This window comes from Pogona vitticeps, chromosome 1 (assembly GCF_051106095.1).
Source record: "Pogona vitticeps strain Pit_001003342236 chromosome 1, PviZW2.1, whole genome shotgun sequence".
Classification (NCBI taxonomy): Eukaryota; Metazoa; Chordata; class Lepidosauria; order Squamata; family Agamidae; genus Pogona; species Pogona vitticeps.
The window spans coordinates 181,821,725-181,893,813 of NC_135783.1; the positions used below are offsets into that span (position 1 = coordinate 181,821,725).

The 72,089-nt window shown below is 42.1% G+C and overlaps 1 protein-coding gene across 2 annotated transcripts; it reads right to left on the reverse strand.

The window, feature by feature from the left end:
• Window positions 1-34,021: 34,021 nt before the first annotated feature.
• On the reverse strand, window positions 34,022-56,649 carry CD28 (CD28 molecule). 2 transcript variants are annotated; one of them, XM_020814489.3, is made up of 4 exons: window positions 56,063-56,649; window positions 39,969-40,319; window positions 39,134-39,258; window positions 34,022-35,750 (listed from the first exon to the last, which is right to left on the reverse strand). In XM_020814489.3, the coding sequence occupies exons 1-4, from the start codon at window positions 56,238-56,240 to the stop codon at window positions 35,613-35,615; spliced, it is 792 nt and encodes a 263-aa protein (XP_020670148.3). In that variant the 5' UTR covers window positions 56,241-56,649; the 3' UTR covers window positions 34,022-35,612. The 2 variants fall into 2 exon arrangements, with proteins under 2 accessions (XP_020670148.3, XP_020670149.3); XM_020814490.3 differs by having other exon boundaries at window positions 35,125-35,750; window positions 39,969-40,316.
• Between the last annotated feature and the right edge of the window lie 15,440 nt (window positions 56,650-72,089).

The following is a 72,089-nucleotide window of genomic DNA, read 5'->3' on the forward strand; positions in this document are numbered from 1 at the left end:
TGATCTCCTGCCTACGTGTGTTCCTGTATACCTTCTGGATCAAGATACACCAGCCAGCCAGAAACTGTTGAATTCCTGCCTACCTGTGTTCCTGTATACCTTCTGGATCAAGTTACACCAGCCGGCCGGAATCTGTTGAACTCCTGCCTTCCAGTGTTCCTGTATACCTTCTGCATCAAGTTATACCAGAAGGCCAGGAACTGTTTATCTCCTGCCTGCCTGTATTCCTCTATACATTCTGGATCAAGTTACACCTGAAGGCCAGGAACTGTTGATCTCCTGCCTACCTGTGTTCCTGTATACCTTCTCGATCAAGTTACACCAGAAGGCCGGGAACTGTTGAACTCCTGCCTACCTGTGTTCCTGTATACCTTCTACATCAAGTTACACAAGAAGGCCAGAAACCTTTGAACTCCTGCCTCCCTGTGTTCCTGTATACCTTCTGGATCAGAAGGCCGGGAACTGTTGAACTCCTCCCTACCTGTGTTCCTGTATACCTTCTGGATGAAGTTACACCAGAAGGCCGGGAACTGTTGAACTCCTGCCTACCTGAGTTCCAGGATACCTTCTGGATCAGGATACACCAGCCGGCCAGAATCTGTTGAACTCCTGCCTGCGTGTGTTCCTGTATACCTTCTGGATCTAGTTACACCAGAAGGCCGGGAACTGTTGAACTCCTGCCTACCTTTATTCCAGCATACCTTCTGGATCAAGATACACCAGCCGGACAGAATCTGTTGAACCCCTGCCTACCTGTGTTCCTGTATACCTTCTGGACCAAGTTACACAAGAAGGCCAGAAACCTTTGAACACCTGCCTCCCTGTGTTCCTGTATACCTTCTGGATCAGAAGGCCGGGAAGTGTTGAACTCCTCCCTACCTGTGTTCCTGTATACCTTCTGGATCAAGTTACACCAGAAGGCCGGGAACTGTTGAACTCCTGCCTACCTGAGTTCCAGGATACCTTCTGGATCAGGATACACCAGCCGGCCAGAATCTGTTGAACTCCTGCCTGCGTGTGTTCCTGTATACCTTCTGGATCTAGTTACACCAGCCGGCCAGAAACGTTTGATCTCCTGCCTACCTGTGTTCCTGCATACCGTCTGGATCAAGTTACACCTGCAGGCCAGAATCTGTTGAACCCCTGCCTACCTGTGTTCCTGTATACCTTCTGGATCAGGATACACCAGACGGCCAGAATCTGTTGAACTCCTGCCTCCCTGTGTTCCTGTATACCTTCTGGATCAGAAGGCCGGGAACTGTTGAACTCCTCCCTACCTGTGTTCCTGTATACCTTCTGGATCAAGTTACACCAGAAGGCCGGGAACTGTTGAACTCCTGCCTACCTGAGTTCCAGGATACCTTCTGGATCAGGATACACCAGCCGGCCAGAATCTGTTGAACTCCTGCCTGCGTGTGTTCCTGTATACCTTCTGGATCTAGTTACACCAAAAGGCCGGGAACTGTTGAACTCCTGCCTACCTTTGTTCCAGCATACCTTCTGGATCAAGATACACCAGCGGGCCAGAATCTGTTGAACCCCTGCCTACCTGTGTTCCTGTATACCTTCTGGATCAAGTTACACAAGAAGGCCAGAAACCTTTGAACTCCTGCCTTCCTGTGTTCCTGTATACCTTCTGGATCAGAAGGCCGGGAACTGTTGAACTCCTGCCTACCTGAGTTCCAGGATACTTTCTGGATCAAGATACACCAGCCGGCCAGAATCTGTTGAACTCCTGCCTACGTGTGTTCCTGTATACCTTCTGGATCAAGTTACACCAGAAGACCGGGAAGTGTTGATCTCCTGCCTACGTGTGTTCCTGTATATCTTCTGGATCAAGTTACACCAGCTGGCCAGAAACGTTTGATCTCCTGCGTACCTGTGTTCCTGCATACCTTCTGGATCAAGTTACACCTGCAGGCCACAATCTGTTGAACTCCTGCCTATCTGTGTTCATGTATACCTTCTGGATCTAGTTACACCAGAAGGCTGGGAACTGTTGAACTCCTGCCTACCTGTGTTCCAGGATACCTTCTGGATCAAGATACACCAGCCGGCCAGAATCTGTTGAACTCCTGCCTACCTGTGTTCCTGTATACCTTCTGGATCTAGTTACACGAGAAGGCCGGGAACTGTTGAACTCCTGCCTACCTGTGTTCCAGCATACCTTCTGGATCAAGATACACCAGCCGGCCAGAATCTGTTGAACTCCTGCCTACCTGTGTTCCTGTATACCTTCTGGATCTAGTTATACCAGAAGGCCGGGAACTGTTGAACACCTGCCTTCCTGTGTTCCAGCATACCTTCTGCATCAAGATACACCAGCCGGCCAGAAACCTTTGAACTCCTGCCTCCCTGTGTTCCTGTATACCTTCTGGATCAGAAGGCCGGGAACTGTTGAACTCCTGCCTACCTTTGTTCCAGCATACCTTCTGGATCAAGATACACCAGCCGGCCAGAATCTGTTGAACCCCTGCCTACCTGTGTTCCTGTATACCTTCTGGATCAAGTTACACATGAAGGCCAGAAACCTTTGAACTCCTGCCTCCCTGTGTTCCTGTATACCTTCTGGATCAGAAGGCCGGGAACTGTTGAACTCCTGCCTACCTGAGTTCCAGGATACCTTCTTGATCAGGATACACCAGCCGGCCAGAATCTGTTGAACTCCTGCCTACCTGTGTTCCTGTATACCTTCTGGATCTAGTTACACCAGAAGGCCGGGAACTGTTGAACTCCTGCCCACCTGTGTTCCACCATACCTTCTGCATTAAGATACACCAGCCGGCCAGAAACCTTTGAACTCCTGCCTCCCTGTGTTCCTGTATACCTTCTGGATCAGAAGGCCGGGAACTGTTGAACTCCTCCCTACCTGTGTTCCTGTATACCTTCTGGATCAGGTTACACCAGAAGGCCAGCAACTGTTGAACTCCTGCCTACCTGAGTTCCAGGATACTTTCTGGATCAAGATACACCAGCCGGCCAGAATCTGTTGATCTCCTGCCTACGTGTGTTCCTGTATACCTTCTGGATCAAGTTACACAAGAAGGCCAGAAACCTTTGAACTCCTGCCCCCCTGTGTTCCTGTATACCTTCTGGATCTAGTTACACCAGAAGGCCAGGAACTGTTGAACTCCTGCCTACCTTTGTTCCAGCATACCTTCTGGATCAAGATACACCAGCCGGCCAGAATCTGTTGAACCCCTGCCTACCTGTGTTCCTGTATACCTTCTGGATCAAGTTACACAAGAAGGCCAGAAACCTTTGAACTCCTGCCTCCCTGTGTTCCTGTATACCTTCTGGATCAGAAGGCCGGGAACTGTTGAACTCCTGCCTACCTGAGTTCCAGGATACCTTATAGATCAGGATACACCAGCCGGCCTGAATCTGTTGAACTCCTGCGTGCGTGTGTTCCTGTATACCTTCTGGATCTAGTTACACCAGAAGGCCGGGAACTGTTGAACTCCTGCCTACCTGTGTTCCAGCATACCTTCTGCATCAAGATACACCAGCCGGCCAGAAACCTTTGAACTCCTGCCTCCCTGTGTTCCTGTATACCTTCTGGATCAGAAGGCCGGGAACTGTTGAACTCCTCCCTACCTGTGTTCCTGTATACCTTCTGGATCAGGTTACACCAGAAGTCCGGGAACTGTTGAACTCCTGCCTACCTTTGTTCCAGCATACCTTCTGGATCAAGATACACCAGCCGGCCAGAATCTGTTGAACCCCTGCCTCCCTGTGTTCCTGTATACCTTCTGGATCAGAAGGCCGGGAACTGTTGAACTCCTCCCTACCTGTGTTCCTGTATACCTTCTGGATCAAGTTACACCAGAAGGCCGGGAACTGTTGAACTCCTGCCTACCTGAGTTCCAGGATACTTTCTGGATCAAGATACACCAGCCGGCCAGAATCTGTTGAACTCCTGCCTACGTGTGTTCCTGTATACCTTCTGGATCAAGTTACACCAGAAGACCGGGAAGTGTTCATCTCCTGCCTACGTGTGTTCCTGTATACCTTCTGGATCAAGTTACACCAGCCGGCCAGAAACGTTTGATCTCCTGCCTACCTGTGTTCCTGCATACCTTCTGGATCAAGTTACACCTGCAGACCAGAATCTGTTGAACCCCTGCCTACCTGTGTTCCTGTATACCTTCTAGATCAAGTTACACAAGAAGGCCAGAATCTGTTGAACTCCTGCCTACCTGTGTTCCTGTATACCTTCTGGATCTAGTTACACCACAAGGCCGGGAACTGTTGAACTCCTGCCTACCTGTGTTCCAGGATACCTTCTCCATCAAGATACACCAGCCGGCCAGAAACCTGTGAACTCCTGCCTTCCTGTGTTCCTGTATACCTTCTGGATCAGAAGGCCGGGAACTCTTGTACTCCTCCCTACCTGTGTTCCTGTATACCTTCTGGATCAAGTTACACCAGAAGGCCGGGAACTGTTGAACTCCTGCCTACCTGTGTTCCAGGATACCTTCTGCATCAACATACACCAGCCGGCCAGAATCTGTTGAACTCCTGCCTACGTGTGTTCCTGTATACCTTCTGGATCAAGTTACACCAGAAGACCGGGAAGTGTTGATCTCCTGCCTACGTGTGTTCCTGTATACCTTCTGGATCAAGATACACCAGCCAGCCAGAAACTGTTGAATTCCTGCCTACCTGTGTTCCTGTATACCTTCTGGATCAAGTTACACCAGCCGGCCGGAATCTGTTGAACTCCTGCCTTCCAGTGTTCCTGTATACCTTCTGCATCAAGTTATACCAGAAGGCCAGGAACTGTTTATCTCCTGCCTGCCTGTATTCCTCTATACATTCTGGATCAAGTTACACCTGAAGGCCAGGAACTGTTGATCTCCTGCCTACCTGTGTTCCTGTATACCTTCTCGATCAAGTTACACCAGAAGGCCGGGAACTGTTGAACTCCTGCCTACCTGTGTTCCTGTATACCTTCTACATCAAGTTACACAAGAAGGCCAGAAACCTTTGAACTCCTGCCTCCCTGTGTTCCTGTATACCTTCTGGATCAGAAGGCCGGGAACTGTTGAACTCCTCCCTACCTGTGTTCCTGTATACCTTCTGGATGAAGTTACACCAGAAGGCCGGGAACTGTTGAACTCCTGCCTACCTGAGTTCCAGGATACCTTCTGGATCAGGATACACCAGCCGGCCAGAATCTGTTGAACTCCTGCCTACGTGTGTTCCTGTATACCTTCTGGATCTAGTTACACCAGAAGGCCGGGAACTGTTGAACTCCTGCCTACCTGTGTTCCAGGATACCTTCTGGATCAGGATACACCAGCCGGCCAGAATCTGTTGAACCCCTGCCTACCTGTGTTCCTGTATACCTTCTGGATCAAGTTACACAAGAAGGCCAGAAACCTTTGAACTCCTGCCTCCCTGTGTTCCTGTATACCTTCTGGATCAGAAGGCCGGGAACTGTTGAACTCCTGCCTACCTTTGTTCCAGCATACCTTCTAGATCAAGATACACCAGCCGGCCAGAATCTGTTGAACTCCTCCCTACCTGTGTTCCTGTATACCTTCTGGATCAAGTTACACCAGAAGGCCGGGAACTGTTGAACTCCTGCCTACCGGAGTTCCAGGATACCTTCTGGATCAGGATACACCATCCGGCCAGAAACCTTGGAACTCCTGCCTCCCTGTGTTCCTGTATACCTTCTGGATCAGAAGGCCGGGAACTGTTGAACTCCTCCCTACCTGTGTTCCTGTATACCTTCTGGATCAAGTTACACCAGAAGGCCAGGAACTGTTGAACTCCTGCCTACCTGAGTTCCAGAATACCTTCTGGATCAGGATACACCAGCCGGCCAGAATCTGTTGAACTCCTGCCTGCGTGTGTTCCTGTATACCTTCTGGATCTAGTTACACCAGAAGGCCGGGAACTGTTGAACTCCTGCCTACCTGTGTTCCTGTATACCTTCTGGATCAAGTTACATCAGAAGGCCGGGAACTGTTGATCTCCTGCCTACCTTTGTTCCTGTATATCTTCTGGATTAAGTTACACCAGCAAGCCAGGACTTTTTTATCTCCTGCCTTCCTGTGTTCCTGTATACCTGCTGAATCAAGTTACACCAGAAGGCCAGGAACTGTTGAACTCCTGCCTTCCTGTATTCCTGCATGCCTGCTGGATCAAGTTACACCAGCAGGCCGGGCACTGTTCAACTCCTACCTACCTCTGTTCCTCCATACCTGCTGGATCAAGTTACACCAGCAGTCCGGGAACTCTTTAACTCCTGCCTGCCTGTATTCCTGTATACATTCTGGATCAAGTTACACCAGAAGGCTGAGAAGTGTGGATCATGAAGTTACATAAGCAGGCCGGGAACTGTTGAACCCCTGCCTACCTGTATTCCTGCATACCTGCTGGGTCATGTTACACCAGAAGGCCGGGAACATTTGAAATCCTGCCTGCCTCTATTCCTGCGTACCTGCTGAAATAAATTACAGCAGAAGGCCGGGAACTGTTGATCGCCTGCCTACCTGTGTTCCTGTATACCTTCTGGATTAAGTTACACCAGAAGGCTGGGAACTGTTGATCTCCTGAATGGTTGCGTTCCTGTATACCTTCTGGATCGAGTTACACCAGCAGGCCTGAAATTGTTGAACTCCTTCCTAGCTGTGTTCCTGTATACCTTCTGGATCAAGTTGCACCAGAAGGCCGGGAAATGTTTATCTCCTGTCTACCTGTGTTCCTGTATATCTTCTGGATTATGTTACATCAGCAGGCCAGGAGTTTTTGATCTCCTGCCTACCTGTGTTCCTGTATACCTTCTAATCAACTTACACCAGAAGGCCGGGAATTGTTGACCTCCTGCCTACCTGTGTTCCTGTATATCTTCTGCATTAAGTTACACAAGCAATCCAGGAATTTTTGATCTCCTGCCTACCTGTGTCTCTGTATATCTGCTGGATCAAGTTACACCAGAAGGCCGGGAACTGTTGATCTCCTGCATACCTGTGTTCCTATATACCTTCTGGATCAAGTTACACCAGAAGGCCAGGAGCTTTTGATCTCCTGCCTACTTGTTTTTTTGCATACCTGCTGGATCAAGCTAAACCAGCAGGCCGGAAACTGTTGAACTACAGCCTACCTGTGTTCCTGCATACCTTCTGGATCAAGTTACACCAGAAGGCCGGGAATTGTTGAACTCCTGCCTACCTGTATTCCTGCATTCCTGCTTGATCAAGTTACACCAGCCGGCCGGGAACTGTTGAACTCCTGCCTACCTGTGTTCCTGCCTACCTGCTGGGTCAAGTTACACAGCTGGCCGATATCTCTTTATCTCCTGCCTACCTCTGCTCTTGCATACCTGCTCGATCAAGTTACATGAGCCGGCCGGGAACTGTTGAACTCCTGCCTACCTGTATTCCTGCATACCTGCTGGGTCAATTTACACAGCAGGCCGATATCTCTTTATCTCCTGCCTACCTCTGTTCCTGCATACCTGCTCGATCAAGTTACACCAGCAGGCCAGGAACTGTTGATCTCCCGCCTTCCTGTGTTCCTGTATACAGTGGTGCCTCGCTTAACGATTTTAATTGGTTTCAAAAAAAACATCGATATGTGAAAACATCGTTAAGCGAAACACCATTTCCCATAGAGATGCACTGAAAACCGGATAATCCGTTCCAATTGGAACGGATTACCATCCTTAAGCAAAAATCCCCATAGGAAAAAACGTTAAGCGAAACCCATTGAAATGCATTGAAGCCTATTTCAATGGGGGGAAAAAATTCACAAAAAATTCAAAGACTCAGAACAAAGCCAAATTAAGTTATCGAAGGTTTTATTAGGTGCACTAATGATTCCAAGCATTTTAAACATTTTAAAAAATTTTAGAATATTTTAAAAATAGCAAAAACGGGGCTGTAAAAAAAACGTTAAGCGAAACAAGGGGACCTAAAACTGTCATTGTTAAGTGAAGCATTTTCCCAAAATCGTTAAGCAAAAATCGCCCATAGGGAAAATCGTTAAGTGAAGCACAAGATCGCTCCAAAAAAGACATGGTTAAGTGAATTTTTCGTTGTACGAAGCAATCGTTAAGCGAGGCACCACTGTACCTTCTGGATCCAGTTACTACTGCAGGCCTGAAATTGTTGAACTCCTGCCTACCTGTGTTCCTGTATACCTTCTGGATCAGGTTGCACCAGAAGGTCGGGAACTGTTGAACTCCTGCCTACCTGTGTTCCTATATACCTTCTGGATTAATTTACACCAGCAGGCCAGGAATTTTTTGATCTCCTGCCTACCTGTGTTCCTGTATACCTTCTGGATCAAGTTACACCAGAAGGCCGGGAACTGTTGAACTACAGCCTATCTGTGTTCCTGCATACCTGCAGGATCGAGTTACACCAGCAGGCCAGGAACTGTTGAACTTTTGCCTACCTGTGTTCCTGCATACCTGCTGGATCAAGTTACACCAGCAGGCCGGGAACTGTTGAACTACAGCCTACCTGTGTTCCTGCAGACCTGCTGGATCAGGTTATACCAGCTCGCTGGGAACTATTGAACTCTTGCCTGCCTGCTGGATATGGCAATATGTATCGAATGCATGTTAGTATGTCATGGTTCCTCCTCTTCCTCTTAACCTCAATCCCTTTTCCTTTTCCTGTTACCCTATGTTGAAAATGAATAAATAAATGATTACTCTTTCTACTATTTTCTGCCTTCCAGATTAAGTTCTCATATTAATGCATGTTCTCCAAATGATGTCTGATGACACAAACCATTTGTAGAATAAGTCCCATCTTTCAGTTGCCTTTTGTAGAGGACAGTCCTTCATCACTTCTGTTAAAATATCCATTTCCACTGTTTCCCTATCTTCTTCTCTATAATATCTTGTTGTTTTCGTACCATCAGACTTTTCCAGTTTTTAGCATAAAGAATTCTAGCTGCAGTGACTATGTATATAACTATATACTTCTTTGCCTCATCTATGTTATCAGGTATCATATTCAATAAAAACAGTTCTGGAGTTAATGGAACCTTACAAAGCAATATTTGTTGCAGCACAGCATGTACTCTTCTCCAATACTGTTTTGCTACTCTACATGACCACCACATATGATAATAGCTTTCCACATGTGCTTCACATTTTCAACATACATGTGATACATCTCTATATATCTTCGCCAATTTTTCTGGGGTCATATGCTACCTGTAAAATATCTTATATATATTGTCTTTAAAATTAACCAATCGTAAGCTTTATATTATTTTGCCATATTTTCATCCAATGATCAATATCAAAATTATGCCCTATGTTTTGTGCCCACTTAATCATACATTCTTTCATCATTAGATTAGGTTGTGTAAAGGCCTCTATAGGTGATAACCATACTGGTGTTTTTTGATAAATTTGTTGTATAATCTTTTTCCAAGTTCCCAATAAAGCTCTTATCATATGTAAATTAAAATGCTTTTGCTGTTTATCATTTTTATACCATAAATAAGCGTGCCAGCCGAGCTGCAAATCATGTCCTTCCAAATTGAGTAATCTATCATTTTCCGAGGTTATCCATTCTTTTATCCAATCTAGTATACAAGACTGATAATACAGAACCCAATCTGGAAGGCCAAAACCCACCCTCTGTTTGGCATCTTGCATTGCTTTAATTTTAATTCTTGGTTTTTTACCTTGCCATACAAATCTCATAATTATCTTATTAAGTTCTTTGGAAAAAAGCCTGTTTTAATATTATAGGGATTGTCTGAAATAAAAATAGAATTTTTGGCAAGACGTTCATTTTAATCGTCGCAATTCTTCCCAACAACGATAATTGTAGTTTATCCCATCTCTCCAAATTGTTCTGTATCTCCTTAATCCATTTTATATAATTATCTTTAAATAGTGTACTCATCTTTTTTGTAATTTGAATCCCTAAATATCTAATTCTCTTTTCTTCTTGGAAGTTTGTCTTCTCTACTAACTTCCGTCGTTCTTGTTCTCTTATATTTTTAATAAGTATTTTTGTTTTCTTTTGGTTTATTCTCATTCCTGCCATATCACCAAAGTTTTTCAATGTCTCCATCAGGTCTTCTATTGAATGCAATGGATCTTCCAGTATAATGACTAAATCATCTGCAAAAACCTGAAGTTTAAAAATTTGACCTTTTACTTTCAATCCTTTTAATTCCTTTTTATCTCTGATTTGTTCAGTTAATATTTCTAGAGTCAGAATGAATAGCAGTGGCGAAAGTGGACACCCCTGTCTGGTACCTTTCTGTATTTGTATTTCTTTCGTCAACTCGCCATTAATTCTCACTTTTGCCTTTTGTTGAGTATAAATTGCTTTAATTAGTTTCAAAAATCTTTCTCCAACTTGCAGCGCATCCAGCAGATACAACCTAAAATTCCAATCGAGATTATCAAAGGCTTTCTCCGCATCCAAGAATATCATAGCCATCTGTTTCTCCGGGTGTGCTTCATAATATTCCAGGGAGTTTAGGACTATCCTTATATTGTTTTTCATCTGCCTTTTTGAAAGAAACCCAGCCTGGTCATGATGTATTAACTGTATTAAAATTCTTTTTATTCTGGTTGCCAGCATGGTCACATATATTTTATAATCCAAATTCAACAATGAAATCGGTCTGTAATTTTGGATTTCTTTACCCTCCGTGTTTTCCTTGTGGATAAGGGAAATTATCATTTCAGTCCATGTTGCTGGTAATTTTCCTTCTTCTTCCACACTTTCTAAAAGCTTCTTAAATGGATTGAGTAATACCTCTTCCAATTCTTTATAGTATTCTGCTGATTACCCATCTGGGCCTGGTGCTTTCCCATTTTTTGTTTTTTAAAAGCTTCTATAATTTCTGCATATGTTAAGGGCTCATTTAAGGACTGAATTTGTTCTTTAGTCAATTTCATTTTATTATGTTTCCATATGTATTCTTTCTGAGCTTCTTTGTCAACTTCTTTTTTCTTGTATAGCTTCCGATAGAAGTCCTCAGCAATCTTTTTTATTTCTTCCTGTTTAAATTTGTCCACTCCTTTTTCATCTTTCAAACTTCATATTATTGTTTTCTCCTTCTCTTTCCTTATTTTATATGCTAGCTATCTTCCCGGTTTATTTGCATTCTCAAAAAAATTTTGCTTTGCAAATTTGAACTTCCTTGCAGTTGGCACACCCAAAGCCAGTCCTGGCATCCCAAACGTTTCAAGAAGGCCATCCTGTCTCAGCCCCCCAAACCTCAGAGGGCTATCTTTATCATATCCAGGCGGTCTCAGCAGCCAAGTTGCAATCCCCTGCAGCTTTCTAGTTCTAAACTAGCATCTAGGTTGTCAGCAAGTCTAGTTAGACGGTGGTGGTGAGTGACAGGTGAGTTTCCTAGGCCTGTCTCAGATCCACCCAAAGCCTGTCCGGGCCTCGCCCCATCAAATGGCTTCAGATTGCAGAGCATTTGTTTCCAACAGCCCCACAGCCCTGCAGATTAACCGCCATTAGTAGCACCAACTCCTGTTGGTGCTACTGATTTCCCGATAGCCAGGCTCTGGCTCCCAAGCCTGTCCGGGCTTCCCCCATACCAAGATGGACAACAACAGCAACAACAACAATAACAACAATAACAGTATGTGTAACAAGCCAGTGGCTCAGCAGCACTGCAGTTTAATGCACAATGCCACCGTCTACCTTGCTGCCAACTTCCTCAGTCCCCAATGGATCCACTCCAAAAGTCTATATTGCTGGCTACATGACAACTTTCCGAGTCCTGCAGCTCCTTCCACTTCCAAAAGGCCTGCATGCTCATTCCAACTTCCTCAGGCTTGATTCTCAAATGCTGCTTGCTGACTTCAGTGCCCTACTCTCCTTGGGCATCCCCGTGCCAAGAGGGCCAGGTTCAGCCCCACCCAAACCTGACCAGTGTGCTCCCTCCTCCTGAGATGTGCTGTGTGTGACATGTCCCTCCCTATCTCCAGGATCACTATCTGCTGATTCATTTATTCGGAAAAATCTTTGAAATGCATATTTATATATTTTGTGATTCCAGCCTCCTTGGGCTTCATTCCAATTATTCATGCCTGTTTATTCTGGCCTCCTAGCCTTCTCTACTGCCCCAGAAGGCTGGCAGAAGCTGGTTGAAAAGCAACAGGACATAGCTCACCCCATCACACGGATTCAAACTGCAGTGCTGATCTTCTGATGGACAAGCCCAGTGGCTCAGTAGTTTAACCTGCAGTGCCACAGTCTATGTTGCTTCTATGTGCAACTTGTGCGGGCATTCCCGCCACCTCACTGGGCATCAATTGCAGCCTCCTTGGGCCATGTTGGCCCCAAATCCTGCATCCCTCTCCAGCTGCTTTGGGCTTGCCTGCTGCTGATTCTGTGCTAAGAAGCGGGCCAACCAAATCTTGACTGCTGGGTGAAGATGCCTCATTGGGCCATGTTCTTTCCTGCCTGCCTGACTTCTTATTAGTGTTCCAAAGTCCACTCCGGCTTCATTCCTATTTCCTGGCTGTTCATTCCAGCTTCCTGCTGCCTCAGGTAGGCAGAACCTGGAACAAACTATGGGAGCTCAGCTCACCCCATTGCATGGATTTGATCTTCCGCTCAAGAAGCCCAGTGGCCCCATGGATTAACCACTGTTACGTTAGTAGCACCACCCTATTCATCTGTTGTTGCTGTTGTTGTGCAAATTCAGTTGCCTCCTGGGGGCAAACTTAACTGTGGAGGCAAATGTGATGTTCCCAAAGAAGGCAAGAGTCTGCTTTCAAGCCTGTCTGGGCATCCAAGCACCAACTAGGCCTGTCTCAAGCACACACCCCCCCGAGCCACAATGTTGTCTTCATTATTTTTTTATTTTTCTTTTATTTCGCCTGAGGTGCTAGCACAGACAACAGCTATGCCAGGTGATGCTTTTGCTTTCTGCTTAGTGGCTTGGAAATCAACGATTTTAGGACAGCTGATCAGCGGTTTCAAAATGGCCACCGGGTAAATAAAATGGCCCCCCGCTGTTTTCTGGGATGGATTCCTCGCTGCACAGGCACCGAAAATGGCCGCCCTATGGAGGATCTTTGCTGGACGGTGAGTTTCAAGCCCATTGGAACGCATTGAAGGGGTTTCAGTGCGTTTCAGTGGGCTTTTTATTTTCGCATTACGATGTTTTCATTCTACAGCGATTTCGCTGGAACGAATTAACGTCGTAATGCGAGGCACCACTGTATTTGAGCCCCTTAGGCAGCATTCACATGATATGCAATGGTTAAGAATTACATATTTGAGTTTGTTTCTAACAAGATTCTATAAATTCTCTCATAAATGGGTGGGAGCAGCCTGTGTGTGCTTATTTGTGTGCACGTGTGTGTGTGTGTGTGTGTGTGTGTGTGTGTGTGTGTGTGTGTGTGTGTGAGAGAGAGAGAGAGAGAGAGAGAGAGAGAGAGAGAGAGAGTCATTTGCATGAAATCAGCACAACAAGCAATAGTTACCTTTTACTTTTCATTCTTCCTTTGGAGGGTTAAAACATGTCACAGTTTGAGGAGAATTTTAAAATAATTGTAGGCCATGTTCTTGCCTTTTGAAATGGATTTAGCTGATGGGCTGTTTTTCTTAAGCTAAAAAAGAAGACAAGAGTCTTCTCTTGTCAAAAAGTAGCTTGCTAGAAATCTCAGTGAGCCAGAGTACCAAGCCAGGTTCAGGACAGGAGGTCAATCCTCCACTGTGTCCTGTAGGAGGGGAGCTGCCTTATGGGGCCTTGGGCAATCTGCATAGACCCCAAGGTACCCCCCCAGGAGAAGGGAGTGTCAAACTACTTCCAAGCATTCTTTACCTAGAAAGCACTGAAAAGGATTGTTTTAAGCTGGAATCAATTTGGCAGCATACTATTATAGTTATTAATAGAGCAAATTAGTTATTTTCAAAACATCATCTTAGGCACCCTTCAGTCTCGAGAGATCATGGTAACATGCTCTGAACTGAGGAGTGTCCTCTCCAGAACATGAAGCCTGGGTAAAGTAATATGGAGGATAGGCTGTTACCCAAGCAGCAAATCCCCCCTCTCCACATTGCTGAAATAGTCCAATGGAAAGGCAAGAGCCAATACAACTGGTTCCAGCAACTTCGCAGAAGTTGGCAGAATGAAACGAACTGCCTTTTGGACTCCAGGTCCAGATTTTTTTTTCTCTAGGTTAACTCCTGAAGCCTTTTCCATGAGTGGATATAGCCACAAGGCAGTGGAGGTTTGAAATCGGAGTTTTCCTTCTCCTAGATGGGTTGCGTTCCATGGCTGATGAGCCCCACCTACCCGGCCTGCTCTTTAATAGTGCGGAAGTATGATCCAACCCTTAGAACTTTCCTGCCTCCCAGGTGTATGCAAATGTAATTAGCTTTCCTATTTACCATATTAGGGCCAGAGATAGAATCAGAGAAATTCAGAATTTTGTGCGCCGTCCTGGGACACACTCATTTAAAGCAGAAAGCCCCACCCCCTAGGCCCCACCTCCAGGCCATGTGGTGGGGGAGACAAAAAGAAAACCCAGGAAAAAAACTCAGCAAAATATCCGTGCAAACATACCTGGCCTACTTTCAAAACATACTGTTACATTAATTATAAATGATGGTGTGATCACATGGATAAATACACCACAATTTGGACCACTTGTCATGCATTCTCATGCAATCTATTTCCCAGCAGTCACATGACTCATGAAATCTAATTTAATTTAATTTACTTTTCTCTTCTTTTTCTATTTATTATTTATGATTCATTATGTTTTGTTAATTGACATTTGATATTTTTGGATTTATGCTATTATAATTGTATATTTTTATGTTAGCCGCTCAGAGTGGTATTGACCTACCAGATGGGCGGGATACAAATCAAATAAATAAATAAATAAATAAATAAATAAATAAATAAATGCACTCCAGCCCAATTCTGATCCTGAATGGACCTTTTTGGTCCACTGATTGTGCTTCTACTTGGGGGGGGGGCAAACTGGAGCAATTCTTGGGCATCATAAGAGATACTGCTCTCATTAAAGCAATGGTTCCCAACTTTTTTTTTTAGTCACACAACCCTTTTCATAATAGCCAAGTAACTTGTGATCCTCCTGCCACATTTGCACAAAAAAGGATTTTAATAAAGAAAACACATTAAAAATAGATTTGAAAAAAAAAGATAATAATGATGCAGAAAGCTGTCCAACAGCCAAGAGCATCATTCTCAGTGACACTGGAGTGTTCGACCACCTTCCTCCTCCTTCCCACCCACAATATGCACATGAGGGAGAAAGAGATGGTGCACATTGGTCTATGATATCCAACAGCAAACACCCACTCAGTGACAGGATTGGCATATATGTTTTGTCAAACAGAATCCTTTTGAATATTGCAGTGTAGCCATATTGAAATCAATAAGCGTTGAAAACCTCCCTGGTGACATTTGCAACTAAGAATAACTGTGGTGACACACTCCCCCGAGAAAACACTTTGTGGTCCCCTGGGGGGGAAGGAGGTCATGACCTGCAGGCTGGGAACGTGTGCATTAAAACAACCTTTTCCAGTTCAATAAGGGGCACACTTTTGCAGCCATTTGATTGCATCGCAAGTACTTTTTCGGGGCTTTGCAATGAATGACACAATCAATTACCTTTAGAAAGCAAGTTCCCAAGCCTTGGAAAGAATGTGGGATGTCTCTGGCTACACCCACAGCTGTTGTATATATGCAGAGAGATTACGCTGTGGAAATTGAACCATTGGTATTAAAAAAGGCTTCCCAGCTCCTGGTTTAACATGGCTGATGGGGAAAGCTCTCACACCACTTGAGGTGGGAGGAGACTTTCCCTCTCATCCCATCCCATCCCTTCTAAGAGCAAGACGAGGGTGTGGGAAGGCTCTCTGGAAAACAGAGTCGCCCCACAAAATGGCCAGCTCTGCTCTCTACACCAACTCCAAAGGCTCACCCTGAGCCAGGCATTTTATGCCCTAAGGATTTCCCAGGGCGTAGAGCACAAATGGCCGATGAAAGACTATATCGCTTCTTTGTTAATTATATTGTATGTTCTGCTTTATTATATGGTTCAAATGCTGGCTGGTAGGTGCAGCTGAGAACTATACTGTGAATAAATGGACACATTATGCTTTGCCAGGGCAGATGTGCTGCTATGGTTACAAGACAGCTGGGATTTCTGTTCTAAAATATTCTAAAAGACTGGCTGCTGGGACCTATTACAAAGCACCTTTCAATGTCCCTGTGAAGATTGCCCACTCCAGGAAAAATCTCTTTTAGATTTTAATAGCCAAAAAAAAAATACTTTTAAAAAAATGAATTATCTAATGCTATAATTCCAGTATGACTGCCTGCTTTTCTAGTATCTACATTATGGACATAAAGGGTAATTCAGTTATGGATATTTGTAACCATGTAAGCTCAATCTGATCTATTGACACTAAAACCAGCCATGCTTAGCTTTATATCCTTGCTACCTTTAAGCAGAGCTCAGAAATAACGCACTGAAATTACCACATTCATGTTAAATTTTAAATTTTTTTAACCAAATGATTCTAGCTCTGCCTTTAAGGTAGTTTCATTATCCACAGAATAAAGGTGAGCCAATTTGGAGCTGTCTAGGAAACCTCATGAGTAGCACAGCTTCTCCACGAATCATATATGCTAGGAAGTAAATTCTGCTGAGCACCCTACATGCTTTTAAAATAACAGCTCCCAAACCATATGTCGTTCATGTGCTAGAAAATTACATTTGCAGACCTGAGGTATTTTGTTTTGTTTCTTCATGACAACGAACCGTATTTGAAACCCCTTTATGCTTTTAAACCTCATTTGTGGTTTCACAAGGAAACCTTCTTATATGCAAATGAAAATAAAACATAAACATTTTTTCCAGCATAATCATAGAGGTCAGCAGTATTTCAGAAGAACATAAGCTACAGCCAACAAGCAGTAGACAGACGTCAGCCCATTACAAGCCATCAGCTTGCATCCTCTTTAACAAGAACCTGACAGAGTTTTCAAGATATGTGAGATATTTAAGGAGATACCAGTCCCAGTCTCCACTGAGCTTCCATGGCCAACCACAGATCTGAATGCAGGCTTCTTGGGTCCTAGTCCATTTCTTTCTTTCTTTCTTTCTTTCTTTCTTTCTTTCTTTCTTTCTTTCTTTCTTTCTTTCTTTCTTTCTTTCTTTCTTTCTTTCCTTCTTTCTTTCTTTCCTTCCTTCCTTCCTTCCTTCCTTCCTTCCTTTCATGTTTTTACCCCACCTTTCTCCTTAAAAGGCCCCAAGGTGGCTTGCAACAATTAAAAGACAACACCCCACTGGCTCTCAGACAAAGGCACTGCACCATTGTTGTAAGCAATAATAATAATAAACCTCCTCAACATCATCATCTTGAAACTGCAGAGCTGGAAGGGACCTTCTGGATCAATGACTCCACCTTCTGTCACAGAAGCAGAATGCGAGATCGAACTCCCAACCAGATGCCTAAACCACTATGCTATCCAGCAATTCATCCCAGAGGCACTGCTGTAAAATGGACTGGGTAAATGCTGTAGCTATCCAGATGTTCAGCAGCAGCTCCCACCAGCACTCATCAATATAGCCAGTACAAGGGACAATGCTAAAAGATAATGTTGTAGTCCAACAACATCTGGAGGGCCACAGGTTTCCCATCCGTGCCTAAAATAACATAATTGGCAAGTCAGGTGACATTTTGCTATGTTTAACTGTGGAAAATATAATATATCGGGGAGGGGAATGATTGTATTTTTGGAATTTGGTCACATTATATTGATGTGATGTTGATGAGGCAATGGTTAATTGTGCTAGTGGGCTGCTATTCTGACATTTGTACTGGCTAAAACATCAAATTCTTCCTTCCTTACTGAAATCAACATTATTCTGGAAATGTAGTGGTCGTTGAGCTCCTGGGAGCGTATCCTGCATTTCCTATCCATCAGAGTTATGAGGATCAAATGAATTACAGAGCACTGCTGGTTCCCACCTGCTGGAGAATTTTGCCCTGATAAGGGATACTCAGTAAGCATTGTTTTTGTTGTTTGTTTGCTTGTTTAATGGCTTGGCATTTTGGTGGAGCAAATGTAGACAGACCACTGATTGCCCAACAGGTCTTTGAACTGCTGTTGTTCTGTGCCTCTGAGTCATTTCCAACTTATGGCAACCCTATGAAATGTCTGGCAAACTCCAGGCCATGGCTTCCTTTGAGTAATTATCTCCGAGTAATCCCACAGGACATAGTTTAGCAATGGAACATCTAGATATTGAGAGAAAACAAGAGTTCTTACAATTCCTCATATATCTTTAAGAGAGTTGCTTTATGGCCAAGCCACAAAGGAAGAATACAAAGAAGTAGCAAAGAATTACAGAGATGGAATTAGGAAGGCAAAAACTGAAAATGAGCTAACACTAAAAGCAACAACAACAAAAAAGCATTCTTCAGGTACATGGGTAGCAAATGACAGAGAAAAGAAATAGCCAGCACAAGGTGTGATCCTCAGCTACTCAATGGGGATGAAAAAAAATGACAACAGAGGTGCTTGATTTCTACTTTAGCTTGGTCTTTTCCCAAAAGACAACCTATAAACCTCCAGAGAAATGTGATGTACAAGTAGAGGGGACAGGTGGAGAGCTAATGCCACCCCTATATTCAAAAAGGAGGAACCTGGGAACGACAGACCAATCAACCTGATATCAATCTGAAGGACAATTCTGGAACTGATTATAAAGCAGGCACTCTGAAAGCACCTTGAAAATAATACAGTAATAACTAGAGGCCGACATGGTTTTGTCAAGAACAAATTCTGCCAGACTACTTTTATCTAATTTTTTTTAAAATTGGCTAACCTCTTTGGTAGACTGTGAGAATGCTAGAGATGCAATATATTTTGTCTTCAGCAAAGCCTTTGACAAAGTGCCCCATGATATTCTGATTAGAAAGCTAATTAGGTGTGGGTTGAATAGCTCTGCCAGGTGGATACAAAGTTGGTTGCCATATCATACTCAGAGAATTCTTAACAATGGCTCTTTCTCAAACTGGGAGGGGAAAACAAGTGGAATACTACAATGCTCAATACTGGCCTCGGTGCTCGTCAATATTTTTAATAATGAGTTGGTTGAAGGGGTGCAGGGGGTGCTTATCAAATTTGGAGGTGATACAAAATTGGGTGTAATAGCTAACATTTTGGAAGTCAGAGAAAAACATTCAAAATGATCTTGATAGGCTGGAGCACCAAGATGAAAACAACAGAATAAAATTGAACGAAGATAAGTGCAAAGTTCTGCACCAAAGGTAAAAGCAACCAAATGCATAGTTACAAGATGGAGGATACTTGGTTCAGTAATACTATGAGTGAGAAGGATCTTGGAATTGTTGTAGAGGATCATCAGTTCAATATGAGCCAATAGTGCAATGTGCCTGCAAAAAAGGCCAATGCTATTTTAGGCTGCATTAACATAAGTATAGTCTCCAAAATCCCTTGAAGTACTAGTTTCCCTCAATTCAGCAACAGTTGGGCCTCATCTTGAGTACTGTATGCATCCTTTAAGAAGGATGGTGACAAACTTGAAGAAAGACAACAAGGATGATCAGTTCATCAGGAGACTGGAAACTAAGGCCTATGAGGTAAGACAGGGCGTGTTTAGCCTTGAGAAAAGAAGACTGAGGGGGAGATATTATAGCACTCTTCAAATACTTGAAAGATTGTCATAGAGAGGAATTACAGGATCTATTTTCAAACATCCCAAATTATGGGACACATAAAAATGGGCTTAGGTTACAAGATGCCAGATTTAGGCTGAATATCAGGAAAAACATCTTGACTGTTAGAGCAGTATAACAATGGAATCAGTTACCTCAGGAGGTGGCGATCAGTCCAATGCTGGTGGCATTCAAGAAAAAATTAGACATCCATCTGTCAGATCTGTTTTGATTTGGATTCTGCTTTGAGCAGGGGGTTGGACTCGATGGCCCCTTCCAACTCTATTATACTATGATTCTGTTCCTTAATTTAAATTAAAAATGATTTATCTCAGGTGGGTAAGTGGTACTCTTGGCTTATGGTCCACTGTTAGGTGAGGAGCCCAATTTGCTTAGATTTCAAAGTGTCACTTGAAAGTGATAACAGCTACTAAGGGCTCCAAATTGGGAACCTTTGCCTAGCTGGAAGACAGGTTGGCACAGAATACAGTAAAAGAAAGCAATGCCTACATGTCTAGCCTTGGGTTCTCACTCAAGGATTATATGGCTTCCACATGGTGTTTTTCCAACAGAGGTACCCAGTGGATTTCTACAAATGGCTAGTGTCTTTGGAAACTACAGTTGTGAAATCTGTGAAATGCCATGGCAACAAAACATTCTTCTCCAGAGACCATCCCTGACATTGCAGCCCAGTGTATATTTATTCAGACGTGAATCCAGTAGAGTTCAATGGGACTTATCCTGGGCATTCATTGTTAGAGGCTTTGCTGAGCTTTTGTTACTCAGAAGCATTTGAATGGGTAGCACATCTTTCTTATTGTGAGCTGTGCATATACTCCTTTCTCATTCAAACTGTAGCCACGGCATTGCCTTTTTCTGATATCTTAGGCCCAACTAGAATGATGCAGCTTTTCTGCTAAGAGAAGCGGTCCTTCTGCTAAATCTTTCTCCAGATATTCCCAATGGATGCTCATTTTCCATGAATGTTTTAGCAGTACCCAAGTTAGACCTAATTTGTGCATACTTACACGGGTTAAACAAATAACTATCCTTCTCCACACACACACACACACACACACACACACACACACACACACACACACACACACACACACACACACACACACACACACACACACACACACACACACACACACACACACCCTCTGCTTCAAAGCAAAAGAAAGACCAAGTATTTCCACTTCTCTGCTGTGCTCATAACTGGGGGGGGGGATGTGTTTCAGATGACTGAGTAGACAGAGGTGTGATTTTATTATTCACTGTAAACCACAAATCAGGGCAGGATGATGTGAGACTTTCTCACCCCCTATGTTCAGTGAGAAGAAATGTGTTTTTTTTAAATAGTAATAAACAATTTCAAGGGCTTATTTGGATACAGGACTCCTTTATAAAAGATCTACTGGTTAAGAATCTGTAGGACAGGGGTGGAGAACCGCAGGCCCTGGAGACAAACCTGGAGGTCCCAATCCTGGGACTTCTCATTATGCCATCATTTGGTGATTCCCAAGGTCTTTTGTGGGTTTTCCCTCATTCTCAAGGCCTGAAATACCTCTCCTCTGACTTAGCTTCTAGCCATAGGAGCTGTAAGCTAAACCAACCAGAGACATTGGGATTTCTGGCTTGTTCCTTTGGGCTTACCCACTCTTGGAATGTGTAGCTTTCTATATGAGGCTCCTCTGAGTAGGGCTTTTTCTCTATTCCACCACCCTTACAGATGTGCCTGGTGAGAACACAAGTAAGGGGACGATGTCAATGGATGTGAACTTTATTAAGCTTCCCATCCTTACTGAACATACCCAGACATGTTGTGTATAAATGTATGAAAATAATGAGACTCCCTTGAAGCCCTTTTCCCCAACAGCTGCCTCAGATTTATTGAGTTCCCTCAAAAGACAGGTCCAAATGAGCATGAATTTTCCAGTGACTTCCCTAGCTTTGCATTGACTGTTCAAATTCAGGGATACATTTTGGTCTATTTATTTTGCAAGTACAATAGGAAACACACACACCCATGGGATCACTATCCACTGATTCACTGATCCACTGCCTGAAAATACCAAATAATAATACCCAGAAATACATATTAATACTGTATATATTTCCAGGGTATATTTACCAGAACTGACCATTAGAGGGAGCCAAGGAACATGCAATGCATTGGGTTTGCTACTTCCGCATTTTTCAGCATCTGCAGGAGGTTGGTTGTCATGGATACCACAGTCCTATTGTACCCAAATGACTTTGTTGATTCTTCGTCTCATGCTCCTGCACAGCCATAGAAACAAGAGCCATATGTTTCAGACACTCTTGGATGCCCTCTTCGGTTTTAAACTCCTGTCTGAGGAATGTGCTTCAGAACAGAAATCTTCAGATTCAGCATGGCTGAATTCAGTTTCAAAAAGGAGGCTCTCAAACATTAATGAAAAATGCATCCTGCATCATTTCCCCCACCATTTCTAAGAAACACAGCCCAGATACACCTTCCCTAACCCAGATGTGTTACATCAGAGTTCCCATCATCCCCATCCAACACAACTGTAGGGTACCAAGTTGGGAAGTGTTGAGCTATTAGACTAATAACTGTGCTGTAGTTTATTATCTCTTCTTACCTTTAAATCCCTAATGAAAAATGCTCTTTGTATATTTTTACGAAATGCAGCTGAGACCAGCTACTTTATATACAGTATGTTGTGCTCTTAAAATAGTTCTTCTGAGAAGCATATGGGACCTTGAACCCATGCCTATAGGGCTATCTAGATTGCTGGATGTGTCCCTGGGGTAGATGGAGCAAGAGTGCTATAGTGTTACCTTGTGTCAGTGGGATACCTAAAGGATTGGGGAAAATGTCATTTGGATTATATTGATAAGCAAAACAAGTTAATTGGCACTTCTAAAGCTAATATGCAAATCACAGCATGGTTATATTTAAGACTGTGCACTTCTCCGAATTTTGGCATGCAGATCTCAGATCAGAAGCTTTGTATGAACTTGTGCACCGGGGGAAAGTTCTGTTGAGAAATGCCATTTTGGGTGCAGTTGTGAGAAATTGCACAGACCGATGCAGAAACTGAACAGAGCAGGCTTATGATTCAATATGTGTGAAACTGTCATGGGCCAGAAATAGCCAAACTTGTCCATTGTATCCCCATGATCTTGAGGGGGTTTTTTTTGGCCAAGTATGACACAGTGAAAATGAGCTCATTCTTCAGACTTGACCACTTGTATTTATTCATCCCATTCCCTGTTATCTACGCCCACCAGCATAAATCCATCAGCGTAAATCTCAGCGGTAAACGGCCGCTATTTAATAAGTTGGTGCTTGTATTTCCTGTCACACGCCATTTGCATGGTTTGAGGTGCAGCAAGACATGCAAATGCCAACTTCTTAACTAGTGGCAATTCATACCAATAGATTTACAACAGCATAATTATTCTGTTGAATTCTGGCCAGTGAATTATGTGCATGCCAAGCACATAAGACATCATCATACATTCCTGATTTGATAGGAACAGTAATATTTGGATGCAAGCAATGATGCATAAACCAACTTTCTGATGAACTGCCAGTAAATATTCCAGTGGTTTCAGAGTCACTGATCTGTGCCACGTTCTTACTGAAGTTACAGAACATGAGTCCTGTGCTTCTGTTTGTGACAGATTTTCAGCAAACGTTTTCACAGAATCATTTGTGTCAGAGGTGGGAATGAGGGGAATGAGGGAATGAGACCCTTTTTCTCTCAAGGGTCACATTCCATTAGGGGTAATTCACATGAGACTATATGTTGCAGTGGATGATCAAGAGTCAAAACGGGGACCTATGGATCTCCAGATGTTGTTGGACTCAGGTCCTTGTCTAATTCCCAGCCAGGACGTCCATTGGTCACATGTAAAAGGACAGGGCCACAGATTCTGTACTTTGATCAATACTGACCTCATTAATTTGGCTTCAGGAGGCACCTCCCTGTATTCTATCACATGCATTGTGACTATCTTCAGTTCCCTCATGTTGTGTGTTCTATCTGTTCCATATTATGTGGCTATAATCATGTTATAATGCTTCCTCTGTGGTTAGAATTTGGACTAGAGACGTTCCTTGTAACTTACCACTTGTAATGTTGAATGGCAGCGTTAGTTACATGATAGCTTCAGCTGCATAGACTGCACTTATCTCTTCCAGTGAACCAAGAAATTTGGGACGTAAGTCCACTACTCTGCCACTGATAGTCACTGAGGTCCAAGAGTGTGGCTGAAACAAACCACAGCTCAGGACACTAAATCTTAAGAGCCATTGGTTAAACAGAATGTCCACAAATATAGGCCTGCGTTTTAAACACATGGAGTTTCCTGGCATTGTTGAGCTTGGATGGACCTAAAGAGTCCTTTCTCCCATTAAATCAAGAGTTATTTGTTAAGCTGAATTTTACATTAAATAAAGCAGATGGATAGACATCTTGGAATGATATAGGATAGCAGTGTCACCTTTTGTTCCTCTCTGAATGGAATGTGAATTCTTTCTTTTCTTCTCTCATTCCTTCCCACACTAAACCAGCTGAACAACAATAAAGAAAAGCAAAGAGAATCCATTTCCTCTGCACCCAATTAACCAGAAGCAGAAAGAATCATTTTGTCCGGTGGGTCATGCAGAAACATTAGCAGAGACTGGGAACAATGGGTCAATGCACTATCATACAAAAATCTAGTGAACTCATCTAAGGGCCTCAGCAGCTTCTACATAACGTCTGTATCATGTTCATAGTATGTAGAACAGAAAGCTTAGCAATAGCTTTCATGTGGCACTTTTCAAGACAGGTGGTGGAGAAGAGATTCTAGATATGACCCACAGCTTCATGGACATCATGCATCTCCTTTCCCTCATCACTGTCCAGCCATGTGCCTGCTCCCTCTTTCTGGTGATGATGTTCCCATTTTTAGAAACAGGAATGGGCTGGTGCTGAGGCAACACCCAGACAATTGTTGACCACACACTCTGAACATTGGTAAGCTGCATTTGCTGCTTCGGCTAAATGGATGTTTGTTTTGTTTCACTTTGTTTCCTTTAAGACAATTTGGGGCCTAAAAGTAGGGCTTTGAAAGAACCTTGTTTTTCCCACAAAACTGGATACAGCCTGGAATCTTCTGGAGCAAGATTGGCCAGTTTTAGGCTGAAAACTCTTTTTTTTATTTTTCCAGAGGAGGAATATCCCAAGGGCTGGGAATTTGCACTGGAGGGGGAAGGCTCTGGGGTGCTGAACAATTGTCTCACTTCTATAAAATAAATAGCAAATTCCAGCATGCTCTATTTCCTGCAGCAGGGGTGTCGTTTTATGACACATAAGAGCCTTGCCTCCAAACATTTTTAGCAGTTTATATGCATGTTTCTGTGAAGTACCATTCCAGTCTCCCTCCTTCCCCCCCCCATGTGTGTGTGTGGAGAGAGAGAGAGAGAGAGATTGGTCTGAGTTGCCCTTAAATCGAAGGATTTATTCAATTTGCAGAAGACTTTTTCTTCCAACAGAAGCTCCAACCAGGGGAACTGACACTGCAGTTTTTCCCAATTTCCCATATTGTTCCACATCATATTCTTTCCCTACTTGCCTCTTCACATTTCCATGTCAGAGAGAATAATGGGATTGGGGTGGGGGGGAAACCTTAATGGAGGAAAGTTCACAAAACCTGGAGATCCAACCCTATATTTTTCCTCATAGTCTCAATCTCAGTCACACGCAAACTCAGGCAACTCCAGGCTCCACTTCTTGTACGTTCTGACTAGCTTGTTCCTTCCAAACTAAGATGTGGATCAGGATCAGAATGATCTTTTCAGTTTTTCACTTACCCTATTTTGTGATCTCAGCTAAAAACAATAACACCCAAGCATGTTTATAAGGGTATATTTGTGAGAAAGATGTTCAAAATAATATATTGAAGTATAAGATGATATATGGGTTTTCATGAGGATTTTAAAAAATGTAATGTTAAAAACAATGTGATATGGACCTGTGAATGAACATAAATGAAATTCATAAAAATCAGGATAGGCTGGGGTGTCCATTCCATTCCTGCACATTTTTGGCACCAGATATCATACTTTTGTGAATTTTTCCAAGATTTTATAATATGAGATTACACTGCATAAACTACACAAATACGCAGCAAGCAGCTTTAGATTTCTTGCATTTTTATTCCAAACAGAGTTTGGAATCAATGTGCTACCATTAAATTCATTAACTTTGGTGGCCAAGAGATGAATTTGCTCTGTGTTTTAGTACAAACGTAGAGCAGTGATAGAAGGAATCTAGTTTGAGGAGACGGTTCATTACCAATAGGTTCCTACAAATGTTGGGATTAAAATCCAGAACACTGGGGCCATCAGTCTCCACTGCCCACCTCTACACAGCTTGCTTGAGAGGGAGGGGGAAAAAAGTGATCCTGAACATTACACTATATATTTGTTTCTAGTGGAACGGAATCTCTGAATTTACACTTCCTGTGGTTTATTGCGAATTTTAAAAATAGCATAGCTAAGAGGGTTCTGTATTGTCAGATGTGGGCCCACATAATGAGAAAGAGTCACAAACCAAGACATCTGGAAGTTAAGTGCAGATGATCTACAGGTTCAACAAACAAGATCTGTGACAAAATGTCAGTTAGATGCCAGCTGTGCAGACAGCATTTTTTTCCCCATTGTTGTGGCTTTCTATGGTTTTGATAGCATGTGGAGACTGCGTGAAGCAGCAGAAACCTCTGGAGATCACTGTCTTGATAGCACCAGCAGTAGCGGAAGGAAACGTGGGTGTTACCTGCAACCCGGTAATGATGATGAAAAGGATCATCTCTTCTACAGACCAGGGGGGGAAAGAGCTCAGGTGCCTTAACTCACGTTAGCAGACAATCTTCACCTCCTCTGATCTGCACTGCTTCCTGGGGCTATATTATTCATAAGACTGACTAGGCTGAAGCCTAGGGGCCCTGCAAGGACTAGGGACCTGTCAATTTTATCTTCCAAGGCACCCTAGATCTCCTATGGTTAAAGGCACGTTGCACTCTGCGCTATGAGACTGTTGCACAACACACCTGTATATCCCTAAAATGTTTTTACCTGAAGAGTCCTACTCATGCAACAAAAATATTTTTTAAAATAATAATTCTTCAGGAGCCCCTCAAAATGGATATAGGGCTGTTTACTGCAGTTCAGAAGGGGACGACAGAGGACGAGATGGTTGGACAGTGTCATCGTAGCAACCAACATGAATTTGACCCAACTCCAGGAGGCAGTGGAAGACAGGAGGGCCTGGCGTGCTCTGCTCCATGGAGTCATGAAGAGTCGGACATGGCTTAAAGACTAAACAACAACAACACTGCAGTCTAGTACCTCCTGTAGCAGGGTCAGGCTGTCAGCTGTTGTGGGGTGAAAGACTGAAGTGCCAGAGGGTCCCCCAAATACCTGAAAGCCTAGGGGCCTGGCCATTGGTTAATAAGGCCCTACACTTCCCTGTCTCTCTAGTCTGAGAAGGGTAAAAAGAGAGCCTAGGGGAAGGATTGTGTGTCATCATGCATTACTGTTGCCTACACCAGGTGAATGCAATGCTTCCCCCTGGGGCGTATTGCGCTAAGAAATGGCCTGCACTAGACATTACAGAGTTCCTCTGAGTGTTTTAAATAAAGCTGATGGTGATGGTGCCAAATGGTGATCAAGGAGAAAACATCTAAAAGAATGGATCCAGATTTTTACCTACCTGTTCCCACCATGGATTCAATAACTGAACCTCATCTTTCTGCACTCCTGGTCTAGCCCAACAAGTCAAATGAGTTCCACAAAGAGCTACTTTTCTACCATGTGTATCTGGAGAGGCCATAAAGGTTTGGTTTCTTTCCTCACAACCCTGTTCAGCACCTTAATAATCTGGGGTGAGGAAGCTCATTAAGAACGTTAGGCCACAACAGAAGTTAATGGGAATCTCTTGGGTCATCTTTATATTCTCATGGTGGATCTGGGTGACCCTAAATGGGCCTAGAGGTGCTTTGGGGTATACATGAAATGCAGCTTACCTGTCGTTTTCTTGGACCCATCCACAGTATTTAAGTATGATTATGTGCAACAAGATTTTATATATAGGAGATGGCCATTTAGCAATGGTTTCTTCTGCAGCTTTTCTCCAAGTAACAGGGATGCCAGCTGGCACCCACCATTGTGAGAGTGCCTGTACTTTTTATTTCCTCTTGGCACAGGGCCCTGGTAGTGTTGAGCCTGGATCATGCTTGGTTATCCCATTGCAGAGCAAGGATGAGGAAACTGTGGCTCTCTGGATGTTGCTTCCATTAGGCCTGGCCAGGCAGCTCAGTTCTGAAGCATGATGACAATCCTAATTCATCAGCATCTGGAGAGCTGGTTGTCTCCTCACTTCTCTTGTGGTGCTTAGATACGAGATCAGTTCCTTCACAAACATAAGAGTCAAACGACATGTTACAGATCAGAAGAGGGAACTCCTTAAGTGCTAAAAGACATCAGGTTGCCACAACCCAAACTTTCTACACTTCCTGGTGTTCGCAAAACTGCTTGCTTTGTTTTGTGACTGGTTGTCAGGAGATAAGCAGAGGCTCTGTGTATAAGTATAATCAGAAAAGTATGGCCAACTCATATTTTTAGAACACTAGCATAATCTCAGCTTCTAATGACATGCTACCCATGATGTCTAACTTGACCCTACGGGTAAAATCTGGAGTGTACTTCCCTGGGCATGTCTTACTCTACTCAACAGAAACATGTATCTGAGTAGGTTTGTACAGGTGTGATACCACTTCCTCTGCATGCATGAAAAAGACAGATGTGCTAAGGTTGTAGAAGATCTATAAAATGTGACTTTAACAGTGCAACAAAATCTTAAGCTTGTATCTGAACTCATATTTCCTGTTTGGTGGGCTCCTTGTTTACCACTTTAAAGCTTTTGACCCTACTTTTGTCAACCTCAACAATGTGTTTCCCCCTCAGTTCATTTTTGAAAGTTGCTTAAAGCAGAATGTCGTGGTACAAGTGGTGTCTCACTGCTTACCCTAAAAACCACGTGTGAATTCCATCTTATTCAACCCCTCAGGAGGATTCTTAGTACCCTAAATAAGGTTTATAAGTAGTTTGTGCAGTTGATTGTGTAGTTTACAGTCATTACGGTTCCATAATTGATCATGCAGTTCACCTTGGGAGTGTTGCACAACACGCCTGTAAAAGTGCTACGTAGGTATTATTTCCTTCCTGCTGTGATTTTCTCTACCGCTTCTGCAGCTTCATGTTATGCATACGTAGCTGTGCAACAGGATTTCAACCACTTTGCTCAGTATAAGCTGCACCTATACACCTACAATATATCTGTGAAAGGAAATGGGCTGGTTTAAAGGTAACAATATTAGAATACTTTGATCGTCCTTACATTTTAATCAAATTGTCCTTTATTTTGGATGTAATGAATCTTTCACGTTTGTTATTGAACTATACTGTGTTTTTGTTTTTCAGCAACATTTCATTATGAAGTGGAGACAAGACGTTGTTCTACAACAGGAACAGCAATTTGCTGTTTGTACCTTCTTGCCCTGATAATTAAGAAACAGGTTTTCAGCTATTAGTATAGAATATTCATCCAAGATGCTGGTGATTGTACACTCTCTAGCACAGCTAGATTGGACCATGTAAAACTTCAGCTTAAACAAAGCGTGCTACTTAAAGTGTGCTCTTTATATACTGCCCCCATAATGCTTAAGGCACTCTCTGGGTGGTTTACAATTTAATTAGGCAAGCTACACATTGCCCGTGCCCCTCCCCACAAGCTGGGTGCTCAATTTACTATCCTTGGAATAGTACTATACCTGGGCTGAGGTAACCTTGAGCAGGCTAACTGATCCCAGGATCAAACTCAGATCATAAGCAGAATCTTCACTGCAGTACTGCAGTTTGACCACTATGCCATGAGGCTCCTGAGTATTAAAGTGAGGTGTGTGAACACTTAACATTTTTTATGTGAGAGGGGGTGTAGGTAATTGGATTGATGGTGCAGTATGTTATTAGCCTGAGTTGCAAAAACATATTGGCACCATATAGGTTGGAGAGAGAGAGAAGAAACCTCAGTCCTCCACTCTTTTGATCGGCTGCAGGCATGTACAGAGAGCCGAAACATTCCCATGGGTTGCTCCAAACCTGGTCCATTCATAAAAGCTTCCACATCAAATTTTGCAGATTGCCAAAGCCACAAACCTCTTCTGTTATTGCCGCCATTCCTGATCTGAATGTCCAGACCTTATTTTGCTTCTTCTCCAGATTTCCACTGTCTTCCATTTGGAAGTTCTCCATAAAACTCTATGTATGTGTGCACAGGTGTGTGCGCGCACACACCGCTGTTTACTGTTTTTCCATTCAGATGGTTTGATTCTACCACCACTACCTATTGTGGAACTCACACATATCACACCTCTCTGCCCAGGCGTATTTCCCATCCTTTTTGCTTGTCCCACCTATACTAGCCAATCAGTCTTCACTGTTATTGTGGATGAAGCAATAAGAACACAGTGGCAAGAAGATTTTATAATCAAATCTGCCATATTTGCATTTATTTAATAGAGTGACTAAACCACCATCGATGATGCAACACAGGATCAGGAAACCTTCAGCCCTCCCACCATCTCAGTGCACAGTTCCTACCAATCCCAGATAGTGCGATTAATGTGAACGTTGTTGTCAACAGCCTTCTTAAGAGGCAAGCCCAGTGAGCCTCAGGACTTTGGGGGTTTTATTTGCAACTTTGCATATTATCTGTGTTTTGAGTGGCTCGGAGGGATTTTTCTGGGCTGGGTTGATTGTCTATCCAGCACAAAACAGTTGTTCCTTCGAGCCTTTGCTTTCAAAGACAGCCCCGCCTCTCTGCCGAGTGTTCTTTCTTTCTCTTTCTGTGGCTGGTGGCAGTTGGTTGTTTGCTGTTGATCAGTCCAGTTGGTTGCTAAATATATGTGCAGTGTAAAAGGCAACATATACAAGTCTGTTATTTCAAGCAACCATAAGTAAAGAAATATTTTTTTATTCTTTCTCTTACAAATATCTCAGAGTGAGTTATTGAGATATCAAGTGCCAGTTAAGGAGAAAGGGGTTGACTTGTAGATATTTTCCTCTGTGAGTCTCTGTACTTCAACTGTGCAGCAAAAAGGATTTTTATCATGAATTCAAAACTCTGCAACAGGGACTAGCAAGCCATGAAGGAGGAACAAAAGGAAATGACTTCATATGCGGAGAGCAGAAACAGGAGCGATTGAGGCTTGCATCATCTTCCTGCAAGCAAGGCAATCCTCTAACATAAAGTTAGAGCTTGCTATATATTTCAATACATAATATTAGTTGAGCACTCTTGTTTGTAGTGCTGTTTTGCACTTATCAGGAGGGCCAAATGTTCCCCGACCCAAAGTAGTCAATTTGTCCACCAATGCCTTTGTATTCATATTAATTTTTTTACAATGGGTTTCTCTAGCTCAGGATAGGCAAATGTAGCCCCTACCATTTCTGTGTCCCACACACGCCCTCCAAATCAGCCCCTCCGAATTTTAATTTTTAAAAATTGGCCCAGGAAGTTCCCTTGTGCTCTCTAGAAGGTTCAGGAGGCAATCTTGCCATGTTTTGGTTCACATCTCAATTTTCCCCCATATAAAAATATGTACATTGGAGGACATGAGGGGGTTTTTCAGTAAAAGAAAAGTATTTTGGGGGCAGACATGACATGGGAGAGGGTGTGGCCTCCTGAAGTTCAGGAGCCATGTACAGCCTTTGGATCATTAGATATTGCCCATCTTTGCTCCAGCTGATTGCTTGATCTATCAAACACATGCTAGGTTGACACATTCCCAATGGGCAAAGAAGAGCAGATCTGTGGATAAATCTATTTTGTTTGTTCAGTGCAGCCAGCAATGGCAAGTTGCTCTTTGAAAAATGATTCCTAAATAATAAATCAATCTCAATGCCTTCTCTACAAACTCATGTAAATGTGTGTAAACAAAGCTAACCATTAAACCCGCCACAGCCACATCCCACATCCAGCCAATGCGAGGCATGGGGGAGCATGAGGTGAAGACAACTATTTACACTTCATCAAATACTGTGTGGGGCTTGCAATTATTGGACTAACAGACTGAAGGAACGATGTTAAATTTGGTTAAAAAGAGCAATTCTTTCCCTTCAAAAACTTCCTCACTCTGATTAATGACTAGAAATCAGAGGAAAACAATCTTTTATTCCAAGAGATTAAGACTGTTTCAAAGAAGCATTGCTGTGCCTGACGTGGGCATTAAATCCTGTTTTCATCTCAGATAAACAGGCTAGCTGGATAGCTTACTGACTTGGATACCTGGCTATAGAAGCAAAAATAGAGTTTGATTGATCACCGTGTTTCCCAGGAGAAGAGCCAGCCTGTGTAAGCCTTGGGCAAGCTGCACAGTCCCAGGGCACCCCCAGAAGAAGGGAAGGGAAAGCCCTTTCTGAGTACCCTCTACCTAGTTTGGAAGGGATTGAAAGAAACTGGAATTGACCTGACAGCCCATAATTAATTCAATAGGCTGAGTGACTTCCCATACTGTCACAAAAAACGCACTCAACATGTTTAGAAGCAAAAATGGAACAGAATGAGGCATGTGTGTGTAACAGAGTGGAGTGGATCAAGATTCAGAAGTCCTGGATTCAAATCACGGCTCAGCCATGGGGACTCTTGGGAGGTGATGGTAAACTATCTCACCTGTCTTGAAACCCCTATTAAGAGTCGCCATAAGTCCAACGTGACGATACCACATAACATGTGTAATATGGGAAAGAGTACCCCTCCCGACGAAGCACTTTCAGCTCACTTGAAAAGCCTCCTCCAGAACGACATGACTTCAGCATTACGCTCGCTAACATGAAAGAAGGCTTTCAGCAATTCCACAACAGTAATCTCTGAATGAAAGAAGCCACATGGCTCCAGCAGTGCCCACATGGCTACTGTAAATGTCTGGAGAAATAGTGCTGCTGATAAATAGACATTGAAAGCAGGAGTGTTGCCGTGCTTGAAATAGGAGGGTTGCCAGGAAGCTCTTTGGGAGATCGAGTCATTTTGAGGTAACAAACTGTATTATCCAGCCTATTGGATAATACAATGAAAGCGATCAGAGGCCCTTCAGGGACATCCTCTTGGGCAAGAGGTGGGGGAAGCAGGTCAGGCCAAACGAAGGGCTAGGATAGGCATCCGTGCCACCTAAATACATGGATGAATAATGAAAAGTGGTTGCTGTTCAAAGCTGAAGCTTTCTTCAGCACATTATGGAAAATATAAAACCTTCTTTAAAAAAAAAAAGAACCTGGGGCCAAAACACAAAGCTAAGGAACAAGAGCTGAAACCCTGTTTGTGCAACCATACAGCGTACAGCTGATGTGATCTTTCAGAAAGACAACCTTTCCAATTCATCTCCCTTAAGCTACCAAGGCTCCCATGTTTGCCAGATACAAGATTTGGCACATCAAATACATAAAAAGTGCTCTTCCTGGAGCAGAAGTACTACCAAGAACAGGGATGAGGAACTTGTGGCCCTCCAGCCAACCACATCTCCCATTTACACTATGACAGCTCATGGTCAGTTTCAGCCCAACAATATTCCAAAGGTTGTCAGTTTCCTGCCCCTAATCTACAGCCAAGAGGCAAAGGCTATACACAGCGTAGCAAAGAAGTTGCAAAGAACGGGTTCCTTGGAAAGAAACAAAAGCCCATTCTTTGCCAGATAAGCAGATTGCATCCTCAGGCAGGGTGTGATTAATGTCTTATGGAGCTTGCAAAAAGTGTTGTGTATGTGTGTGTGTGAACTGCAGTTCCCAGAGTGTCTCAGCTACCGTGGATACTTACAATGCTGGCCAAGGGATTCTGGGAGCTGCCATTTTAAAAAAGAACTTTTCAAAGTTTTGCTGACATGGTTGTGGGTTTTTCAGGCTTTTTGGGCGTGTTCTGAAGGTTGTTCTTCCTAATGTTTCGCCAGTCTCTGTGGCTGGCATCTTCAGAGGACAGCACTCTGTGCTCTGGGGTAGTTTGCTTGGGAGTGGAGTATTTATGGCTGTGAGATAGGCTTTTGTTCTATTCAGGGGATGGGTGATTAGTGTGTCTTGTTGTGGGTGTATTGTTGTGATAAGGAGGAGAGATTATCTGTCACTGTGATTGATAGGTGTCTAGCTGGTCTTTTGCGTGTAGTGATCCCCGGTCCTTGTGGCTGGGTAGAGGTTGTTGACCTTTCACACACTGTATTTTTCAGAGCTGGAAGCCAAGTTTTGTTGAGTTTATTTATTTATTTATTTATTTTATTAAATTTATACCCCGCCCCTCTAGACCATGTCTACTCAAACTTTCCTCTTTTTTGTTGAAGTTCTGCTGGTGCTTGTGGATTTCAATGGCTTCTTGAGTATTGTACTGGGCTCTCCTCTCTCCCTTCTAAGCCACCATGTCTGATTCCTCTCTGAAACAGTACGTAATGGCTATGACTGCCACTTACTGTAGGTACTAAAAATGAGATATTATGTGTTGGTTCCAGTTTAGTAAGGTTACCCAAGTAATTATATATGACGCTGGTCAAAACACTGTATCTTGGCATAGTAAATTGCACTAGAGCAGGCTTGTTGAATCACTGGAGATTTAGTGAATCAGCTCCTCCATAAATTCCATTGATTCAAATGGGCTTACTCTAACTGCAACTTACTCTGCTACAACAAGTGACATTTAGAGTAGGCCCATTTGAATCCATGGACCTTACAGAGGAGTTGACTCGCTAAATCTCCCTCATTCAGTGGGCCTACTCTAGTGCAATTCACTATACCAAGCAACCAGATTGTGGCTACTCTAAAAAGTTGGAGCCCCTTAACCAACTTAGAAGAGGGATGGTTTTTGCAGACAGGGCTGGCCTTTTGACTTAAAAAACAACTAGAATTATGACAAGATCGAAGAGACAGAACAGAACATACAAATCTGGATTTGTCATAATCAGTCTTGCACAGGAATAAAACTATTTTCTTTTAAATTCTAAACTTTTCTTTGTTACAGCTGCAGAACCATTTCCATGTCATCATCCCGGTTTCTAGACCATGCCTGATGCCAAGAAATTAAAGTGCTTCCTGCTGTTATCTGTTATGCATTTCCTAAGGAGCCAAGGACAGTTGGAGTCTTATAGAACTAATCCCTCGTCTCAGCCTGGATTTTTTTGTCTGCTTCATCATCTATGACTTTTGTCTGGGCTTTGATGAAAGACTGTCAATCTCAAGAGACTTCCCATTTGGCTATAGACCCCACCCTTCCATCAGAATACTTGCAGGTAGATGGTTGTAGCAGGAGGTGGAATTTGTTCATCAGGAAAAAAAACTGATACTCAGTCTATACAGTTACATGGCAAAGCTATCTACAGATAATCAAACACTTCATTTACAAATACTATGTTGTTCTTTATAGGAGTTGGACTACTAAGCATGATGTTTCCTTTCTGCTGTGTGTACGTTTTCAACTCTAAATACAGTTTTTCCCCCTTTGACACAAAAGAAGGCAGATCTTTACCCTTGCTCTTTTCCGGTTGATTTTCCCAGAGTCTGAGTAGAACTTTGATATTGAGGCAAATATGAACAGGAAAGATCTACAATGCAGATGAAACCACTGTTCACCTAACATAAGTAGTAGGTTTAAGTGACTATATTTACAGTCCAATGTCAAGTTTTGTTCTTTTGTATCATTAGTTTGAAACTAACTTATCCTTTTTGTCTTTCCCAGTGCGAAGAACTCCAAGACCTGTCCTTTTCTCTTGACAGCAGCCACGGACACCCAAAGGTATCTGTCTGTACTTCCACTGCAGAGAAGAGGTCATGGGTATGACCAATCCTCACGGTTCCCACGAGCGATATGCAGTGTAATTCCTTACTGGACCACTTGTTTGATATTTCTTCCTTTCGCCATTCACCTGCCAGGGTGTCATGTTGAAATAGTCATTCCGAACAATCTTTCTCTTCTTACTTTTTACCTATAGGGAAAATGATAGGGGAGGTAGTCACCATACGACAAATAGAATCGGTTTGCTCATTTGTTGTAGTCGTAAGACAATGCCTTCTGCATCCTCTTGACATATTTCTGGGACTCTACAAAGAAGGAGCACATCCCTCTCTGGTAAGGAAATACACGATCCTCTGATTCAGACACACTTTTCCATAAGGGGGATGCTTTAAATCCAACCTTTTGCCACAATATCCCAAAGTAAAGGAAGCAGATAAAGAAGTCACTTGCACATCAGTTCTCCATCCTTTGAAGAATGATGTAAAGAGGTGGGGTTTTTGTTTGTTTGTTTGTTCGTTTGGTATCACCTTTGTGGACACAAGAGGTATTGGGAGCTCCCACATAATCTTACTAGAGAATTGTGCAAGTGAGCACTCTTTCCTTCTAATGCTGGAATAGCTGCCAGGAAGTAACAGTTTTGCTGAGAAAGTTAAATACCAGTATCCAGAACTAGAAATGTCATAGTAAAGGTAAAGGTTCCCCTTGACATTTAGTCCAGTCGTGTCCGACTCTATGGCGCAGTGCTCATCCCCATTTCCAAGCCATAGAGCCAGCGTTTGTCTGAAGACAGTTTCTGTGGTCACGTGGCCAGCACGACTAGACATGGAACGCCATTACCTTCCCACCGAGGTGGTACCTATTTATCTACTTGCATTTTTACATGCTTTCGAACTGCTAGGTTGGCAGGAGCTGGGACAAGCGAAAGGAGCTCATTCCGTAGCATGGATTCGATCATACAACTGCTGACCGTGCAGCACAGAGGCTTCTGCGGTTTAACCTACAGTGCCACCACATCCCTTAAGGAATGTCATACCTATGATTTAATTCAGAAAAGTATCTTTACAAATTCAACATTTCAGTAATATTGGCTGAAATCTTGTTGCTTTGTTGCACCTGCAGAAAAAAATGAAATAATATTCAGTCCCTTTTAGAGGGCAATTAATGAGTCACCACTGGAATTTCAGGGGCATACCCACCCATTGGATTCATGCACGCTCAAGAATCCCAGCAGCGACTTGTCAATTGTCAGCCAAAAGCTACTGAATGGTGTGTCATTTGCCTTCCACATATGTGCAGGGCTTCCCCAAAGTATTTTGTTGCTCCAGGATGTTTAGTAACATGTACTGTTTACCACAATACCCACACTGCACCATAGTGGATAGGCATAGGCCAGGCATGTTATTTAGGCACCTGGACACAACAGTTTACAAATGCCTCTTTGGCAGTACCCCATCACCCTCACCTGCAGATGGTTAAAAATATAACAATCGAGGTGGGGGAAAGAGTTAACAGTTTTATGTGCTTTCATGAGAGCCAAAATAGGCAGCCCAAGGTAGCCACTGTCATACCCTGCCTGACCGCAGGAGCAACTCTGTCAAGCTGCAACTTCCTAAAGAAGAGTAGAAAGCTAGAGCTGATGCTGGGTGACCATACCCTTTAATTCTATTTTAAAACAGAACACTTGTGAAATGTTTAAGGACTGCAGTGACTCACCAGGGAATATCCAAATAGGGAACTCTACAGAGCCCATTTCCTCACAAGGAAAGCAAGCTGGAGGGCCTCCAACTTTCCTACCATATTTATTTGCCTCTATTTCCTGTCTTATTTTTTTACCTTATCTTTAAAGGGACAAAGAGAAGGTGGAGACAAGCAGCAAAAACAGCAGCAGCAGCATTGAAATCCCTTTCCTAAAAGCATTGGCAAGAGTTTGGCCAAGTTATGTGTAAAAACTATAACTCCCAGAACCCTCCAGCCAGCAACTATGGCAGGTGAAGGGTTATGGGAGGTGTCATCCAAAAGTAACTTTGCCAAACTCTGGCATCAATATAACCCTACAGTGCTTTGGGGTTTCTTCCTGCCTCCCTTCAAATCTTTCCAGTCAGATTCAAATTCCAAGGCATCAGACCCTTATATGTGTGAAGCATATCCCACTGACAGAGTAGCCACTGCATTAGCCATCAAAAGTGATGAAGTCAATGTCTTCTACTATCAGACTCTAGAAAAAAGGCAGCTTTCTTCCATCTGATGCCCTCCAGATCTGTCTGTCTGTTTTATAGGCCACCTTTATCCCGATCAGGGGATCCAAGGCAGGTCACAGTATTAAAAAGAATAGAATTAAAAATACGGTAAAATGTACATTAAGATAACTGATTAAAATACAGTTGAATAATTAAAAAACAGGTAAAATGTTCAAAACTATCTTAACTAAAAACAATGGCATTCAGGGACTCAGACATGATGATTGTTAAAGGCCTGCCTGAAGAGGTGGGCAGTGTATTAGACTGCAGTTATATCAAAGAGGTATCAGGTTGTGGCAGATGTTTCAGGAGCAGGAATGGGGGGCACAGAGCTCTTCAGATACTGCTGACTACACAACCTATCATCACTGGCCATGGCCATCCTGGCTTGGGCTGAGGGACATCCTCTGGTAGCGGATGCCCCATTACTTCTGGTTAAGAGAGGGGGATGGTGTATTGGAAAAGCTCCCCTGCACACATCTAATGGCCAAATCTTTTACAAAATCCTTTTCAGAGGTCCAGGAGACCCCGGGGACATTGGGGGCTTCTCTAAACATGTCAAAACTGTTCCCACCCTCCATTGAGCACACAAGAATACATCTCAGCCAAAAGTTCTAATGTAAAAAAATGGGGCTGTATGAATGCGTCCAAGGAGTGCCCCCAAACCCCTACTTGAGGGCACAAGACAACGTTTTGATCCCAAATCTTTTAATTTTAAGAAATTGAGGGTGTGGTATGTGAGGGGGGCTGAGGGAGTGCTGAGTGCACCTGTGCCCCATAAATCACATGCAGCTTATCCCCCAGTTTGGAACATGGGTTCCCAAACTGGGGCACATGAAGACATTCCAGGGTGTGTGTGGGAGATCTGCATAAAGAAAAAGAAATCTTATCAACTTGCACAAATTTCTGCAAAAATGTCATTGTTTTGATTTTAAAATAATCTTTATTGACCTTTGCTTGTTTTCAAGTTTTATATCACAAAGGTATCTGTTTATATATTTCAGTTCAATTCACCTGGTGTGGCAGAAGCAGCTATAATAGGGCAAGTACCTCCAAAGGCCAGATGCAGGGGAGGGGTGTCAGGAGACAGATATCTAGTTGTCTCCTGTGCTCCCAGAGACATCTGGTGGGGCCCCTGTGAGATACAGGAAGCTGGACTAGATGGGCCCTTGGCCTGATCCAGCAGAGGGCTCTTCTTATCTAAGTGGCTGTAGGAATTATTGGGATTCCAAATCCTGAGTTATTGCTCAGCATTAGACTATGAATGCATCCCAATTGTGCCTGCCCATAAATGTAGCAGAGGTGTAAAAAGTAGTGGAAAGCAAGGATTCCTTACCCAGCAATAGCAAAAAGCCGCTGTTATTGCTATCCCATACAAAACAAGGCCTCCAATGGTTCCTGTCATCCACGTGTATTCTGATCCTCCTGGGGGGCACTGACATTTGGGGGCTTCAAGGACACCTAAACAAAGCATAACCATAACAAGGTGAACTGGAGATAGAAGCAATAGAGGATTAAATCGGATGTGGCCTTACTCATGTCTTCTCACCTCACGTCAACCAATTCTGTGTCAAAGGCACAAAAGGTACAGACAGAGCTGTAGTCCAGAGTGTGCTCTTGAGGAGGGGCGAAGAGCCGTGGGGTTGTGACAAGGAACGTCTTGTGCTCAGGTTCCTTTCTCCATCAGAAAGTGAATCTGAATCGGGAGCATGGTCCAAACTGGGGTCTCTTCAGCAACGTTTTGTCCCGAACAAAAACTCTCAGCTTATGTGTGTTTTTGAAGATGCATAATTTGACTCTCACTGTTTGGGCTTGCTGTTTTTAGGTAAATTATTGGTTCATACTAGGCCAGCATAAACTCATGGAGGTCCATACTGGATCAGACCAAAGATTGATCTAGTCCAGCGTCCTGTTTCCCCCACCGTGGCCAGCTGAGGACCTATTTGACCACAAGCAAGACATTATCTCCACCAGCACCCTCCCATTAATCTTCTCCAGCATGTGGCATGCAGTGGCCGATTGCTTCTGACACTGGAGATCACGACAAGTCATGATGACTATTAGCTGTTGGTGGACCTCCCTGTGGGCGATCGCACCATTTAAACCCTGGTGGCAGAGATTCGGAGACACGCGTCGATGGGACCAATCAGAAATTCCTTTCATGGTCTTACCTGTCACGTTAATGAAGGTTCCGTTGTTACTTTCATTGTCTACGTAAGGCGGTGGGTATGTGACTTCAATTTTGCAGACATAAATGTCTGTCTGACCCGTGGATAGGTTCTGCAGCTGAAAGACTACTCCTTTTTCTTTTCTTGTAACATGGCAGCTGAATCCCGTCGTGTCGTTTTGAATTATGCAGGCGCTGCTGCATTTGAATGAGCAGACGGCCTCTCTCTTTGGAACTCCTTTAAGCAGCCAGACGTTGAATTTCTCCACCTTCTTCTCATAGGTGTAGTTACAGAAGATCTCTGCATTTCCGTTCACAACTACGTGCAGGGGACTTTGATGCACCAAAATTGCTTCTTCCAGAAGGATGTGGAAGGAAAGAAATACATTGGGTTAGGCACCATATAATGACTCCAGAAAAGAAATAAAGGGGTGTGAAATCATGGAGCAAAGTAAGGAATGAGTTGTATTTCTCATATTAAATCTTCCCAAAGGCAACTATTGGTATGTTTTACACATAATACAATTCTGAAGAAACAAAGACTCCTGGGGAACTTAAACACTAGCACATTTATTATATCATAATATGGGTATAATCAATTTATATCATGAAGACGGAAATTATTATATGTTATTGTGTACATTTATTATAGTAAATATTAGTCTTTGTCCCCTTGGCCACAACAGACCAACACAGCTGCTCATTTGGAATCTGTACTGGGACAGAGTTATTTACTCAGATTTTATAGCGACCCAGTCTTAACAAGCAGCCTGAGGCTGAAATCCACTTGCGTAGCTACCTCAAAAGTGTAGCTTTTGGAGGCAAACTGTCTCAAGTTAAGACATTTCCGTAGATACTCTTTCTTGCATATTGAATCACATGGTTCAGGATTCTTGAGGGGGAAATGCATACATAAAGGCAATTGCACAGCAGCTTTTCCCTCTTCAGTTTCCTTCTGTCATGCAACCAAGCATATGAGCAGGCACGTGACTGCTTCCCTGATCCAAGGACACAATGGACATTCGGCAGCACAGATGGGCTCATTTACACAATTGCCTACTTTACACTATGTGGATTCTGGATTCTGGCCACAGCAGTTATAAAAGCAGGTGGAATATCTGAAGTGCTTCTGAATGGTGGGGACTTCATTGCTCCCCAACTGGCTGGCTTTCCAGGGAACAGCCCTCCATTCTCCACGCTCTTAGATAATTTAAACAACCATAAGAAGAAAGAGCAGCGGCCAAAAATTTGCCCATCCACAGAACTGGGGTTGCTGAGCTCCAAGATGCTGGCTGAACTGTCTGAGAATTGCTCTGCATTTCCAGCTCTCCAAGCAAGAGAACAATTATAAGGCAAGCACAAGGAGTAGAACATGGATGGATGGATGGATGGATGGATGGATGGATGGATGGATGGATGGATGGATGGATGGATGGATGGATGGATGGATGGATGGATGGATGGATGGATGGATGGATGGATGGATGGATGGATGGATGGATGGATGGATGGATTTTAAAGGCTGAAGCACACATTGTGTCACTTTCAGCCTTGCCCTCAACCTCTGCCTGCCCCACCTCTGTGACATCATTGGAACCTGTCCTCTGGTCTCAGGTTCAGCCCTGAAATCTCAGGGTATAGGGTACTGCTGAGCCCGATGCCTGGTTAACACCTAGAAAGCAGACTGGGCAGCAGGCTTAAAGATCACAATAGTCTTCCCCACTATGATGGGATGGATTGTGCTCCTAGTTAAACTTAAGAGTCATTATTTCTCCATCTGTGTCTCTGCATACAAATTACTTCACATAAATGGTACCCAAATATTTTATCCTCTTCTCTGGGGATGCATTTCCTCTTCTGGAGCAATTGACAAGTGGCTACCCTGTTTTCCAGCTAAGAGGGTGGGCTAAAGGGAAAGAACTGCAACTACTTTGAAGAAGACAGTACATGTCACATATTAAGGGAAATGCTATTATATTTTCCATTCCGGCATGCTATTCTGTCAAAGAGCAGTCAGACTTGCAAAATGAAGTCAGTGTTTACCTTCTAATGACCAGTCACAAAGCACAAGCAAGTTAATATACAAAGTACAGAATGAGGCAGGCTTGTTCTAGGACATTGAGGCATCCTTTATCTCTTTAGGGAGCTCCGTTTCTAATGACATGCTAACTGTATCATCTAGTTTGGGCCATAGGCAAGCCATTTCATATAGCTCTCAGGAAGTGGTTTGGCACTTTAGCCCGAATGTTATCAGTGCATGGAGTAGTCTGAATAGAGACTGAGTGTTCCAAGCATTTTATCAGCAACAGGGGCAAGCCTCTTGCCCATAGAACTGGCCAATATGTTTATGGCAGAGGAAAAACAAGGGGCATTAGTAATAATGGCCAGGCAAATGGCATGCTGAGAAGAGGGAGAGTCATGGCAACGGATGTTAAGGAATACTGTAGTTGCTCAGGGGAGATCTGAGAGACAACTATCAAGGCTGAAGGCTGGCACAAAGGGCTGAGTTGGCCATTGAACAAGAGAACCAAGACAAGAGGCAGGTAGGAGCAGGAAGCCTGCAACACAGTGAGCATTGTGTTTAAAGGGTGAAAACCTTGTCCATACAAGACATGCACATACTGTGATGGGAACTGAGGAAGCACAAGAAAGGAGAAATGTTGAGTTTTAAATGTAAAGGGAAGGAGGGAGGGAATATCTGCTGTTGTTCAGATTGACAGGTAGGCTCCTCACCCCCAGGGCATCTAAAGTCTGATTAGTGCACACGTCAGAAACAACAATCCTTCTTTTAACCCATCTTTGCAGTAGGCAGTAAAACTACTCCCTTAAAAAATCTAGTTTCCTGTAACTTCAGCTCCCTGTTGCTCCCAGTGGACCTGAACTGCTATTTTCCTTCTAGAAGTGTCAGAACTATATAGTAATTTAGCACCTTAAAAAAAACTGTAGGCATTTTCTATTTGGTCTTTAGGACGATCTGTACAATAAAGGTGCAACACAAGAAAAGCTGGATTATTGTTAGCACCCTTGTGATTTTTTAATGTGTTTCATGGGAGAGAGAAGTCCATTGGGAAAATGTGAACATTCTTCAATGGCAGCATTGTTTTGCGCTTACTCAATGGCCAGATTAGCGAACATCCTGTTTCGTTCTGTGCATTCTTTTTACAGTTTTCTATAATTGCCAGTGGAGGTCTTTGTACTTTGATGTAGAACACCTACCAGAATATTAATTAGTAATACTGCTTTATAAAAGATCCTTTCAGACACAGTTGTCTTTTGCAAGCTTTAGTGTACTTGAAGGGAAAAGGATGGAAACGGGAAGGAATATATATATTTAAAAAGCTTAGCACACAACTAGAAATGGAGCTAAGACATTACCAGAAAAGAGGAAATGTAACCCAAAATCAAAAAGTAAAAAAGTGTGCAGATATGTGTATGCTACCTTATATGCATAGATGGACATTAGAAATAACAGCAAAATCTTATAAATTATACCTACAAGCATAAAGCAAATTGCATCATTTTGGGGGACGAATTGCCTCAAGTTAAGAAATCACTGTGCTCATGATCTGTTATGCAGATAATGAGTGCACAACAGACAATGCTGATGGTGATTTCTTCCGCCAAAATTATGCACTTTGTGTTGCACTGGCATAAAATTCTAGCATAATTTGCCCCACTAGTCAGAATCCTATTTATATCCACAAGGGTTAATCCCATTGGCGTAAATTTCAATGGCAAATTGTCACTAGTTGAAAAGCCAGCTGTTGCAGTCCCTGTTGTACACCATTCACACGAATTAGCATGCAGCATACACACCCTTGCATGCTCTAGTGAGCAGTAGTAGAAATTTTGTCAGCTTTTTTTTAAGGACCTGTTTCAAAACTGGAAGTAACCAGAGATCAGTTCTAGCTTTGCAAAAAACTACTCTGAACTTAAAGCTGCTCATGGGGAGGGAATGACCTGGCAACTTTACCCTCCGAAATACTCCCAAAGAAGGCAAGGGGGCCTTTTTTGAATATTCCAAAAAAAGTACATCCTAGGTTTGGGGGCTCCAGTTTGCACCCCTGACATAGAGGATATCTTAAAATAGAGGATTATGCTCTGTAAAGTCGGACACATTACTTTATAAAACTTCTGTGGCTACAGAATTAATTCCTATATAAAATGAAGGAATGCGAAGGTGTAAGTTACTTGTAGGAGTAAGTAACAGGTTTCTGGCTAATGGGATGGCACCTTTATTCTTCTCCCTCTTCTCACATTTGATTCCCAGAGTATTATCTGGAAAATGTGCTTTTCTGCAGAAGACAAAGAATGACAAGAAAGGGAGGCAGCAGAACAGAGGAGTTTTATATCAGATGTTGCTGATTGCTCATTGCTGCCTTTCTCACTTTTCCTTTATTTCTGTAAGGGTGGGAGATCATCATTGTCATCATCTTTGAACTGCAAAGCTGGAAGGGACCATATGGATCATTGAGTCTAGCCCCTATCAAGGAGGCACAGTGGAGAATCGAACTCCCAGTCTCTGGCTCTGAAGCCAGATATCTAAAACACTAGCAGAGCTAGGAAACGTTAGTTTTTTCTAGAACTCTCAGCATCCCCGGTGGTGTCATCAGGATTGTGGAAACTGAAGTAAAAAATGAGTTGTTCCATGCTCTGAGATAGTGCCCCTTTGAATATTGAGGGTGAGATTTAAACCAGCTTCTGCATAGTACATAAAGTGAACATGTGTGCCATCACACAAGGAGAAGCTAATCAACACCTGGTGAAGAGCAAAAGCATAAACAGTCAAGAGAGCAGAGCGTGGGCTTATGTGTCTCCTATACGTTAACCCTCCTTATTGGTAACTAGAGATGGGCATGAATCAGAAAAATGGTGATTCATTTTCATTTGTGATTCATCAAAGTTGATGAATCAAAAAATATGAATTTACATTTTTTGACTAATTGTCAATTCATTATTTTACTTTAAAACCCTATAAAATGACCCCCCAAAAAAACACCTGGAGGCACAAAATTCACAGAGAGGATTTCCCTGACCCTTCTCTACAAATCCTACAAGTCTGGGTGAATAATGGGTTTCAGATGTCCATGTTATACACCCACAAATTGCGCCCCCCCCCAGGAAAGTGCCCTTTAGCAGCTGGCTTGGAAAAACCCAATGTTCATCAAACTTGAAAGGATTGTAGAGGAGAGTCAGTAGAAGCTTCAACATTATTTTGGTGTCTCTAGGTGCCTGTGGGAAACTTTCCTGGTGGGGCTCTATGTGGGTGTATAACTCAGACTTCTGAAACCCAATATTCACCAATCTTGGAGGGGTCATAGGGGATAGTCAGAGGAAGCTTCCTGAAATTTTGGTGTCTCTAGGTGCCTGGGGAGCCATTTTATAGCCAAATGAATTGACAAATCAAAAATCACTAAATATTTGTTAATTTGTATTCACTGGGGACACCAATATGTACAAATACAAATTTATGAATTAGTGATTTTTGAACAAATTTGGTGATTCATTTTTTAAAATTCATGGTCATCTTTATTGGTAACACAAAACACATAAAATATCAATATAAAATAATAGGAAGTAATATTAAAATTGCAAAATTGCTGCATAATTTGTTCCTGTGAGAGAATTCTGCATAACAGTTGGTTTACCTTAGTATTTTATTTAGTAGAAAGAACATGAAAGTCTCAAACACGTATGGCTAAACAAGGGACAACCACTGGCCCAATCAGAAGAGCAAAAGCACTAGAGCACCATCTGGATAGCACTTCAGAGATCCGTGCCTGGGCTTACACATCTCTTATAGGTTGTGCAAATGGAACACCTCCAAACAGAGCACTAGCCTAAGTGGAACATTTTCTATAAGGCTTGTCGGAGGGCCAAGCATATTTACCAGAAGGTCCTGGCTGTGACTTCATTCCTAGTAGGGACTGGAAAGCTAGTGGAAAATGGGCATACAGTACAGTAAGTTAATAACAAACCAAAAACTCTGCTTCTTCTGTGTTGAAAGGGGGTTATTTTTAATATGTGTGTTAATGCTGAATTCACATTTAAAAAGTACATTATGTTGCTACTCTAAAAGTCTTACCAATATGAAGACTTTTTTAAAAAATCCCATTCATGATATCTTCTCCTTCCCCATTTCTGGCTTTTACAAAAAGGCAACATATGCCCTGGCTTCTGGAAGACCTACTTTCCATCCACTAAAAAAAAAAAAAACCCACCAAAAAACCACACTGTATTGCCTGCCATTTTACTGTCTTTTAATCCCATATCCCTATGCACATTACAGCTTGTAAACCATCTACTTTTAGGATCTTGAAACCTGGCAGAATGTCTCTCCCACAAAATAGCTACCCATCCCACAAGCTCCTCACTATCCTTGATGTTAAGAATTGCAACACAAAAAAGAAACTGAACTTTCTTAGTTGTAACCCTTTCTTTCTGGAACATGTTTCCTACAGAGGTTCGCCAAGTGCCATCTCTCTTTGTTTTTAGGAAGCAAATTAAGAAAAAAATATATTAAAAGGTGCCTTCTGCCAATTGTAAACATTGTCCTGAGTTGTTCAAATGGGTTTTAATTTGTGCCTTTTTATTAAAAGGAAAAATTTTAAGTAGCAACAGGGTTTATTTAAGTTTATTGTATTTTTGTATTATTATATAGTACTTTTATGATTTTACTCTTATGTTGTGACCTGCTCAGAGAGCAGTCACTTGAACGGAGTGGTATAAAAAGAGAAGTAATCAAACAAACATACTGTATAAACAAACTTTTTGACAGGATGAAAAAGAGAAAAATAAAAAAAATATTCTTAGCTGGATCTATAATTAAAGCTCCTCTAGAGACAACAAACTTGAAGAAAAGTTAAAGATAATTACAACAGGTTTCACCTCAATGAATACAGAATCAGTTTTCTATATTAAGGACTGGCTGGCAGGAAGCAGAAGCGCCTAGAACCAACGCAACCTCCAGGAGAACCAAGCATCAAATTTAACCAAAATCAAAGCTGCAGTTTCAACATCTAGTTAGGGTGATTTTTGGACTTTTCTATATCTTCCTACCCCCGGAACTTTTATATTTTAGTGCTCCAGTATCAATGTTACTTAACCCTGTTTGTTTATTGACAGGCTCAAGGTCACCCACAAACGTTCATGGCTCAGAGGGAACTTGATTCTACATCTCCCAAGCTATGAGAGTCCTACACGTTACTCTAAGCACACCTGCTTTCCACGTTAGCCATCAACGATGAACTCCTATGAAGCAGAGTTTTAAATAATACACAAGTGCCTTCGTTACTTAACTGGAACTTGGCAGATAGATGTATATTATTTACTACTTCGATGCTCTGAATAATTTTAGTATTAACATTTATACCAAACTGTCCCTTTCCTCAGCTCAAGACAGTGACAGGACTCTCCCCCACCTTAAAAAAAAAAACACCACACCCCTTTATCTTCGCAACAGAAGCCAGATTGGCCACATTCCAGGAGGGCTGAGGGTTGTTGGATTTCACTAATTTTCAGGCAACAGTAGCTTTTGTCACTCAAAAGAAGTAGCTTTTGTCATAAAGCCAAATCATTGTTAGATTAGCACCTAAGGAATGCTAATCCTAACACATTACTGGAAAAATGTTTGTGCAGAAATGCCAATTTTAGTCAATCATTTTCACTTTAGAAACACTTGTCCACTTATGAATGACTGTAAATTTAAATGACTATAATACATTCGTGGCTGTTTCAGGTTCCTATCTGGACTGCTCTAAATTAGGCATATTTAACAAAATTTTGAGTGACGAACGAGGGTATTCAAAATACTTCCAAAAATGGATGCTGAAACACAGCCCAGGGCCTCTAAAGCACAAAGGAATCAATGCCACCTCAGAGGAGTACAGGGTTGCCTCTGTGAAATGTGGGCAAAATAAGTTGTTTCCCTCCCCCCCCGAAGGGACTTCCTGCCAGTGCCTAGACATTCTCTATCTGCTCTCCCCTGGCAGTGCAGTTAAAACTGTGATTCTAAATGACATTTATACCTGCCACATTTTCTGGAAGGGCTCTTCCTTGGGGCCAAAATCCTCCTTCAGAAGTATGTCTTTCCAAGCATACATCCCTTACAATGGTAATTAGTAGTCCCCTTTTTGGCACCTCCCATCTCTGTTTAGTGAGGCTGTAGAATCATTAATGAATAGACATCTAATTAGCCCATTCCTCTTCTTTGTGTAATGTGATGGTGATGTGTGACTGATCTTCTTGTATCATTTTTACAATTTATAGAAAAAAATGGATCAATTTTTTTTAAAAGATCAATAACTAAAAAAAAACACCTGCCCCCCTAGGAAACAGGGTATGACCAATAAAGAGTCCATTAAAAGCTTATTGGGTAGAAGGGGTAATGCACATGTAGACCTGAACAGGAAATACTGTAACAGGGCAAAAACTGCAAGAAGGATACTAGTTCCAGTAAATGATACAGAAGCCCTGGGGGGGGGGGACTGAATATGGCTTTACCTGCAATTTTTAAAAATCACCACATATCATGTCTGAACAATAGCAGAAGAGCACCCTGCCAAAAAAAATACAAATAAAAAAGACACTGCTTGCCAATGATGTCATCTGTAGTTATCATTTAAAAGTGCTTTCACAAAGAATTCCATTTCCAGACAAGAAAACTGAGATGGAAGCAACCTCACAGTTGAGTGTCGTCTTCTGTTTAGTGACTGCTGTCAAGTCTTCAGACCAAAACATTTCTCCCAGATCTTAGAATGTATGGAACAGATTCATTCACAGTGATCTAAACATAGTCTAACGTATCATTCTGGCACAATGACTTGCCTTCTTCCCTCTTCATAATATGTCTGTAGCTATTTTTAGAGCAGAACCGACTGCGGCAGCCAGAAGCTGAAGCCTCTTGGTTAGCAGCAGTACTGGCACAGAATTGAAAGATGGAAAAGCATAATGTTTCCCACCTGTGCCCATAAAATTAGGTTGCTGCACTTCATTAGCTTGAATTCTCACATTATTTCTACAGCTGTATCCAAATTTGCTCCCCAGATCTTGTCAGAATGGACTCCTCTTACTTTGATTATGGGCCATGGTAAGAATTGCTGCCAGTTATGGCCCAAAACTAGGTAATAGCTTGGGTTATCTGCTCCTTCACTTTTGGTCCGTCAAATAATTTGGACTTCACCTCCCAGAAACCCCGGCCAGCATGGCCAATGGTTAAGGATACAAGGAACTGGAGTTCAAAACACATGTTGGGCCAAAGATGGAGAGTCACTGTTCTGTAACTAAGAAGCTTTTCGATACTTCAAGTCCCTCCTTGATTGGCATTGGGGGAGAGGATCACATGGAATGGAAATCAAGGCTTATCCACACACCCCTCCCAAGTGCTCTTGAAGCGGCTTAATTACCAAGCTAGCACAGCACCTGATGTGAAGTATCAACTTCACTTTGATATTTTTGCCCCTAAGACCTGTGCACACTGCATAGATCAGCTTCGTTAACAGCCTGTACATTTAGATGGAAAATAAACAACATGCATTCCATCCTCCATGCTCGGCACACAAACAATTCCACACATGCTGTTAACACACTACGCTATTAATGGCAGTGGGATATTAGTGGGGAGAGGGCAGCATACCGTCAGCCACAAATACTGCATGCAAACAGACCGGGGAAAACAAAAATTGCACACAGAGCTTGCCGTTCAGCTATGTGTTTGGATTTCTCTCTTCAGATTTCTCTCTCACAATCGAGGAGGGAGAAGTACTCCCATGTGATTTTCAAACTGCTTATCTTTCACACCCATGTAAAAATCGTGGCACTTCTTGTTTCCAGTAGAGATATTCTAAGGAAACACATAGGCAGGTGGTGATCCTGGAGGTCCCATGTACGTCTTTTGGCTAAGAGACAGTGATAGGCCTATCTTCCAAGAACTTCAATAATTCCTTTTAAAAGCTACCTTGAATGTACTTATTGATATATTGTGTCAGCTAATTCTATCTGCCACAAAACACATGAAGCCTGCTGGGTGGAACCTCTGCCCGTTGCATAGGAGCGGGAACTCCACTGGGCCGTTTGTCTGTTCTCGTGGAGTAACAGCAAGACGCAACAGACTGTGTCTAGATGCTCTTACACGGATTGGGATTACACCTTGGAAAAGCTTCCAGATTGCACTGGAAAGTGCAAGGAATTCTGGGGTACCTCCTGAGGTACATTCTTATTTTGTAGATATCTACCTCCTGAGTATAACTTTTGCCCTATGTGAATAGAGATCCTACCCTAGTATGCAACTAACAGGCACATAGATATGTACAGTATAAGTGTACAGAAATAGACCGGTAATGTTACAAAAATGTAACACTGTCACTGACAGTTTTATCCATGAACATCTAGCAGGCTCTTGTAACAGAACAGTTTGGAAACCATAAGAATCCAATCACCAGTAAGTTAGAATCTTTGGTTTGCTGATCCTTCAAAACAATGCAGAAAAGAGGTACTATCCAAATATATCCAAAACTGTCCATATATTTTATAATCACTTTCACTTAGTTTCATGACAGCGGGTGATTAAATCTGGCAGTCTAATTTTGGCCTGTGGACAAAAAAAAAAAAAATCATCATTGTATTTGTCTTCAGCAGTACAGCGAGGCAATTACTGGGGCCGTGTCAACCTGAACTACAGTGACAAGTTTGCTGCAGTATAATTAGTTACGATAATCCACATAACTGTTTTTCGGTATGTTACATTCTTCCATTGTAGCACTTCATGCTGGGGAGAAACTCTAGTACTATGTACCTTCTGTATTCTTCTCAAGTTTATGCACTGCAATTATAAACTGTATATTACCATTTCATACATTTTTGCTCAGTTTATTCCACATTATGCATGAAGCATAATGACAGAGTGGCAATACGAAGAAACACCACAAAATGGCTGTATCCTTTTATTTGTTAGAAACAAAATGGTAAGGAGCCACATTTGACGACCTTATTAGTATTTAAAACCTCATTTAAATAGGTCTCTAGTTATCTTAATCTATTTATCATTTTAAATCTAGGTACTTTAAATAGGCATCGAACAGTTAACCAGAAATCTATTGAGTTGACTTTGCTTGTAGCAACAGTCTTGTCTGAAAGTTTTTCAGCACATTTAAATATGTAAATTACTTTTTCTTTGTCAAAATGTGCTGCCCTTCTTAATATCTGATTTCTGTAGTGAACTGATTGTTTCCTGATATCTTTTATCTGCCATATCTTGGAGACTCCTGTTTTCTACAAACCTAAGCACCGTAATAAGTAATTTTTAAAAAAATGTTGATTAATGCAGAGGCTGCAATCCCTCACGAAGATTTCAAAAGTTCCCTAGCTCTTTACTCAAACAGAATCCACATGAATAAAAGAAAGTGGAAACATAGGCCACTGGCTCAGCCAACATGGCATCCATATGTTGAAAACAAAGGCTCTCTTCAGCAGAAAACAGAGAGATGCCTTTGACAAAAGTCTAGACCCAGCCAGTGAAAAGGAGATGAAGCTAGAGCTCCGACTTAACCTATTACATTACCTCTAGCACGTTACAATTGGGGGTAACAAAAGAAATAACTCCCTTCCCTTTGCAAAATATCATAAATATTTGATATTTATCAAAATATCATAAAATAGCCGCCTAGAGTGGTCTTTTAGACCAGATGGGCGGGGTATAAATCAAATAAATAAAATAAAATAAATAAAATAAATAAAGACCAGCAACCTCCTTTCCTTTCGGGGGTGGAGGTGTTGAGTAAAATGTACTCCTTACTGTTGTTGCTTTTCGGTGGGGTTAACTATCCTCCGTTTTCGGTGGGGTTGACTATCCTCCATTGACTATCCACCTTCAACCAGGCACAGGAAACAAGATGTGAATTGTATCACATCGGTTGCATTGCTTCACTGCATTCATGCCCTTTCAAAGGGTTTAAAAAAACACAACTCACCTCATCTTGGTCTCCAGAAAACCACTTAACCAGCTTGGGGGGAAATGCCATAATTACCAAAAACATGGTGTAATCAGATGACATTTTCCTTCAGTAGACAACCTGAGAGCAAAACCCCCAAAAAGCAACATTATAATGTGGTATATTTTAAGTGTGTCAAAACGCTCTTTTAAGAAGTTGTATCTTCCATACAACATTGGATGAGAGAGAGAGAATTACAAAAAAAATTTATATACTATTACTGTACTAATGTGCAGGCACATGTGCTGCTTTTCCACCCTCCTTCAGAAAAGGACCTCTCAGAGATACTCCATCATGTGGATGGTTGTCCCTTAAGGACAGACAAAGCCCAGTTCAGAAGTGGGGATCTTATGTCGTTCCAGAAATTTCTCCAGTGCAACTGCCATCGGCCCTAGCCAACAAAGCCTGCTGTGGGAACCAGTGGGAATTGCAGTCTGTCAACACTTTGAAGGGGTACAAGCTGGTCACCCTTGCCTTTTTCAGTATTGATGGAATCTTCTTTCACAAGAGGTAGCAGCCCTTCACTTAGACAGCATTAGAAACAAATTAGACCTTTTAATGAGGAGTCAAGTTATCAGTAGCTAGTAGCCAGGAATGCTAACAGAACATCCAGGTGTAAAGGCTATGCATCTTTGGGTAAGATCACACGTTAAGGCAAAAGTGTTATCTCCTTGTCATACTACATTGGTCCTCCTGGCAATGCACATCTGCCAGTGAGTGCCACATGCCTGAAATATCAGAAATACAAACAAAACCATGCAAGCTTCCAGCTAACCAATTACAAAAGTTGCCAAATGAAGATCTAGCCAAGCTTGTGTGAAAATAAACAGATAGTCTTTTCCTCATAAGGGTGCACTGCTTCTAGGTATGGAATCAACATCTCATCTACTGAGGCCTTCTGAGTAGAAAATGCTGCAGTCAGGCAACAGAAGGTTGTGATCTATTTCATTTCCCCTGGGAAATATCCAAACGCATTCAGATGGTCATTGCTGAAAACAGGATCCTATTACATGGGCATATAGAGAAAGATAATTCTTTTATTCTTAATGAAATTAATGCAGAATCATTTAATTAATTAATTGTTATCAAATTTTTCTTGAACTTGTTGTCCTTTATGTTGTAAGCCGCCTAGAGTGGTCGAAATGACTAGATAGGCGGGGTATAAATACAATAAATAAATAAATAAAATAAATAAATAATTCTTAGTTTAGAATCCAATAAAGTTGAGTAAGGTTTAATCTATTCTCAATTGCTTTCACAGACAAGAGTTCTAAATCCTGTCCTCTGAAGATGCTGGCCACAGAGACTGGTGAAACGCTAGGAAGAAAAACCTTCAGAACATGGCCAAACAGCCCGAAAAACCTACAACCACTATTAAGTAAGGTTATTCGGTTTTACAATTAGGAAAACTGAAGTATTTACAACAGCTTAATGTTGCTTTGGAAACTGAATGCCAGCAGGATTGTGGGCCTGCCCACACTTTACATCTGGACCTTCCCCTTCAGAAGAACATTTCAAATCCAGATTTCCTAAATGTATTTTGAAATCATCGCCCCAGGAGGGGGGAAAGGAAGGTATCTTACAACATTGGTTTTTATCTGCATTTATTCTGAAAATACAGCACTGGGACCGAGGTTTGCAGAGCAACCTAAGGAAGTAAATACTTCAATGAATTTGGGATATAAACTCAGATCCAATGTTTATTCATTTCTCCACTAATGAACCTGGTTTGATTCAGAGTGATTAGTCAATATTTCTTTATTATCTATTCAGGTATTCACTATTTGTGGCACTTGTTTTCTGTAGCAGCATCTTTTGCAGTTTCTTTGCTGTTCTGTTTGATAGCACCAAGCTCGGATTTTTTCTGAAGAGGTAGCTTTGTTTAACTCTAAGTCAAATATAGAGATCAGAAACAGTTGAGATCTTTAAAAAGATCAACTTCCTTTAAATGTATTTTTTTAAGAAAGAAAGAAAGAAAGAAAGAAAGAAAGAAAGAAAGAAAGAAAGAAAGAAAGAAAGAAAGAAAGAAAGAAAGAAAGAAAGAAAGAAAGAAAGAAAGAAAGAAAGAAAGAAAATGCAAGGAAAGAAAAAGAAAAAGAGTACCAAAAGCTGATAAAGCTCAGTTTAAAGATCAAAGTACACAGTTTTTCATTTGTTGCGGAGCAGGGGGCTGCCTCTTTGTTGTTTAGGGGGAGAAAGTTAGACACTGATTTCATCAACCAGAGATGGAGGCAAATGTGAGGTTATCATAGCTGCTTCTGCTTCTTTTTAACTCCTTACATCTGATATATCCCCCAGAAAGATGTGGTGATTAAGGACTAAACAAAAGCCACATTCAAGATGTGATACCAAGCAAAAATGTTACATACAAATGAACAATTCACAATCTGTACAGGTTTTGTACTGAACATCTTCAAAACGCACAATCACTTAGAATCTGTATAAATATGCTGCTTGTTTATTTTAGAAAGTTCGCAGTCTGTAAGTAATAGGCAGTATACTCCTCAGTCCCATTTATGGTATCTCAGAAGTACTGTGATGAGTTCAATAAGTTTATTACAGTCATATGACCTGCTCAGATATATGTCAACCAATTTACACACAATACAAAGAACACAGAAAGTTTTAAAAAGAATTGAAAAGTTGTCAAGCATCTTCCAATATGTAAACCCTTCTTTATTTTACTGTGAGGGGGAAAAATAGCAACTAGAACAGTAAGAAAAGGATTCCTGTCAATTGGCCTTCTCAGTCACACTAGATGCTGTTCCAAGTTTTCCATACAGAGCACTCTACCATAGTCTCTCGAGACTGAAGGATACCTACTACTGACAAACAATACATAATCAGGACAGCCTTGACATTTTTGCAAGAGGGGATTAATTAAATCATTCTTTATTTGTTCATAACATTTACAATATAGAAAGGCATGAGGCAAAAATTCAGGAGTCCCAGCCATGCATGGCCAAGGACTATGATGAAACTATGTATCTGTTCCTTTTCAGTCCTTCAAAGCATTGCCGGCAGAAAATAGTAGACAGAGATACCAGTCAAAGAAATATTTTATGCAACCTCAACATTGGTTATATTATATGCAATCTGATAGCAAACAGAACAGCCAAGAACATAATTAACAACATGCACTCAGAGATCTCTTGACGCCAAGGGAATACATTCCCATTTTTATACAAAATAGTACCTTTAAGGAAACTGTCAAATAACACCAACATGAGATATTCATGCTGTTAATTTATTAATGTGTCTATGCCATTTAAAAACATCAGAAGATGCATATCTCGTCCAACGTTCTCTCCCATGGCAGCCAACCGGATGCCTTGGAGAAGGCCCCAAGGCAGACATCAATGCCACAGCACCCTTCCTCTCATGTTGCCCAGCTGTTAGTATTAAGGGGCACAATGCCTCTAACACTGGATAAAACACACGTCTACATTTTGTAGTAGCGAATTTCATAATTCAGCTACATATGTGTTATGAGAAGAAGAAGAAACTCTTTGTCTAGCCTGAAACACCCATCATTTAACCTCACTGGGTGACACCAAGTTTTAGTACTGTATTTATGAGAGAAAAACAAGTCTGATCCATGTTCTCCACACTGAACCTACTCAACTTGCAGCCGGGTTGTGGGGGGAGCTAAACGCGCCCAAACAGACCCCTTTCTTCATAGCAGAGTTACCTCAAGCTCTTAATCATGTTGGTGGCCCCTTTCAGCACAGGATCAGAACTGCACAAAATAATTTAATTATGCCCACAGTATAGATTTGTGAAAAGGTTTATAATAGGGACAGTTTTATTCTAAAAATATATTCCTCCTTAAGAAACCACAACAATTAAAAACAACAAAAAGCTTCACATGCCCTCAGACTATTGCCTAAAAATATGGAAAGGTAATTAAAACCAGCCCAGTTATTAATCCTTAACTGAGGGACAGCAGTCTTAACTTTAATTCCATATTCTTTTATACAGAAGGTATGCCACGCTTGGTCAGAAGTCCTGCTGAATTAATGAAATTTACACCTAAGTAAGCATGCATGCAACCACATTTACTATTCAAAGGTTTTTCCATAAAGGGACACCAGGGAGAAAAATGATTTACCTGTGATACATGCGATCTGAATAATGAGTGTAGTAAGGAAGATCCAGAAGGTTGGACTGTGAAATGGTGGGGCAGACATCTTGACCTCACAGATACAGAGCAGAAGATTATGAAAGGGTAAAAGTAAATCAGCCACTTGGGTCAAAAGATACCACTGTCTCATCGATTTAGTTCTCATCTTCTGTAGCAGACAAAATGCAAACGTGTCATACCACTCTCTTAAAAACAGGAAATAGAGCTCTTTGATGAGTTTTGTTTATTCATCCTTTCTTGTACACCTCCATTTCCTTGCTCATTTTCAAATTTAAATAGCTTACTTGTGTTACCTGCATCTTAGCCAGAACTTCATGAGATGGAAACGCCAGCCCACAAGATCCTAATGAGTAGGAGTGAGTCTGCAGCTCAACTAGTATATAATAACCAAGGAAGTAACTAATGCAGTTTAGATTTAGAGCCCAAAGGATCCAGACAGTCATTGGTCATAGATTTAAAGTATGTCAGGTCTTATCCTTCCTTTCAGCTATCATCTCAAAAAGCAGGACTGCTGCCACCATTGAAAGAGGGTGGGGGCAATCAAATGAGCATTTGTCCCTCTGTTTAGTCCACTGTAAATATGAGTTGGTTCACTCTTTTTTTCTGGCGATCACATGATATAATCACTGGAATGAAAAAAAAGTCACTTCCCACACCTTTCTGTGCCCCTACATTTTTGCTGCAGGTAGGATTGCTCTGGTTTGGTCTGTTTCCAGCACATGTGATCATTGGGAATGGACCAGAACAGAGTCTTCCAGCTGTCAAGGCTCCTTCAGTTTTGAATTTCCAATATAGTGAAGCAGCTTAATAAGCAAGCCACTTCAGGATGCTACAGCCTACCGTTCACCTAGTTCTGAGGGGGGAAACCTCTCCATAATGTCTCTCACTGTGAGGATTCATAATGAGATAAAAGGTGAGCTGGAGCAGGACAAGCACCTGCTATGGTGCCACTTCATGCCAGCAAAGTGGTGGGAGCCAAATTTGACCAAGATTCTAGTCATGCCAGTCTGTAATCCTTTATTTCATTAGCTGGCTTGGATCCCAAGTTTTCATTTTTAAAATTATAAAATTCATTTTAAAATAAAGTAAGGCTTCATTGGTTGTATGTTTTTTGGGCTGTTTGGCTGTATTCTGGAAGTTTTTCTTCTTAACATTTCACCAGTCTCTGTGGCCAGCATCTTCAGAGGACAGGAACTAGAATTCTGTCTACACCAGAACACAGACAAGAGTTCTAACCCCTGTCCTCTGAAGATGCCGGCCACAGAGACTGGCGAAATGTTAGGAAGAAAAACCTCCAGAACATGGCCAAACAGCCCGAAAAAACCACAACAACCATCAGATCCCAGCCATGTAAGCCTTTAAGTCTTCATTCCTTGTAGAAACTGGGGGAATGATCTGACACGCATATGTTCTGCAGTATGGTCTACGCTGGTAACAGGATGGTTTGCTCCTTTTCTCAGCAACCGCACAACAGGCACAGCACTGTAATCCATCCTGCCCTTGACTGATGATTACCTGCAACTTTTTGGTTCTCTGTCAGGGATTACTGGGCGGCGTGTGTGTGTGTGTGTGTGGGGGGGGGGGGGGGGGGGGACAGGATCACTCCATTTTAGTTCAGTTTCAGTATATGTGATCACTACGATCAAACTGAAGAGGAAAATACATACAAGACAGATCTGAACTCAAAAAGAGCAACAGAATGAAAACCATTATATAGAGAAAAACCAAATCAGATTCCTGTCCAAAAGAAGCATAACAGTTGTATTCAGATGCACACTGAATACTTTTTTTAACAAGGGAGAAAAATCACCACAGAAAATGCCACTTTCCTTATTAGATCCTGCAACATACCCAAGGAGGTGTCTCTGCTCACTACTACTGCACTAATGAAATACAGACTCTATTAATACTACTAATGCTAATACTACTAATGAAATACGGTCATACCTTCCTGACTCCTGTCACATTTCCCCCCCAAAAACCTACCCACTTCTTTCTTTGTGCAGCTAGTTTAGGTGCTTGCCCTGGGACAACGAACCTCAAACCAGTCCTAAGGATTTGGGTTTGTCCCTTCAACTCTGCCACCCTGTCAGTGCCACTTTGGTCCAGCTGGTGTGTGTGTGTGTATTTTGACTTGTTGCTTAGTGAAAAGGTCCACTTAGTGAAAACTCTGTGGTTTTTTTCTTCATCTAAATAACCTGCAGACATAGGTGTTATACTCTGTAATACTTGATTGTTAGTAACAACCCTTTATTACAGCTACAGTAAATAAGGAGAGATTTATTTGGGAGAACCAGCAGGTATACATTAGGGATGCACAGGTAAATGGAAAAGTCAATTTATTAGGTATTTAAACTGGAAGGAACAACAATTTTGACTTTATATTGATTTACTATATAGACACATGCACTTCAACATGGACCACTGTACTATATACAAACTCATGACCCACTGTCTCACTTCTTAAACAGATTCCCCTCTACTCTCTCCCACAAGAACAGAATAAATGACACTCCAAAAAAAGTCAATCCCATTCCAAACATACCAACCAATCCACATTCAGCCCCAAACTAAACATTCTATCCCCTATCCACCTGTAAATCAGGATGCCCTCTTGTGCTCACTACCATTCAAACTTGCCAAAAAAATAACTGCGACAATTGTTTTATCCTTAAGTGACAGGCGGCTAATGGAGGAAAAAGGGCATCCACTTCTGGGATTTTCCCAAGTATCCAGTAGACCTTCTTTACTGCTGCCACTGGTGTTTTCAACTTTCAGGCTGCTTTTTCTTGTGTAAAGCTTGGCATCTTTTTTCCTTCTGGCAGTGTCAGCACAATATTGTGCAGCAATATCAGGCCACTTCCTGGCATTTTGAATCGTGGATACAGAGCACAAAATCCCACATTCAGAAACTGGAGGGTTTTTTAAAGAACGGAATATAGATAAATACAGCTAAGCCTAATGGGCAGAATTGCTGCCCAGAGTAGACTATCTGTCTAGATGGGCGGGGTATAAATCTAATTAATTAATTAATTAAATATATAAATGAATGAATGAATGAATGAATGAATGAATGAATGAATGAATGAATGAATGAAAATAAGAATCCCCACATATGCCCTTAAAGCCTTGCTAGATTACTTTAACATACTTACAAAGTTATACCAAAATGTGCAAGCACAAATTTATACATATAGATGGAATCAGAGACAACAAAATTTAGAACAGTGACATGACAGAGATGCTCCACTCTCACCATAGCACTGGAAATCGCAAGCAAATATGGTAAGGCAGAACGCGAAATAAAAGAATGAATATGAACAAAACAAAAAATAAAATCAATCTTTTTGCAGATAACATAGTATTATATGCAACAAACATTGGTGGAATTGAAACATACCGGAGATATTTGGTAAATACACAGGATTCCATATTAATTGTACAAAATCAGGATTATTCTATATCAACATTACACTTCAAGAACAGAAATAACTCCAAATACAAAGCAAAGTACACATTTCATTTTCAAGCTTTAAATATTTAGGAATCCTCCTAACAAGAGACATAAAACAACTGACATATGGAAACTATAAACTGGTAGGAAAATTGTTAATCAAGATGTTAAAAGACTGGACAAAATCAAACATTTCATTATTAGGAAGAGTTATAACGATAAAGACAAGTATGGTACCTAAATTTACCTTTTTCAAGCCATACCTTTTAACCTAAATGTACCTTTGTCAAGCCATACCAAGGTCACTGGTAGGGAGGGGCTGGAGGCAAAGAAATGGACAAAATGGAAAAGGTGATTATACAATTCATTGCTGCTCACAAAGAAATACAGTTTCCTAAACCCTAACAAACAAAATCAAAATTCAGATGGAGGCAGCTGACAGTCCCAGACATCCAGCTGTTCTACAAAACATGGCAAGTTAAACAAATGAATCAGCTAATTATCTGAGTAATGGCTTGCCCCTAATGGGCGGGGTAGAAAATTAATAAATTGATTATGAACCAAAAAATGCCTAGACAAAAAGGAATAGAATGAAGAAGGTCCTGCTATTCCAAAAAAAAAGCTATTAAGGGGGAAACAAAGAATGAAATGCAAACCCATTTTTGGAAGAAGAAAAAACTTTGCTTATGGCACCAATGGCAAAAATTGATGCTATAAGGAAAGTGTTTCTTTTAACACTTTTATCCCCTTTACTCTGACCCATACATTCCATTTTGAACTACCTGTGTTTTTTTCCCCACACGATAAAATTCAACAATCAGAGAACAGAGAGACAAAAGCATGCATAAACTAAAAGACCTCATCAGCCATGGGAAGCCAATAACACTTGAAGACCTTAAATTTAAATTAGAAGGAAGAAAAGCTAATTGGTTCCAAATAAGAGAAGATGCTGACTTTATTAGAAAAATAATTAACACCCATGGACCACTTAGAGCAATAACATAATTTAAAGTAACATGCAATAACAAATACAACATGAGGACGGACACAGTTTTGGATGGTGACTGCAAAATTTGGGAATATGGGTGGGGGGAAAATTCCTTGAAAAACAAATCTAGGAAAAATTTACTCTGAGGTGCAAAGGAACAAAATATGCTCATCCCTTCTGACCAGCCTCTAACCTAATTAAATCTCCTCACATATAGTATGTGTTAATCCAGATATACTGAACATTAAGAGTGAAATCCTTGAATGTGACAGCTTTGGACTCTTGTCTTTTAGTTTGTTTGTTTTTTTAAAAAAAAAGTAGGATGCTAAACTGGTTGTTTTTAGCTATCAATGAGTTCCAACACAATTTTTTCAGTTGTTCTTTGTCTTGATGTTAATGTATATCAAACATTCTTAATCAGAACAATTAAATTTCTTATTTTTTTGGTTAATATTTTGATAACCCTGAAAACAGCAAAGAACCTGTTTCATCCACCCCACCTAGCATTACTAGTTCATTATATAAATAAATAAACATTATGCCTCTTTTTATGGCTTGTTTATTTGAACCTCTCCTGAGAAGAGAAAGTTCCTTACTGAGTATAATTCTGCTCAAATGTTCATTTTCTCTGTGGTTAACTCATCTGAGGTTCCAACTAATTCTTCCATTAGTATTTTGTGCCACAAATGCACTATGCACTTTTTCGCTTCATTCTGCATGGAAACACCAAATTATTACTGAGAAAATACTCTATTTGGATTCACACACTGTGAGAAAAACAGTTTTCTTTCTTGCTTTTGGCAGATAATAAAATATTGGCAACGTCAATGGGGCAATAGAGTGCTTTCACAGATGGTATGCGCCATAGGAGCACAACCCTGAGGCAATGGGAGAAATCAGAATTCCATTGGTATAATGAGCTGATCAACAAGGACACATAACCTACAGACTAAATGAGGATTTCCCCTTTCAACTGGTAAATTACCTGCTAATTTAAATTTCCTCCAGCCTTTCCGAAAGGTGTAGGCAGGATACGATTCGTATACTGTAGTATTTTCAGACTTTGGGATGCTTCAAGGTGAGGTATGTATTCTTGCAATCGCATTAGCTCATGTGTGGAATTTTACAAGGGCTCCAGAAGACATTGTGTTCCACTTATAGCCTTACAGTATTTGCCCACTGCCAGTTTCGTCACCTTTCTTCCAACACAGAAAGTCTGTTCAGGAAGAAAAGGTAGAAGAGCTGTACAAAGAGACCTTTTATTCACAGTTCTAAAAATCGCCCTGAGTCATCTTGCCTGCAAACACTCATATTGACCTTGGAAAGTGGGAATTTTCCAGTAGACTAAAGAGTTGGAAGTGAAGAGCTATCATTGTTGAGGCGGGGATCCACCCTGTGGTGAAGATCAGAGGGAAGGATGTTAAAAAACAAGCCTCATAAGAGCTATTCTGGAAACAAATTTTTCCGGTGTGATTTTTCTCATGGCTAGCATGGTGGTGGTCTTATACCTTCTTTCCAGGAATTTCCTACTATAGTTTCCTGCCATCCTCCATCCCCCTCCTTTATAGAGCTCTGTATCTTGCCCGTTCTGCTTAGTATTGTAATCCAGTTAACTAACTAAACTAATTACCCAGCTAATAAGCAATCTCACCAAACAAATAAATGACTTCCGGTACATTGTGGATCAAAATGTGAGTCGCCCATTCCCTTCCTTTCAGGTACATTTCCCTGCTTTTCTAGGGCAGGATGGCATGTGAATGGGCGTGAGTTCAAATGTGATCATAAAATATGGTTTGGCCATTCATGTCCACAGTTTGGGGCACTGCACTCTTCCCATGCTCTCCCTCCCTTCCCTTTGCCTGGTTACCTTCTCTCCTTCACTAACCACAGACCTGAAATCCCAGGAGCCATTCACAGAGCACTCCACCCAGAGAGCAGGTTTGTTCATAGGATTTGCCTGTCTCATATGAGAACTAGCAGTGATAGCTCAGTAAGCTGGAGGACCTGGATAGTCAGGAATTTCACCGCTGTGCCTCACAGGAAGAAAAAAAAACAGCCTGCATGACCTTGTGTGGTTCCAGAGCAACCCAAGAAAAAGGGAGCAGTAAACCAGAGTATTTTAGACTCAGGAAACCCTGGCAGGCGAGGGTCATTTTAAGTCCAAGTCCACTTGATGGTACATGATGATGGTGGTGGTGATTCTGTTTTGAACAACAGAAAGAAGCCCAACACCCACCATTACAAAGACAACCATTTATTGTTGAAAGAATTCCATTTAGGATTGTGTGCGGGGGGGGGGGAAGATTCCTGTATTAGGCTACTCCAACCTACAGCACCTAGAACTAAAAACAGAGAGGCAGCAGACAAGACGTGTCCTCAAGAGAAGGAGGAATAAAGCCTGTGAGCAAGTTATCTGCATGTTGATTTCAAAAAGGCCATATGGGGGAAAGACACCTGAGCTATCTCTCTGACTACTGTCAACTTCCCAGACACATTGGTTGATTTATCACCTGCTACACACATTGGCGCTCAGGTCCTACAAAGTAGATATTACACCTTGAAATGCCGTTTGAGGTAGGGTTCGAAGTCAGCCAATTATTTGCACTAAGAGACTGGGAAACGATGTGAACACTTGGGCATAAACAACCAAACCACTGTTTGCATCGAACAAATCTGGTACAAAATCCTCATCTTCATGGCAACTCCATTCTCATTGGTTGTTGTGAGTTTTTCAGGCTCTTTGGCCGTGTTCTGAAGGTTGTTCTTCCTGATGTTTTGCCAGTCTCTGTGGCCGGCATCTTCAGAGGACTGGAGTCAGAACTCTGTCCATGCTCTGAAGATGCCAGCCACAGAGACTGGCGAAATGTCAGGAAGAACAACCTTCAGAACATGGCCAAAGAGCCCGAAAAACCCACAACAACCATTAGATCCCGGCCGTGAAAGCCTTCGAGAATCCATTCTCATTATTTGAATGATCATAATTATGTAACCATGTAGCAGGAACGGTAGTTTTGCAAACAAGAAGTAGGGAGAAAACGGTCTGTGGGTTCTTCCAGAAGATACTTTTTACTGTGGAGTTGCCCTGCCTCGTTCCCCAGAAGTCCAAACACAGTCTTTATTATCATCCATTTCCTTACTCTCCCAAGGCCAACCCCTTCTTCTGCCAGGGGGCAGGGCCTTCCTGCTGACAGGGCTGCGGAGCCCTCTGTTGGAAGCACCAATACTATCACCAGCCTTCCGTTGCTAATTCAGACAACGTTAAGTACATGGAAATTAAGCTGTTTGCAAAGGTGCACAATTCTGGCAAGGGGCAAACTGTTCTACAAGGGTTTTTTCTAAGGAAGAGTGATGGATATGACAGACCGTGCGGCCCTGCCTAGGCAACCCCAGATTTTACGCCTATACGTTATTGTTAAAATCGTCATTCACAGAGAAATATCAATTCTTTTTGCCACCACATGTAAGTACAGTGGCCAAAAGGTCTCAGCCCACACCTAAACTCTACTCTGCTCTATACATATCTATGTACTTCTTTTTCTATCTGTTGCTTGCTGGCTGGAACATGAAAACAGGCGCACGATAACATTGCCTTTTCTCTCCTAAATATTTATTTCTATCACAAGGTGTGTGGGTTTAACCCTTTCACTCTGCATTGGATAAATGGCTCCACCACTTGATTCTGGGCTCCAGCCCTTTAGTAAAGGTAAAAGTTCCCATTGACATTTAGTCCAGTCATGTCCGACTCTAGTGCACGGTGCTCATCCCCGTTTCCAAGCCATACAGCCAGCGTTTTGTCCATAGACAGTTTCCGTGGTCACGTGGCCAGCGAGACTAGACACGGAACCTTCCCACCATGGTGGTACTTATTTATCTACTCGGATTTCCAGCCCTTTACCACAGGCAAAACTTTGCAAAGTTTGGACTACAGCTTCGAGAATTCCCCACTGCCACCAGCACAGCCGCTGCTCAAGAGGGGTTTTGGAGAGCTGAAATTCAAAAAAAGGAAATTGTCAAGCTCTGTCATTGGTAAAAGGGAATCCCTGGGATTGGAGCCTAAGAAAATCACTTTTTTCTAAGATCAGACCACTGGTCTTACAAAGACATGTGCTCTTGTTAATATGTCCCACATTGCATCTTAGAATGCTAGTTGAAAACCACTACCCTAGAACAACTAAGCCTGTAGCAAGGCTTAAACCCATGCTACAATTATATATTGGCTGAATTCCAGTTTGCGCAGTTACACTGAGAAGTATTTTTGAAGGAAAATATTCGTAGTTTCTCCACCCTCTCACCCCACCACCAGTCCCATGGTTCTTGTGGAAATGCTTTTCTCATGGGGAAATCATTGGAAGCTGCTGGGGGGGGAGTAGTCATTGGTTTCTGAAAATTGCTGGCACTAGCAAATGTGGGAGTTTTGCAGCCTTGCAACCTGGCTAGGAGGGATCCTTCTGGGCAGGGGTAATTGTCAATAACTAACAGCACTAACCAATAGTTCCATCCCTGCCTCTGATTCAAAGAGAGTCCCGCCTCTCTGCTTAGTGTATCTCTTACCCTCTCGTGAGCCTGTTGAACTCAGTGAGTCTATTGAGGCCTGTTGTTGCAAGCAGCCATGTTTTGTTTGCCGTTTGAGCTGTTCAAAACTGTAAGTAAAGAAAATTACTTTTATCCCTCCTCTTGATGATGTTTTAGAGTGAGTAATTGTGACTGTAAGTACCAGTTGATGAGAAAAGGGGGTGGACTACTCTGGGGAACTTGAAGCCTATTCTGCCTTGTGAATCCCTGCACTTCTGCTGTGCAGCTGAGGGGATTTGACCCAAATTCAAAACTCTGCAACAGCAAAATTATCCCAGCAGTGGCAATTTTTTGAAATTAAAAATTCCTCCCTGCTGTTTCATATCCTTCAACAGCTTCCTCATGATAAAAGGGATTCCACTGAAGCCTCAGGACTTTCACAGGGGAATCAAAATTTCTTATTTCTGAAAAATTGCCACCGCTGATGACATCATCAGCATTATGGGATGTAGCTGCACCAACAGGATTTCAGCTGATATTTACCTCTGCCTTCACCTCCCACTCCAACTTCCTCAACTGGATTCCCTTGTGCTAAATTTTAGGCAGTAAAATCATTCAGGTAATGGTCTGATCTCCTGTACTATCATGTACAATAATGTTGCTATAGAAATCAATAAGTGTCATCCACCCTCTGCATAATCATCTTCATTTTTAGGCTAAGAAATTTTGGCCACTCCCAAGTAAAGTGTCTTGAACACACCACATAAACTTATTAACATGGAAACCCAAATGGACCAGTACAGAGGACTCAATATGTTAAGCTGGATCACATCAATCGGTCATGTAGAGCAGTGGTCCCCAACCTTGGACCTCCAGATGTTCTTGGACTACAACTCCCAGAAGCCTTCATCTTCACATCTGCTGGCCAGGATTTCTGAGAGTTGAAGTCCAAGAACATCTGCAGGCCCAAGGCTGGGGACCACTGATGTAGAGGGAAGGAATATATTCACTCTTTTACCAAACAAACACAGTCAAAGCTTGGGTGAACATATGAACTACTGCCTCTGTTCACTTTCAGAGTGAGAAACACTTCCAGAGCTTTTTTCCTGTGTAAATATAACATCAAAAGCCCTGGACTAAATAGTTCATGGTGTGAGTCTTCCCCATGATGTTCCAGTTTCTGGGAGGAAGCTCTTTCCACCTGGCCTGGAGCTTCCAACATCATCAATATGATGCAGGAAAAGCCTCATAAGAATGAGCTCTATGCCACAAATGTAACATGTGCAGGAGTATTTAAGAAGCCCAAACAATAGTTTAGGAACCCCTCCAGATGAAAGCAAAAAAAAAAAGAAGGCCACCCCATCCAGCATCTGGTCTCCCATCCTGACCAGCAGAATGTCTCTGGAAGCCCCCAAACCAGGGTGTTGTTTTTCTTCATCTGATAGCACTCAGACAGCACTTTCATGTGAAAGACATGTTGAGATTTTGATATGAAAATGTATTATGTTGTATAGTTAAATGTAAAATGGCTGATTTTACCTGAGTCACTGTACCGATTGTATTCAGATGTGGGTATCAAGGATTAAGACTTAATGTCGTACAGCTGTGTACATGATGAAACTTTGTATAACAGAAAACGAAGCAATGTATTTTCTGATTGGTTAAAGAACTCTACAGTGGTGCTTCGCTTGATGAGGATAATCCATTCCAGCAAAATCGCTGTAGAACGAAATCCTCGTCAAACGAAAATAAAAAACCCATTGAAATGCATTGAAAACAGTTCAATGCGTTCCAATGGGCTAAATACCTAATCGTCCAGCGAAGATCCTCCATAGGGTGGGCATTTTCTGGTATCTGTAAAGCGAAAAATGCCTCCTAAAAACAGCAGGGAGCCATTTTGCACAGCGGGTGGCCATTTTGAAACCCGATGATCAGCTGTTTTCAGATCATCGTAATGCGAAGAATCGGTTCCCGAAGCAGGCAACCGATCGTCGCAAAGCGATTTTTGCCCATTAGAACATCGTTTTGCGATCACAAAAGCGATCTCAAAAACCTCACCGTCAAGCAGATTCGTTGTTTAACGAGGTAATCGTTAAGTAAGGCACCACTGTACTTAAGCCATGTGTAAAATGAACGTCTTTATCTGTTGTAAATCAGATCACTTTTTCCTATGCTGTGTGTTGCTTCATGTCATGTTACGCTGCCAGAGGAATGTCTATTCTCTCTATATATGTGTAAACAAACTAAGTTGTTGGTTTTACTCTCTCAGTGTCATAGTGTCATAAGTACATATCTCTGCTAACCAATATCTCCTTACTCTGCTGATGTTATGAGAATGCACGTTATAATCAAAATTCTCAACAAGACATTTCCAATCTCAAAAGTAAGAGAAACAGTAATTAGCCCAAAGAGTTCGCTCCAAACAATGTTGAACTTAGGAACAAAGAAAAGGGCAAAATCAAATCTTTTCTTTTAAAGCTGATATCCATAGACATGCACCTTGGCAACTCACTAGAGCATGTGTTCCCCACCTATGGTCAATACGAAGACAGCAGTGCCTATAGATCAACAGTTACAGACAGTTGCTAATGGGCAGGAATTTATCCCTTCTAACATCTTACAGATAGAACCAGAGACCCATTCATTTGCAATATGCAATCTCAGAGTTTGGAAAAGTTACTTGTTTTGACTCCAAATCTAAAAAATCCTGGCCAAGCATAGCTGGGCTATAGTGTTGTCCAAAAAGTTACTTTTCAAAGCTCTGCTGTTCTCACACTACCTAAAGAGATGTCCGCCCATCCCATGTCTTCTCTGCCAGTTCATGCTGTATTCATAACACTTGGAAATACCCTCTTACACTGTTTTCTATTAAAGTGAAATGATCAAAAAGGTTTCCTGTTTTAAACACTTCTGAACTCATTCCACAAATCCTCTCACCTCTTTGTTGGTTTGGGGTGAGGGGAGGAACAAAGACTTCCTTGTCTCCATACAGAGATCACTCAAATTTATATACAGGACGACTCTTTCATCAGCCTGAACAATATCCGAGTGCATGACTTTTTCTGAGGTTCTACTCCGCAAGGCCTGGGGCAGCCTCTACACCCTTCTTACACAGCAGATCCTTACCTGGCCTTTGCTTCCTTTGATCATGACATCTTGTCTGCAGATGCTAAAGAGCAATGGTTCCCAGTCTTGGGTCCCCACATGATCTTGGACTACAAGCTCCAGAAGGCTTCACCACTAGTTCCGCTTGCCAGGATTTCTGGGAGTTGTAGTCCAGGAAAATCTGGGGAACCAAGATTGGGAAGCACTGCTAGAGTGCCATCCTACCAATCTCCAGTAAGGGAACTTGCCAGTCATTGGAACTGTAGTTCTTAATGGGGGTCACCTGCGTGCTCACACAACCCATCTTCTGTTGAAGGGATCTGGAATTGGTTATTCTGTGTTGGTACAGAGCTAGGTCTCCCTCCCTCCCTCAGAAAAAAGGAAAAAAGGATCTATGTGGATGCTTCTCGGTTGAAGGGAATCAATCACTTTTACATAAAGTATGTGCTTTTCTTTCCTTTATCTACAGTAGGATCCCCCGTCCATGAAATCAGTGTCTGATAATTCACTTACCTGCTCCCTGAAAATACTAAATTAAAAAACCAAGGTGTATTTACTATAATTGGCCACTAGAGGGAACCAGAGACCATGCAATGTATAGCAGTCAGCCCCTTTGCATTTTTTTGGCATCCATTGGGTGGGGGGACCAATCCCCCCCACAGGTACCACAGTCCTGCTGTAGTGTTTGAAGTTTGTCGTTGTTCAGTCATTTAGTCATGTCCGACTCTTCATGACCCCATGAACCAGAGCACGCCAGGCCCTCCTATCTTCCACTGCCTCCCGGAGTTGTGTCAAATTCATGTTGGTAGCTTCAATGACACTGTCCAACCATCTCATCCTCTGTCGTCCCCTTCTCCTCTTGGCTTCACACTTTCCCGACGTCAGGGTCATTTCCAGGGAGTCTTCTCTTCTCATGAGATGGCCAAAGTATTGGAGCCTCAGCTTCAGGATCAGTCCTTCCAGTGAGCACTCAGGGTTGATTTCCTGCAAAATTGATAGGTTTGTTCTCCTTGCAGTCCAGGGGACTCTCAAGAGTCTCCTCCAGCACCACAATTCAAAAGCATCAGTTCTTCTGCAGTCAGCCTTCTTTATGGTCCAGCTCTCACTTCCATACATCGCTACTGGAAAAACCATAGCTTTGACTATGCAGACCATTGTCGGCAAAGTGATGTCTCTGCTTTTCAAGATGCTGTCAAGGTTTGTCATCGCTTTCCTCCCAAGAAGCAGGTGTCTTTTAATTTCATGGCTGCTGTCTCCATCTGCAGTGATCATGGAGCCCAAGAAAGTAAAATCTGTCACTGCCTCCATCTCTTCCCCTTCTGTTTGCCAGGAGGTGATGGGACCAGTGGCCATGATCTTAGTTTTTTTGATGTTGAGCTTCAGACCGTTTTTTGCACTCTCCTCTTTCACCCTCATTAAGAGGTTTCCTCCTCACTTTCTGCCATCAGATTGGTATCATCTGAATATCTGAGGTTGTTGATATTTCTTCCAGCAATCTTAATTCCGGCTTGGCAGTCATCCAGTGCGGCCTTTCACATAATGTATTTTGCATATAAGTTAAATAAGCCCGGGGACAATATACTTGTTGTACTCCTTTCCCAATTTTGAATCAATCAGTTGTTCCATATCCAATTCTAACCTGTCCCATGTATAGGTTTGCCAGGAGATAGATAAGGTGTTCAGGCACCCCCATTTCTTTAAGGACTTGCCATAGTTTGCTGTTGTCCACACAGTCAAAAGCTTTTGCATAGTCAATGAAGCAGAAGTAGATTTTTTCTGGAACTCTCTGGCTTTCTCCATAATCCAGCGCATGTTAGCAATTTGGTCTCTGGTTCCTCTGCCCCTTCAAAATCCAGCTTGTACTTCTGGGAATTCTCGGTCTACATACTGTTGAAGCCTACCTTAGAGGATTTTGAGCATAACCTTGCTAGCATGTGAAATGAGTGCAATTGTATGGGAGTTGGAGCATTCTTTGGCACTGCCCTTCTTTGGGATTGGGATGTACACTGATCTTTTCCAGTCCTCTGGCCACTGTTGAGTCTTCCAAACTTGCTGGCATATTGAGTGTAACACCTTAACAGTGTCATCTTTTAAGATTTTAAATAGTTCCACTGGAATGCCATCACCTCCACTGGCCTTGTTGTTAGCTAAGCTTTCTAAGGCCCACTTGACTTCACTCTCCAGGATGTCTGGCTCCATCTACCTCTCCACAAATGCATCTTTTTTGTAAAGCAGAAAATGGAAGAGAGAGTGAGGAAAGGGGGCTAACAAAGGATTTTCCTCAGCACTGGACTAAGAACACAGAGAGAGATCAGCAGAGCATGCACATAAAAACATGATGTAAATTGGGGCTGGGGTGATAAGGTCCCTGCCAAAAGACTGCTCAGCATTTATACTGTACAGGTACAGGTGACCACTTGAAGAACTACGGTTACAGGTAAGTTACTGTCCTTCATGCTCCAGCAAAGGCTTGCTTGAGCAACGAGCTGTTCCTCCTAAGCTTAGATGTGCCCGGTATCCTTAGTTGTGCCCCATATCTTGTCCTTTGATCTTGTCTCCCAGTTTGCCCTTTGGATCTGGCTGAGTCCCTTTTGGGTCCTTTATGGCTGACTTGTCCCAAGATGTCTGGCTCACTTCAGACCGCCGGACATACGTAGTCCAGTGCAACAAGTGTGTTTGCATACACATTGAACATTAATTCTATAAGTTATCCCCACACACTCTATCACATTCTCCAAACCCCAAACAAGGGCAATGTTTTACCGGGAATCAGCATCAGAAAGCATAGGTTACCCCTGTTGTTTAAGGAGAAACAGGGCATGCAGATGAAACCTCTGCTAGCTTCCTGTTTATCTGTCCCCAGTCACCATCTGTACACCATCTGCTTCACTTCTGAGTACTAAATTTTAAACAAATAGTGTCCTGCTAGCCAGCACATTTTTCTCTATATCCCAAATATTAATGGAATTTTTTTCTGGATTGCCTTGAAAACTCTTTTTGTTGACAGGACAGATCCTCAGAGTAACAGAAGTGGTTGTTTATCATTCACGAGTGAGGGCAAGACCCAAGCATCATTTGGGGCAGGAGAGGGGCCCTCTCCCATCCACAGAACACAAGCCCCTTCTATATACATACAAACTGTGGAGTGAAGGAAGTTTCTATTTTAACTCTGAAATGGTATTTCCCACATTTCCAACATTGCGGCCTAGCCCAGAGAGAGGCATTGCTACCATGCCTCCCAGCCTTCTGTTTTGTCCAACGTAACACTCAGCCTGAAGAAATGTTGGAACTTTGGGGTTGGTCCTAATAAAGATGTTCTGATTCTATTCTGAAGAATAATGTTCCTTATACTAGCATATTTATCAAATGGACTAAGGACAGTCAACACAAGTCAATGCCAACCACACAAGTGCACCCTATTACTATTTTTACTCTGACAGTGATGGAATTTGCCATTGCCACTTTGGCAAGTAAAATATCCCTTCTCTACAACTGGAAGCTCATCAAACCATAAATGTTCTGACTATGAAGCAGTGGCAGAAAGTCACAGAGGAGTGGGGCAGGGAGAATAGTATATGATGACACTTTGAAAAGTCACTTTTTAGACTTCAACTCCCAGTACCTCCCAGCCAACATGACCACTGGCCCTGCCACTTAGGGGATTCTGGGAACTGTTGTCCAAAGATATAACTTCTTCAAGCTCTGAGATATTATATTGAGGCAGGGTGGCAAGTGGCAAAGATTGCTCTGTACATGTCTCAGCTCTATAAATAAGGGATGTTTTGAAGTGTGCGTTCCGAAATATTTAAAGGAGGGGAAAGTATGAGGTTGTGGTTTATGCTTGGAGCTGAGATTCAAGAGATCTGGAATTTATTTCCAGCCCTGCCACAGGCTTCCTGTGCACTCTCCAGACTTAAAGAAGCTCTCTGGGTTTC

Excerpts from the sequence above, each read along its gene's own strand:
- CD28 (XM_020814489.3), bottom strand. The coding sequence starts at position 56,240 with ATGAGAACTAAATCGATGAGACAGTGGTATCTTTTGACCCAAGTGGCT. Across the intron at positions 40,320-56,062 it reads TCAGATCGCATGTATCACAG|AAGCAATTTTGGTGCATCAA; the intron begins GTAAATCATTTT and ends TCCTTCTGGAAG. Across the intron at positions 39,259-39,968 it reads AACCTTCATTAACGTGACAG|GTGTCCTTGAAGCCCCCAAA; the intron begins GTAAGACCATGA and ends TGCTTTGTTTAG.